Here is a 72,089-nt window from a genome sequence, read left to right as displayed (position 1 = left end):
TAATAAACACATATATACAACGTGACTGGAACTCCCAGGGGATTTAGGTATGCATAACTATCAAATAGTCTATGATAGTATGACCCTGCTACACTTAGTAGAACAGTGGTTACGTGTTGAGGTAGTACAGTTTAGGTGACATGGCAAACTTGCAATATAACACTGTCCTTTCTAATATAGTGCAACACAGTCGGTGCTATTCCCACATTGCACTGTCCACACCTGATATTAGGAAAAGTCTGCCTTTGTGGGAGCCTGTGGCCTGGTGTGGCGGTGCTCAGGGACAATATGACTGGTACAACGGTGACAGGGGCACTGTGAGTGGGTGGCAGTGATTAGGGACATTGAGAGTGGGTTGTGGTGATTAAGGACACTGAGTGAGCAGTGGTGATTAGGGACCCTGTGAGTGGTGACAGTGATAACTGTAGTGGACTGTGGTGATTAGAGATACCGTGAGTGGCTGCAGTGATTGGGGACACTGTGGAAGAGATTGACTAAAACTGGTGCAGCTGTACATGGTAGCCAATCAGCTTCTAAATTTCGCTTGTTCAGTTAAGCTTTAACAATAAAATCTGGAAGCTGATTGGTTTCTATGCAGAGCTGCATTTTATCGATGGCATTTTGAATGCACAGACATACTGTGACGAGATCCTGAGGCCCATTGTTGTGCCATTCATCCACGACCATCACCTCGTGTTGCAGCATGATAATACACGTCCCCATGTTGCAAGGATCTGTACACAATTCCTGGAAGATGAAAACATCTCAGTTCTTGCATGACCAGCATACTCACCGGACATGTCACCCATTGAGCATGTTTGGGATGCTCTGGATCGGCGTATACGACAGGGTGTTCCAGTTCCTGCCAATATCCAGCTACTTCGCACAGCTATTGAAGAGGAATGGACCAACATTCCACAGGCCACAATCAACAACCCGATCAACTCTATGCAAAGGAGATGTGCTGCACTGCAAGAGGCAAATGGTGGTCACACAGATACTGACTGGTTTTCGGACCCCCCAGACCCCCATAATAAAGTAAAACTGCACATTTTAGAGTGGCCTTTTATTGTGGCCAGCCTAAGTTACACCTGTGCAATAATCATGCTGTCTGATCAGCATCTTGATATGCCACACCTGTGAGGTGAATGGATTATCTCAGCAAAGGTTTGTGAACAATATTTGAAAGAAATAGGCCTTTTGTGTACATAGAAAAAGTCATAGATCTTAAACTTCAGCTCATGATGAATGGGCAAACACAAAAGTGTTGCGTTTATAATTTTGCTCAGTGTATATATAAATATATATATTTATAAAAATACACTTACAATACACTACAGACAGCTGCATCTCTAGCTTCAGTACACTTCTGCCAAGCCCTCCAGGGGGACAAAACTCACTGCAGAGAACTCTTGGCCTGGCCTGAAGGGTCTTTTACAACCCACTCTAGACTCCACCAACCATAAGAGGCAAGAAGACTACAGGCAGTTCTGTCACCATGTCCTCCAATCCTGTCCACGGCTTCCACTTTAGCTGACTACATTTGCTTGCTGGTGGGGTATCTGGCTCCCATGCCACGTCTGCACTGGGCTCCTCCCATCCTGGCATATACTGTATATGCCAACTCACTCATGACATAACTATAGGAGGAATCTAGCTAAATGGGACCTAGCACCTGCTTACACTATACTCTATTACCACAAAATATTCTGGGGCAGAGCCACCTAGTCGCAGACTAACTAACTGCACCTACTTAAAGACATGTCATCATTTCTACTGCATAGTACAGATTGGAACAGACCAAAGTCTGTAGATGTTCTCCAGTGTCTGTCTTTTGCACTATATGTCTGCTAAAATATCCTACGAGCAAGTAAGTATTTGGCATTTTGCAAGAAAATAATTACTTTGTCTCAGATAGTGAACTTGAATGTTTTGCAATATACTGTATGTGATTCAAAAATTCCAGTTTTTATGCAAAGGTTTGCTAAATATACTTAAAGGGGTTGTAAAGACAAAAATATTTTCCTCTTAAGTTAAAGTCTGAAGTAGCTGATAAAGTAAAAATTAATGTTTTGCATTATAACTAGTTTGATACCTGTAGAAATCGAGCTGTTTTATTCACCTCCGTCACTCCTGAATCATTATTCTCACTGACTTCCTGGTTTGCGGTGCGCATTCATTCTTGCTACATCACGGTCTAATGGGAACTACAGTTCCCATTAGGCTTAGCCTCCATGCCTGTGAGGGATAAGAGAGCATCTTCACACAGGGCTGTAGTCATAGGGAGGGGGTGAGCACATTCTGCTTTCCACCATGCAAAACGGCTCAGATGATGGTGGAAAGCAAGAAGAGGAGAGACAGGAAATGGCATTTTCAAACCTGGATTACTGTATTTTGGAGGTCAAAAGGAAAAACGAGGTAAGTGATATTTAAATGCTCTAGCTTACAGCAATCAATTGATCTAATAAAAAATGAACCTTTAGTGTTCCTTTAAGAGTGTATAGCAGTGTGCAAAGTGTTAATTTAGAATTTTAAGTGATTATTGAACTATTCAAGTTGTAGACTGATGTGGCATTTGCACTTTCTATGAATCTTACATGCTCCAATTGTCATGCAATCATTTCATAAGCTATGCTTTAGTCTGTTGTATTGATTGCAAAGATCAGGTTGTATATGGCCATCCCAAGACCAGGCATTTATTTTGAGCAAATTAGAGAAACATTGTGAAGTGTATAATACTGTATGTCATTTAGGAAGTGAAAATGCTTAATACTGTATCATATCACAGAAGAAAGAAAATACATTCAATGACGCATATGTTAAAGACCTGGCTTTTTAAGATTAAGTGCATAGAAATGATTAATGAGTATTTCAAAGAAGATGGATTATCTATACCATTTTGGCATGTTATTTTCATTCTGCAAACCATGCTATAAAAAGAATTGTAATACAGTATTGAAAAAATGAAGCAGAAACTGGGTTAAAGGATAAAAGATACCTAAAACTTCAGATATAGGATATGTTAGGTGTTTGACATAGATATAAATTCTGCAGGTTTTATAAGCACTATGGGGTCTTCAAGTTGTCAATAATAGGAGATGTTAACCACTTAAGCCCCGGACCATTATGCAGCTAAAGGACCTGGCACCTTTTTGCGATTCGGCACTGCGTCTCTTTAACTGACAATTGCGCGGACGTGCGACGTGGCTCCCAAATAAATTTGGCGTCCTTTTTTATGCATAAATAGAGCTTTCTTTTGGCAGTATTTGATCACCTCTGCGTTTTTTATTTTTTGCGCTATGAACAAAAAAAGAGCGACAATTTTGAAAAAAAAACAATATTTTTTACTTTTTGCTATAATAAATATCCCTTACCTCTCCCCGTTTTTCTTCTCTGTGACCCGATCGCGGAACATCGGCAGTTATCGGGTCTGCTGTTCCCGTGGGGACGGTCACGGAGAAAAGGACCGGGTCACGAGCGCGCCGCCGACCCAGCCATGCCATTTTGTCGACGTATATCGTCGTGCAGCGGTCCTCAAGTGGTTAAAGGGGTTGAAAAGGTACGTTTTTATTTTCTAAATAGGTTCCTTTAACCACTTCACCCCAGGACCATTTTGCTGGTCAATGACTGGGCACCTTTGGGGGGCGTGGCCGACCGGAACTGAAGATGGACGCTTGAGCTCAATGTTCGTCAGCCAGGGGACACAACATAACGCCGCGGGCCGCAATCCTGTCTCAATCCAGAACCATCCTTGCTCCAGGGACACCGGTGGACCTGACAGACATGTCTAGGAAAAGATTCACCGACTACAAGCCTCAAAAACTGAGCATGCGCAGGTTTTTGCGCAGGTTTTTAACTGATGCTTTTGCATACTAACCATCGGTTTTGACCTATCGGTTAGGCGTCCATCGGTTCAATTTTAAAGCAAGTTCTAAAAAAATTTACCGAAGGATAACTGACCGATGGGGCCCCCACACGATCGGTTTGGACCGATGAAAAGGTCCTTCAGTCCGTTTTCATCGGTTTGGACCGACCGTGTGTACGAGGTCTGAGAGTTAGTTGACTCAGACTGTATGATTTTTAACAAAATTTGGGCCTCTGTTCCAGCTATGACTGTACTGAACACTATTGTTGTCTGGGGGTGTTATCACTCCTGGCCGAGGGTGGCAGCAGTCAGGTCAAGGTGTTTTGGGTCTTCCCCTTTAGCAGCCAATCAGAGGAAGTTGATCGTCCCGCTGTGCATTCTGGGGAGGAGTACTTAAGGGACAGATGTCATTAGTTCGGGGTCGTCGCCGAAGGGTCCTCCCCCTGTGTGTGGCCCTCCTGGCCAGGAGTGCGTGTTCAAGTGTTCCTGGCTCCGGGACCACGTTGGTCCGGGGTTGTGATCTACCAAGTAGGCCCGGTAGTCAGACTGGGTCTACGCTTGCAGAGTGGTCCTGTGCTGTCCATCCTGGTGGGAGGAAGCCACTCGATGAAGAAACTGTCTTGGAGAGCACCGAGCAAGAGGCTGGTATCTCAAGAGAGGCCTTGAACTTCATCGAAGGATGCACTATTACTGAAAGGCTGAGTGATGGTCGCCTGTCAGTTTTAGGTTCACAAGAAGTTACTCCAGGAGAGATCCGGGTGCTTAATCGTGTGCTGAGAGGATTTTGGACCAAATATTCCTCCATCTTTGGGAAGGTCTGTGGCAGAGACTTTACCAAGTTTCCATGTGACATTCTGGCTGCTAGGTTAGTGAGAGAAGCCTATCCAGGTGCAAAATACCTGCTCTGGCTAGAGTGGCGACGAAAGCTACGTTGCTGGAAAGTTATAGGCCTCGTACACACAACCGAGAATCTCGTCGTAAATGAAACATTGTTTTCCTCGACGAGTATCTTGTCAGGCTTGTCGAGAATCTTGACAAGCTTTCTTTGCGTACACACTGTCAAGACAAAATCTCGTCGTTCTCAAACGCGGTGACGTACAACACGTACAACGGCACTATAAAGGGGAAGTTCGATTTCACCGGCGACACCTTTGGGGCTGCTTTTGCTAATCTCATGTTACTGCGTGTTAGTAAAAGTTTGGTGAAAGGCGATTTCAGTCTGTTACAGCGTGACGAATGTGCTATCTCCATTACGAATGCTACTTTTACCGAAGGTGCGCTCCCGTCTCATACTTTATTCTGAGCATGCATGGGTTTCTAAGCATACACGCAAACGTGTTTCTCGTTGGGCTGGTTGACGAGGAAATTGAGACTCCCGACGAGAAAAACATGTTCTCTTTTTTTCTCGACGAAATCCACGACAGTTTTCTCGACGAAAAACATACACACAACCGTTTTTCTCGGCAAAAAAGCTCTGCCAGCATTTTTCTTGATGGATTTTGCCGAGGAAAACTGTCGTGTGTATGAGGCCTTACACCTGAACCTATTACCTATTACCCTTCCACCTCTTCAACTACTACTATTATTCTTCTTTTTTTTTTTTTCTTTCAAAGATTTTTATTAGATTTGTGCAAGAACAAAATAAAATGTACAGACTTTCCGCACTCGGAGTGAAGTCATAGTTAAAAAACAGACAGTCTGTGGCTTTTAACATACAGTCTGTGGCTGGCAATAGAATACTTTATTCTGAGCATGAGCAGGTCGTAAACCAGCTCGACGAGAAACACGACGAGGAAATTAAGACTCCCGACGAGGAAAAAGAGAACTTAGGCCTCGTACACATGACCGTTTTCCTCGACAGAATCCATCAAGAAACTTGGTGGCAGAGCTTTTTTTCTGAGGAAAACGGTCGTGTGTATGTTTTTCATCGAGAAAACTGTTGTGGAACTCGACGAGAAAAAAAGAGAACAAGTTCTCTTTTTCCTCGTCGGGAGTCTCAATTTCCTTGTCGTGTTTCTCGTCGGGCTGGTTTACGACGAGGAACACGTTCATGTGTATGCTTAGAAACCCGCGCATGCTCAGAATAAAGTATGAGACGGGAGCGCACCTTCGGTAAAAGTAGAGTTCGGAATGGAGATAGCACATTCCTCACGCTGTAACAGACTGAAAAGCGTGAATCGTTTCTCACCAAACTTTTACTTAACACGCGGTAACACAAGATTAGCAAAAGCAGCCCCAAGGATGGCGCCAATGGAATCGAATTTCCCCTTTAAAGTGCTGTCGTGCGTGTTGTATGTCACCGCATTTGAGAACGACAAATTTTGTCTTGACAGTGTGTACGCAAAGAAAGCTTGTCAAGATTCTTGACAAGCCTAACAAGGAACTTGTCGAGGAAAACAATGTTTCTTTTACAACAAATTCCTCAGTCGTGTGTACGAGGCCTCACAATCAGAAATTAGCATTCAGATCAAGGGGGAAGGAAACTCTGGCACCCCCTATGGTATTACACTGTTCCTGGAGGGGTCCCCCCTCGGTCCAAGATTCAGGCAATCACCCAGTGGGCGGGGACATAATGCCAACCCCTCGCCAGTCTGCTCCGGGGCAGAAATAGCGTGACATACCGTCAATCCAAATCTAAATTCGGGAAACTTTTAAGAAGAAAAGACGGAAAGCATTAAGGGAGAGGAGAAAAGTGAAGAAGGAAAGGAGAAGTCACAGAGAGAGAAAGGAGAGGAGAAAGGGAGCCAATCTACCGGGAGGAACTACTACTTTTATTATTTTACCACGTTTCGTAAATAAAGCAAAGAAAAGGAAGTCTAAAGTTTGGACATTTAAGTTTTTATCAGCTCTCATCTGATACCCTAGACGGCGAGGAAATAGAGGTAACATGCTGCCCAAAACAAACCAGCAGCTCATTCGGGGGTAGTGCTACAACACTATGGGGTTCATTTACTAAAACTTGAGAGTGCAAAATGGTAGCCAATCAGCTTCTAACTTCAGCCTGTTCAATTAAAGTGATTGTAAAGGTTTCTTACTGTGCCTTTACCCAGTCTCTCTGTCTCCCTCTCTCTTTTTCTTTTTTTGATTACTAGCAAAGATTATTTTCTGTGTAAATAAATGAGATCTTTATTTTTTTACACCTTGCTGTTCTATTCCCCTCTCCCCAACACTTACCTGAGTCCTGTATCAATCCAGTGCTGTCCCTGTCTGCAGGTCTTCTCTCCTTTTTCTCTGCGAGAGCAATGGGAGACATTGGCTCCTGATGCTGTCAGATAAATCCTGTGAGCAAAGAGTGGGGACAGGGCTGAGGCATACTGTGTGTCAATGGACGCACACAGCCTGGCTCAGGATTGAGCCTGCACCTCTGCTGCCATAGCCATTGCTTACATTGGGGCAGTCACAGGAGAAGGAGCCAGGAGCGCCATTGGGGGACCCCAGAAGAGGAGGTTCGGGGCTGCTCTGGACAAAAAAAACAACACTTTTGAACTACTTTAATTTGAGGCAAACTGCTATGCACATCTAATACTGTGGATAAGAAATACGTTTCTTTGGAGAGTGAGTGTTTACCACAGTTAAAGCGGTTGTAAACCCGCGATTCATTTTTTTATTTATTTTTTCACCTGCAAGGCAAAAGCCATAATGAGCTAGTATGGATAAGAAATACGTTTCTTTGGAGAGTGAGTGTTTACCACAGTTAAAGCGGTTGTAAACCCGCGATTCATTTTTTTATTTATTTTTTCACCTGCAAGGCAAAAGCCATAATGAGCTAGTATGCACCGCATATTAGCTGATTATGAAATACTTACCTCGGAACGAGGTGAAGAGAACTTACCTGGTCCACGCCGAGCGAGATATCATCTTGACTCGGTGTGTCTTCCGGGTATCGCCGCTCCAGCGCTGTGATTGGCTGGAGCGGCGGGAGACTTCAATTCAGCAAGGTCCGGCGGTCCTTTAGTCGAGGATCCCCGCTGTGCATGTGCCACTGCAATCAGCGGCGCATTGCGGGGGGAATATCTCCTAAACCGTACAGGTTTAGGAGATATTCTTTATACCTACAGGTAAGCCTTATTATAGGCTTACCTGTAGGTAAAAGTCTTAAAGTGGGGTTTACAACCACTTTAAAGCTGAAGTTAAGTAGTTTTTTTACATCACCAAACACATAAGTTAGGAGTAATGTTGCATTTCTTCTTACCTGCTTCCTGTAAAAATCTTCCCTGCAGTGACTACTTCATAGCCACCAGATTTTATGTTGAGTGGCTGTCTCCCAGAGCTGTGAGAGTTAACAGCAGCTACAGATAGTAAGAAAAGTTGTGCAGCTCACCTGCTACCTTTTGCACTCTGACATTCATATTACTCCTATTACTATTCTCCCAAAATGTATCATGCTGCAGATAAAAAAAATAGATGTATGTAAAATTCATGATGCATGTATGATATTGCTTGTATTAAAGAAAACATCTGCAAGGCCACATTTCTAATATAGTGAATAAATACAGTTAATTTAGTAAAAGTGACTGGAAGCCTATTTGGCTAACCTAAGAGGTTAGCTAAATTTAGGTTGTATGGTAAAACATGACAGGCTGTCAATGGTTGCTAAGGAAGCAGTGGGTGCATCCTTACCAACCACTGACACCACCTGGCCCGTTCACTTACATGGGATATCAAAAATCACTACTGGGGATGAGATTAGTGTCCAGTCTGAATGTACTATAAGTTCAGACCAAACACTGGCTGTTCGAACTTTTGTCTGAATGTTTAGAACATTACATACAAGACAGCTTCAGGCTGTCAATGGTTGCTAAGGAAGCAGTGGCTGCTTGCACCCACTGTGTTCTTACCAACCACTGACATCATTCACATCCAAGTAGGCAAATGGGCAGGAAATTAAGCGGCTTACATTATTGCCTAAATATAGCCACATGGCCATATTTGGACAATTATGTCACCACTATCCCAGCTGTCAAAGGTTGGTAAGGAAGCAGTGACTGCTTGCACCTGCTGCATCCTTACAACCCCTGATGTTACTTGGCCCATTCACTTACATGGATGGGAAAACTGCGGGCGTGCAAGGAAATGGGCAAGTAATGAAGTGTTACATTATTACCTTAATTTGGCCACATGGAGTAAATGGAACCCTTCCGCACCAGTAGGGGCCAGACGCGAGGTCCCCAGGCCGTGTTGGGGCTCCAGGAGGCAAGAGGGACCCAACCGGGACTAACCGGGAATGTAAATGCTAGAGTGGGAGAGTGATCACCTAGAGCGGTGTGCTTTTAGTTTTCCCTGGTAAGGTCCCATCCCATGTTGAGAGCTGATATGGTTCAGGAGGGGGGTTGAACGCTTATTCACCCCCTTTCTTGGCTAGCCAGGCTGCATGCCTTGAATAAGGAGTTAGTTATGGATTTTTAGGGTGACCTCACAACTTTTTTTTTACACGGAACCCCCCTTAAAATCCATACAAGACCTGTAAATTGCAACTGTCAGTATTTCCAGCTCCATTATGGTCTCGGCAGATGCATGCATTCTTACTAATAAATATTTACAAAGCACCAGAAAGCTAAATATATTCCCGATATAATGTAAAGAGCAGGAACTTTTCACTAAAAAAACACAACTGTGTTTTCTTTGAATAAAATGAGCATGTTGTATTGAATCAGTGATTTTTCCTTAAAACTTCAGCTGTCAAAAGACAAATCCTTTGGGTGTGCATTGGAGAAGAAGACAAGTGTAGTGTGAAATAACCTTGTTGTTCCGACTCCACAGATCTGCTGGATGAAAATCCACTACAAACATACATTATGCATTGGATGAACACACTTGTGCTGGGATTCTTTAACTGCCAAGCAGAGCCAGGCACAGTCTGATGAATCCCACAGGTTTCTAAAGTGAAGCAGTAAAACTGTGGAATGGGAGGGTTATTTATATACTATGTCTCTTGCTTTGCTCCATCAATCCCTGCCTAGGAGCTGCCCTCTAATAGTTTGAAAGGGATATGACTGTACGTGTAAACTACCAAGGGAAGAAAATTTTGCTCTAACTAGATATTGTACTGTTATATCGGGAGACCTCGGGTGATCCGACCTTAAACAAAAAGAATGCGAAGACGTAATCAGAAATAAATAAGACAAAGCAGGTTACAGAAGGTTTTCCCAGAGCACATTGGTCCTGTAAGCCGGTACACGTTCTGCCATTTAATCCTACAATATAAACTACAAGAGGTTTTTACTAAAGATTAAATATATGTATACTGTATATTTATGGACTATGGAATTTATAATGCGCATAAAGCAGTGCAACTAATGTGCACTGTTCATTCCAAAGAAATGGAATTGAGGGAGGAAATGAGAAGTTCAGAGCTAACAGAGGACATTACAATGAGGCAAAAAAAAACAAAAAAAAACACAGTAATGGCCAGTTCACACTACATGCAGTCCAGTGCATTTTTTCTCTTCATCAAAAAAAACGTGTGGGAAGTAGGTTCCAGAAAAAAATTAGAACATGCTGAATTTTTCCAGCACTGGACTGTACTGGAAAGCTGAAAAATCAGGGCTCAAGTCCTGCGGGAACGCACTTTTTTCACAGCAGGAACGCAGTTCCCTTTGCAGGACTAGAGCAGCCGAGCCGCCCGATCCAATCCTTCACTAAGCGGCGATGCCCAGCTCGAGTCACTGTCAGGGGCAGGCGCACCTTAGTAATCCTTTATGCAGTGCCGGCCCAAGACATTGTGTTGCCTGGGACCAAGAATGAAATGCTGCCCCCCCCCCAGAAAAAAAATCACGCCAACCAAAAGGCCCCCACATTCATTATTTTATATCATGATAACTAAAGGGGACCCGTCATGGCTCTATACATGTATAAAGGAGTATAAAGAGGACCTGTCATTGCTCTATACATGTATAGGAGTATAAAGAGGACCTGTCATGGCTCTATACATATATATAGAGGACCTGTCATTACTCTTTACATGTAAAGGAATGTCAAGAGGACCTGTCATGGCTCTATAAATGTATATAGGACTATAAAGAGTACTTGACATGGCTCTATACATGTATAAAGGAGTATAACAAGGGCCTGTCGTGGCTCTATAGATGTATAAAGAGAACCTGTCATGGCTCTATACATGTATAAATAAGTATAAAGAGGACCTGCCATGGCTCTATACATGTATATAGAGGACCTGTCGAGACTCTTTACACGTAAAGGAATATAAAGAGGACCTGCCATGGCTCTATAAATGTATATAGGAGTATAAAGAGGACCAGTCATGGCTCTATACATGTATAAAGGAGTATAACAAGGGCCTGTCATGGCTCTATAGATGTATAAAGAGGACCTGTCATGGCTCTATACATGCATATATTCGTATAAAAGGACCTGTCATGGGCTCTATACATGTATCCAGGAGTATAAAGGGACCTGTGAATTGCCGGCGGCCACAATGTCTTTTGCGCAAACTAATCAATGTACGCTAATTGTGTTTTGTTTTTTTTTTGGTACCAAAAATATGTAGAAGAATACATATTGGCCTAAACTGAAGAAAATTGTTTATTTTTCTAAATTTTGGGGATATTTATTATAGCAAAAAGTTAAAAAATATAATATATTTATAGCACAAAAAATTAAAACCGCAGAGGTGATCAAATATCACCAAAAGAAAGCTCTATTTGTGGGAAAAAAAGGACATTAATTTTATTTGGGTAGCGGAGCTGGCGGAATGGGCTGGCGGGTAGCAGTATGCTGCCCCCCTAAAAGTGCTGCAGTTTAGTAATTATGCATATGAGCGTATCATTTTTTTTTTTTTTTGGTGGAGGAGTGGATCTTGGGTGGAAGTTCCCACACTTTTTTTCCCCAGGACTTGACCCCTGTGTAAAATGCATCAAAAATGCAGTGGAAAGCACCTAAATGCACTAAAAAAGGCACTAGAACACACATGTCCTTATTTAACTGCTTGACGACGAGCCGCCGCAGTTATACGGCGGCAGGTCGGCTCTGCTGGGCAAGATCACGTAGCTATACGTCATCTCGCTGAGCAGCCAATAGGGCCACCGACGGCGCGCATGCGCGCCCCCTGCTCGCCCCTGACGCGCGTGCCCGGCGGTCGCAATCACCGCCGGGGCACCCGCGATGGATCGTTACAGAGCGAGAACCGAGAGCTGTGTGTGTAAACACACAGCTCCTGGTCCAGTCAGGGGGGAAATTACCTATTGTCTGTTCACACAATGTATGAACACCGATTTGTCATGTTCCCATGTCAGTCCACCCCCCCTTCAGTTAGAACACACCCAGGGAACATGATTAACCCCTTCCTCGCCCCCTAGTGTTAACCCCTTCCCTGCCAGTGGCATTTTTATATTAATCAATGCATTTTTATAGCACTGATCGCTATAAAAATACCAATGGTCCCAAAAATGAGCAAAAGTGTCCGAAGTCTCCGCCATAATGTTGCAGTACCGATAAAAATCACTGATTGCCACCATTACTAGTAAAAAAAAAATATTAAGAAAAATTGCATAAAACTATCCCCTATTTTGTCAACGCTATAACTTTTGCGCAAACCAATCAATAAACGATTATTTCTTTTTTTTTTTTTTCGAAAAATATGTAGACGAATACGTATCGGCCTAAACTGAGGAAAAAAATTGTTTTTTTATATATTTTTGGGGGATATTTATTATAGCAAAAAATAAAAAATATTATTTTTTTCAAAGTTGTCGCTCTATTTTTGTTTATAGCGCAAAAACTAAAAACCGCAGAGGTGATCAAATACCACCAAAAGAAATCTCTATTTGTGGGAAAAGAAGGTCTCCAATTTTGTTTGGGAGCCACATCGCACGACCGCGCAATTGTCAGTTAAAGCGACGCAGTGCCGAATCGCAAAAAGTGGCCTGGTCTTTGACCAGCATCATGGTCCTTGTACTACTTCAAGGCGACTTCTAGGCAACTTGTACCCATTGCTTTCAATGGAAGTTGCCTCCAAGTCGGATCCCCTGTCTTAACTGAACTTTACAGGAAGAGAAACTAGTTTTCTCAGGAAAATCCCTCCCTTCTACAGAGCTGATTATTATTTGATTGGCCACTGGCAAAGTCGCCTGTCCGGGAGGCGACTTGAAATCGCGTTGTAAGTCGCCCCAAGTCGCGCTGAAGTCGCACTGAAATCACGCTGAAGTCGCCTCGCAAAGTCGTGCCCAGAGTCGTGTTGCCCCTGTGTGAACCAGCACTTAGTGTCACTGAGTGATTTACTAAAACTGTAGAGTGCAAAATCTGGCACAGCTGTGCATGGTAGCAAATTAGCTTCTAACTTCAGCTTGTTCAATTAAGCTTTGAAAAAAAAAAAACCTGGAAGCTGATTGTTTCTATGCAGAGCTGCACCAGATTTTGTACTCTCTTACTTAGTAAATCAACCCTTATGTCAGCTACCATGTTTAAAAAAAAACACACAATTACCGCATTTGCCGGCGTATAAGGCGACCCCCGAATTTTCCAGCTTAAAGGTTGGTTTTGGCATATACTTGCCGTATAAGACAACCCCCTTCCGACTAGACTGTCTAGCTGGAACAGCTGCTGACAGGAACAGGCTTTGTTCATTTTTTTTAAAATTTCACTGTGCCCATTTCATGCCTCACCTCACTGTGCCCATTCCATGCCTCACCTTACTGTGCCCAATGCATGCCTCACCTCACTGTGCCCATTCCATGCCTCACCTCACTGCCCCCATTGCATGCCTGACCTCACTGTGCCCATTGCATGCCTCACTTTTTCCATACCTGATTATCTGTGACATGCAAAGTCAGACTGTGGGCATCCGGTGTAAAAAAGCCGCGCCTCCTCCTCGTCTTGTTCCGGAACAGGACGAGGAGGAGACACGGCTTTTTTACACCGGATTCCCGCAGTCTGACTCTGCATGTCTCGGCTTCTCAGTATATACTGTCAATACACCCGGCTTATAAGACGACCCCCGATTTTTGGGGGATATTTTTAAGTATAAAAGGTCATCTTCTACGCCGGAAAATACGGTGGTGAAAAAGTATTTTAAATCTGGCCATAGATGATTTGAACAGATTCTTCCATCCACTTAAATGAGATTCCAGTTTTCTTCTTCTATCAAAGCTAAATTGATCAAGCTAAAGTTAGAAGCTGATTGGCTACCATGCACAGCTTCTCCGGATGTTGCACTCTCCAGTTTTAGTAAATCAAACCCTATGTGTTCTTACTTATATATTTTTTTCCCCTGTAGCACTCTTCAGTTCTGAAAAAGGAATACAAATCTTTGCTATGCCAGCGTCTGTCAGGTATATAAATAAATGCACTTGTGAGTATGAAGCACACACTAGTTTTGTGTTCTCAAGGGGTGGGATGGAAATTGGTAAGTGATATGTGCGATGTTGTCTTCAGGAGGAGTGACCAGTCATTGTCACTTTAAGAGCATCTGTGCGTCCTATATATAAGCTTGGCCTACATTTGTCATTCAAAGCTGCATGGTATAACCTCTAGCAAGCTCCTAACGGAATCTCACTCATCATGGATGATATTTACAAGGCAGCGGTAGGTGGTATTTACTTATTTATTTCTAAACTGTATATTTAATCTCCTCACTCTTGTGTTATATAGCAAGTGTTAAAATAAGGGATTTCAGCAAATCTTCTAAAGAGCAACACACTGCTTTTTCAGTGTATGTTGTCAATGAAAAAGCAGCTAAAGTTGCTGGGCTAGTTTAATAGTTCTTTCTTTTGGCATTTTGTGGATTAAAATAAATGAAACCTTATAAACAAGAGCCACAATTAAAAGATAAAAATGTGAATTTTTCCAACTTACCTCACCTCCAAAGACCTGAAGAAGATGTATTCAGGTGTCATTTTTACCTCAGATGCTGCTGGGTTTTTTTTTGTTTTTTTTACTAGCCTTTTGACAACCACAAAACAAGCTTTTGCCATTGTTTCTAAAATGACTACTGGCAGAAATGTTAATTGCATGATCATAATTATTACTTTTAAAAAAAGTTAGAAAAAAATACAATTACATTTTAAATGATAACCTTGATGTATAATGTTAAAGGGAATATGTTCACAAAATAAGACAATGTGTGCATGCAATAATTTACTAATTATATAGATTACGTTTTTTATTTTTTTTATTTGTAATTCTGCCAGTTAGCACCTACACACAAAACTCAATGGGAATAATTTTATTGAAGGCACATAGGCGGTTCACCTTGCAAGGGAAGTTGCACTTTGCAAGGGATTTGCTCCGGGGCTTAGTGAATACGGTGAAATGTCACTGTGCAAAGAAAGAAAGATTACATAAAAAAAAAAAAAAAAATTTCACTGTGCAAAGCATGTCCAATCACATGCAAGGAAAATAAAAATTAAATAAAAAAACAGCTATTGCCATCCTTCCCATAATGACTGCTAGCAGAAATTGTAATTACATGATCATAACTGTTTCTGTAGCTTAGGTTTTAGAAAGCATATAAAAAAATATCACACGCAAGGAAAAGAAAAGAAAAAAACGCATTTTGTATGCACATGATTGGATGATGGAAGTGAGAGGAACTTCACCTCATTTAAGCTACAGGCCAAATTTCTATGGAAAGTGAACAGCCTATTTGCCCTTAGTAACTCAACTCCAAAGCACCTTGCTGATATTTTGTATGAAATTAAACAAAGAGGTGCCAAATGGGGATTTTCCACAGCTGATTACTTAACACTGGATTCCTAAAATTAAGGTGACCAGATTTTTAAATGAAATCCAGGGACATATTTTTTTTTTTTTACTAGTAATGGCGGAAATCAGCGACTCTCTGCCCGCTGCTGCCCGCCTTACAGCCTGTTAAGTCTTATGCTGGCCATACACTCCACGAAAAATCGTCCGAACGAACTTTCAAAAAACGAACGTTCGGTCGTAAGCGCAAACGATAGCGCCATCATGTAATGACCGATAAATCTGAACATAGATAAAAAAAAAATTGTTTTTGTTTTTTTACATATACCTAGTGCAGAAAGTTCGAAAGAGAAACACATTAACCTTCCGATTTTTTGTTCGTTAGGCAGAAAATTTCCAAACATGTCCTTAGTTTTTTTGGCTCAAAAACGTCCCAACGATTTTCGATTTTGTGCCCATTAACTGTTCGAAAAATGAAAGATCTTTCTGAACGACCGAATTTCGGCCGAATTTTCGTATAGTGTATGCCCAGCATTACTCTCCGGGCCCCCGTCTGGGTGGGAAGCGGAGGAAGATCACTCTGCCAGGAAAGACAAAGAGATAAGCAGGAAGGCGGCTGTCTGGGGCTTGAGCCAAGGCAAAAGAACATGCGAGCGGAGCAGAACGGGCATGCACCCGAAACTAAAGAAATATTCCCTCTGCTGCTCTGACCAGCACATGATCATCAGAAAGGGGCACAGATAATGGAAAAAATACACCAACCCTCTGTGTGTAATTCAGATTTCTTAATTTTTTTCTGCACTTACTGACTTTGAAATCGCCCCAGCCCCTAATCAAATCCAATCCGGGGACAAAACCGGTGACAGATTGGTCCGGGAACTGTCCTCGGAAACTGGGAATGTCTGGTCACCCTACCTAAAATGCAAATCTTAAATCTGCATTGCGCTTGTGTTTTACATTTAACAGAATTACACCAAGTACATAAGTGCATTGTGTCTGAATAACAAGAATTATTGCATATTTACAAGGAAGTGCCCTGTTATATTGGCCCACACATACAAAGATCACGAATGTCACAAACTGAAAAGCCTTATAATAAACACACAGCCAAAGGCATGTAAAGCACTCAAGCAGGACTTTGACCTTCAATTTTGTCTTTGCCTGTGACTTGCCCAGGCCTCACAGAAGTGACAGAGCTGCACAGTAAGTAACCACACACCTCGCAAGTGTCTTGTGTAACGTTAGACACAAAAATGCCCAAACTATTTCACGGAAGACTATAAACTGTTGAATAGAGCAAGGCATAAGGTCAGCCCCTCCCAACACTAGGTTTGGGCAGTTGCTGCAAACCTTCATTGTTATCACATGGAAAGATAGGTCTGTATTCATGTGGTTGGATTTATCAGCTGTAGTTAAGAACATTTTATAGCATTGGCAATTAAACTATTTATAGAGGTTAAATATATAATAACAGTAATTATATTTATATTTAATACACTCAATTACACACTGTATACAACAAACAATTTTTTATCATTATGTTAGAATGAAGTGTTGGCAAGTTAGTTAAAAAGCTGTGCTGCTTTTTTGAATGCATTATATATTTTTATATATCTATTTATGTATGCATTTATTTTTAAGAACAAGAAAAATCATGAATTTTAAGTTGAACTAATCTAACCAGATAGCCATAATGCATTCCAAATACCAGCCCTTCAAGTGTATTACTGTCCTGGCTATATATAGTAATGTAAAGTTTAACAATGGAACAATTGGAAAGCTCCAAAGCAGCTGTTTTGTACAAGATGATAAGCACATGCAATCCTACATGAAATAAAGAGCTCATTGCTTGCATGGTGTAATAAAAATACAAAATCAGAAAAGCCCTGGTCCTTGAAATGCTTTGAAAGCAAAAATTTACTAAACACAAAAAAGGCTAGCAAGGTAAAAATAGCCTCTACAACTTTTCATTATCATTTCAGTGATAGCACAGTCAAGTGCATTCCTTTCACAAAGATAGTGACTGACACCAACATAAATGCACTGCTTCAACTCTTATGCTCATCCTACTAGCTGCCAGCTTCAGTATATTGTACCAAAATGTGGCTAAATGTATTTAAAGGGGTTGTAAAGGTTCGTCTTTAATTTTCTAAATTGGTTCCTTTAAGCTAGTGCATTGTTGGTTCACTTACCTTTTCCTTCGATTTCCCTTCTAAAAATGTTCTTTGTTTGAATTTCTCACTTCCTGTTCCTCCTCAGTAAGCTTTCCACCATCATCTGAGCGGTGGAATGTCATTTAGAACAGGTTACTGAACAGCTTACTGAGGAGGAACAGGAAGTGAGAAACTCAGACAAAGAAAACAAAGAAAAAAACATTTAGAAGGGAAATCGAATGAAAAGGTAAGTGAACCAACAGTGCACTAGCTTAAAGTAACCTAGTTAGAAAATAAAAAATAAACCTTTACAACCCCTTTAAGCCTAGGTTCACATTGGAGCGATTTTCATGCGGTTTGAAAGATCAAATCGCATGACAAGTCGCAGCCTATTGGCGGCAATGGCACTGTTCTAATCGATGCTTCACCGATTTTGCGGCGCTGCCCCAATTTGCAAAAATAGTTCCTGCACTACTTTTGCCAATTTCAGGTGAGACTTCAATAGACATTTGTGTATGAAGCCACACAGATATCTATCAAGTAGCACCTAAAATCGCGCTGAACTTGCTACTTTGAAATGGCGCTACTTCATTTGAGGTAGGGCGATTTCAAAGTAGCATCAATGTGAACCAGAGCTCAGTCTGGATTCACACACATGCATTGTGGTAAAATGCAAGTTTCGCTATGTATTATCGCAATATTTAGGACTTGTTTAAATTTGCAGCTGTGGGGGTAGTAAAACAGGTGGTTGGGATGCATTTTTAGTCCCCCCCCCCCCCCAGCCAAGCAGTCCGAGGTATATACAAGCCACTGTTGCAATGCTTTGTTTCGCCTCTGTTGTGTTCAGCAGGCAAACACAGCCTCTGAACATGACCCATTCTAGAAATGGGTCTATGCAACTGTGCAACCGCATGGCAAAGTTGCAGCACAGTAGTGCATAATTTCAAGTATTAAAACAGGCAGTGAGAACATATTGCCTCCTCATCGTCTGTCAAACGCCCTTGAAAAATGATCAGTCACGGGTTGCTTTTCAGAGGGGTGGCAAGCACTGCCGCTAGTGTAAAACCTATCCAATGAATGGCACCCCAAAACAAAAGTATAGTAGGTGCTGCTAGACCTGCACTGCAGAGTACCACAGTACACATGCAGTTACAAAGTACTGCAGCTCGGACTGAATGCATGGGTTGTCTAAACCAACACGTCCTAAAAGCACAAAACGTCAAAGATCGTTGTAAAAGCATACACAGCGATAGAACATCCAAGCATGTTAGGGGCCTTAAAGAAAACCAGCAGATGAGCCATTTGTGGGCTGTCACTGTCGACATATGCTTCTGAAAATGTTATTTGCCAGAGTGTTATACTACTTTTTATGGCTCTACTGCTTTCTAAAGTTGAATACACACTATACAATTCTCTGTAGTTTTTTTCTTTCATAATTACCAAAACCATATAAATATGAGGTATAGGAAATTATGTGGTCAGAGGCCAGTATCGATAATTTCATTAAGTATGGCACCAACATCCCAAAAACAAAGAATTGGGAGATATTGGACTTTATGGGTGCACATATATATGCATATAAATGCATTAACAATGTTTATAAAAATATAGTATTTTATTAAAGGGGTTGTAAAGGTAAAAGTTTTTTCACCTTATGCATTCTATGCATTAAGGTGAAAAAACATCTGCCTGTTATAGGCCCCCCAACTCCCCCTTTACTTACCTGACCCCTCGAAAGTCCTGCAACGTGATCGTGCAGGCTTCTCGGCCGTATTCCCAGCTCTGTTATTGGTTGATTGCAGGGCCGTCTTTAATATGGTTTGGGCCCAGGGCAAACATTTTTTTTGGGCCCCCCTCCAGCTTATTTTGGGCCTGGCTGGTTCACATGTATGTTTTGGCGGTCCTCATTTGTGCAGGTACAGCAGGGCTGCCATGCCTTTGTTTCCTGCAGAAAAAAGGTGCATTCAGCATTTTAAAAATACAGTTGCCTTGAAATCCATTCTGCTTTTGCACCATGCTACTTACCTGCAGTTCTTGCACACACAAACGCACTGTGTTTTTAAAAGCGTGACCTAAACATCTAAAAATGCAGCAAGTTTGACAGTACGGGAACTGCAGATAAGTCACAGCAGACAGCAGAATGGACAGACAGTGCTGTATTTCAGTGCTTGATGGGCATAGGCGTGCCGTGTGCGCAGCCTATTACATGAGGCATGCGCTTTTATTTGCAGGAAACGCAGGCATGGCGGCCCATTCAAATGAATGGGCTGCTGTGCCTGCGCAAATGTGGGCCGCCAAAACACATACATGTGAACCAGCCAGGCCCAAAATAAGCCCATCAAGACAGTAATGTCATGTACTCTGAGGCTTTACTCAGCCTGGACTGCAGGTCTGGTCTGTGATTTAAAGAGTTCCTCTATTTTACACATGGCATGGCATGGGGTCCCATGGTGCTAAAGCAGAATGGACAGACGGTGCTGTGACTCCCATGCCATACCATGTGTAAAATAGAGGAACTTTTTAAAACACTGACCAGACCTGCAGTGAATCATCAAATATTATAAAGACTTTGGGCACACTCTACAGAAAACTTCTATTTACAATATAGATTAGCAAACAGTGACATACCTTGAGGAGCAGGACATGAAGAAGTCAGCCTCGGGAAGAGCAAACTGGGGATGTTATAAAATCACATTCTAATTCACTTTTATATGCAAGCAGCACCTAGTGGCAGGAAGGGAGAAGGGGTGCTGAAAGGCAGAAAGGGAAGCCAGGGGTGCTGTACATTTTAAAACACTGGGAAGGGAAGCAGTACTGTCACTGGCTGCGCGCCGCTGATGATTTTCAGCCTGATTTGTGGGCAGCACAGGGGCTTAACGGGAGGCAGGGCCGCCATCAGGAATTATGGGGCCACTTACACAGCTTCAGGAGCTTCCTGGAGCAGAGAACCGGGATGGGGGGTGCTGCCGCCTGAAATTGAGAAGCAGGGGGGGGGGGCTGCCGCAAATTTAGAAGCGGGGGGCCCTTTACAAAAAAAGAAAGAAATAAAGAAATAAAGAAAAATATATATAAAAAAGGGGTGTAGCCATCCGGGGCCCTGGGGACCTCTGGGCCCTTTAATAAAAAGAAAAAAAGAAATAAAAAATATATATATAAAATATATTTTAAAAAGGGGGTTGCCATCTGGGGCCCCGGGGACCTCTGGGCCCTTTAATATTTTTTTTTAATAAAAATAAATTACAAAAAAAAGGGGGTTGCCATCCGGGACCTCTGGGCCCTTTAATAAAAAATATATATAAAGAAACATTTATAAAAAAAAGGGGGGGTTGCCATCCAGGGCCCTGGGGACCTCTGGGCCCTTAAATAAAAAAAAATATAAACAAAAATAAAAAAATAAACATTTATAAAAAAGATAAAGGGTGTTTGCCACATGGGGACCTCTGAGCCCTTTAATAAAATATATATAAATATATATATATATATATATATATAATATATATATATATATATATATATAAAGAAAAAAAAGAAATAAAATATATAAAAAAAATGTTTTTTATAAGAAAAAGGGGGGTTGCCATCCGGGGCCCTGTGGACCTCTGGGTCCTATAATAATAATAATAATAAACATTTTTATATATATATAAATATTATAATTATAATTATATATATATAAATAAAAAAAATTGTCCCTTTAATAAAAAATAAAAAAAAATATATTAAAAAATTGTCCCTTTAATAAAAATATATAATTTTTTTTTATTATTTAAAAATAAATAAAAAAAAGGGGGGGGGTTGCCATCTGGGGCCCTGGGGTCCTTCGGGCCCCTGGGGGCCTCCGGACCCCTAAAAAAAAAAAAAAAAAAAATTTTTTTTTTTTTTTTTTTTTCAAAGGGGGTTGCTTTGGGCCCCCAACAGTGACAGGGCCCAGGGCACCTGCCCCATTTGCCCTGCGGTAAAGACGGCCCTGGTTGATTGAAAGCAGCGCAGCTGTTGGCTCATGCTGCTGTCAATCACATCCAATGACGCGGTGCACCGTGGGGCACCCGTGATACAGGCTGTATCACGGGAGCGCGCTCACAAAGGCTCAACACCATGCGAGCTTGCTCGCATGAAGGTGTTAAGTCCTTGCGGGGGGAGCTGAGACAGCCGCCGATGGACCCCAGAAGACCAGGTTCGGGGCCACTCTGTGCAAAACGAGCTGCACAGTGGAGGTAAGTATAACATGTTTGCTATTTAAAAAAAAATATAAAAAAAAATATATAATAATTTAGTGATCCTTTAAATGAACATCATAAAACCAATGCATACAATACAACCATATCCATATGTGTACACCTTATTGGTAATATTGATTCACTATATCCACGTTCATAGTTCTACATGTTTCGCGATGTGGCTTCTTCAGGAATGTTCATAGTTTTACATGGTGAAACATGTAGAACTATGAACGTGGATATAGTGAATCAATATTACCAATACATGGTTTTGGTAAATCTAAAGGAAATCAGATAACAAAAGTTGTATAGTGTGCATGGGGTCTATGTCTGATATGGAACAAGAATGCAGGCCACACATTCTGACTTCTTAAAGCGGAGTGCTGCCAGTTTTTTAGTTTATTAAAAGTCAGCAGCTACAAAAAGCATAGCTGCTGACTTTTAATAAACCGTCGCTCACCTTTCCCAGGGTCCAGGGATACGGCCACACAGAGCCCCGCTCCTCTCCCCCTTCTCTCCTTGATGCCATCATATCTTCTGTGGGCACCTGGCCGTGACAGCTTACGGCTTCACGGCCGGGCATGCACTGCGAATGCGTGAGTCGTGCTGCGCTCTGCCATTGGTTAGTGATCTTCTGGGACCTGTGTTGGGTTCCAGAAGATCGCTCATAGGGAGGGGCCGCCTAGGGCGAGAGGAAGAGTCGCCTAGGTGGCTGAGGACCCGGAAAGAGGAAGTAGGACAGGAAGTCACACTAAAAAGAGGACACCCCCCCCCCAAAAAAATGACATGCCAAATGTGGCATTTCAGGGGGCGAGGAGTGCTTAAAGCGGAAGTTCCACTTTAACAAGCTGCTTGTTTATTCTGACCAGTAACTGAGAAAGCATCAAGCCACGGGATCAGCAAGACAGTATCGTAACTAGCATTTTAAGAAGTGAAAAAAAAATGTAGCTGTCATTGTTGAGTTTTGCTGTTGAAACACTAGATGCCTGTCATGCCAATTTATTGGTTAAAATGCTTTCTCAATTATTGGCGTGTGATATCATACATTATTGTTATACATTTTTATTTCCTAAGGTAGATTCTGCATCTCCATCTTCAGATCGAATTATATACCCAGAGACTGCCATTGCTGACTTCTCCCTCCAAAAACACTAGTTACTTGGCTGTTGGGCTAGCCTTTCACTTTAGAAATTTGAATCACAGGCCAGGAACAGGTGAACCCAGTGGCGTATCTAGGGTATGGCAGCCATGGCAAGTGCCATGGGCGCCATGGGGAGGGGGGTGGCAAAAAGCCACCCCCATGCATTAAAAAAAGCCCACCCTTCTTCCCACAGCCGCCTCCTGCACTAATGTAGCTCCCGGCGCCACGCCCACCCTGCTGAAGCGCAACGCCGGCACAGGAATTGCTGATAATTCTCCTTCTGCCTGGGGAGGGGAGTGACAGGTGCACCCAAGACAGCCGATGACTGGCCAGACCGGATCCACATAGGGTAGTGGCTGCGTTTTATGAGCACAGGGGCTTAATTTATGGGGTTTTTTTTCCAGTTTGTTTGGGGGCCACCAAAAATGTTCAGTACCAGCCGCCAGTGTTCCCCAGTGTCCCTCCCTGTCCCCACCGTGTCCCTGATTATCTGAAAGATGGGTTTAAATGTTTTGACAAGGGCGCAGTTTCAGTGCTTGCCATAGGCGCCATTTTCACTAGATACGCCTCTGGGTGAACCGATTAATGTTTTTGGCTTTTTTTCTGACTTTCTAGGCCTGCATACTTCCAGTGTAGTTACTCAAACTATGTGGCCTGATTCACATTGTTTCATTGCAGTAATGCTTGCATTATGCGCATTGGTGTCACCATTCCCTTTAAATAGCACCTCAACACACCTTGTTGACAGGCATACGTTATTCCGGTGCATTGCCAACATTTTTGAATTTTTGGTGCATTAGGAAGCCTATTCAGATGTACAGGGGCCCTTAAAGGATCAGCATAGTAACTAGGTAACTAACATTTTCAGGAAGATCCACAATAGCCAATCTTGTATTATTCTTATGAAGAGCAAATCTTAAGCTAAATCCAAATCTCCAAATGATCATTCTTTTCATCTGAGATTCCTGAAATCTGTACCATATTTACCTGTCATCTGAATCAGGAAGAATATTATGGTGGGTCCAGGTGACACTCAACACATTCATCTATTTGTGTATGGCCATCATACAAAAATAGGACACATGCAGTAAGGATTAAGTTACGCCAAGTACAAAAGTAGTAACAAGCACATGTCATCTAAACTTACTGAAAGCCTTAGCATCTATTCTAGACAGATTACAAGGCTGGGACAATAAAACGACTGCTGGACAGCTGATATTTCTTTCCTTGAGGGAGTTGATGACAGATAGGTTTCACATTTCACCCTAAAATGATATTGTGCTCCCAACAGAGAACTGAAAATATATATATAAATATATATATTTTTTTATGCTAATCACTTACTAACCAAAATCTTTAGCCAATTTTGTCCATACAGTCTGGTATTTGTAAAATTCTATGCAATAAAGATTTTCTTTGGAAATACAATACATACCGTATGTACTTCTATCTATAGTAGAATAATAGATTATCATCCTGATATGATTCAAATAGTAATTCATTATTAGCCATTTAGGTTGGGCATAAAAAGGCCTAGCCTACCAACAATCTGATGGATGAAAAAGTTGCTTGAGCAAATATAGGGTAATTTAACATGGAGACAATAATAAGCACTTTCCATGTTGGAAGCATTTTCTATGGTTGAGAGAGATTTACCAAGTTGGATAATCTATATGTAACCTTCACGATCTGTGCTTCATCATAGAGCAGTTGTAAACTGCTGAAACACCACCCCCCAAAAAAACAGCAAGACTTTAGCATAATGTGCTAGTATGCATCACATACTAGCACATTATGAAATACTTACCTTAGAACAAAGCCCCCGCAGCAGCGCCCAGTCACTGCTGAGGTGGCTGACACATTCCCTCTGCGTTTCTTCCGGGTTCGTGGTCTCTGCCGGCCCCCCATTACAGTAAGGAGCTCTGAAGTTCAGTCACGATATGCCGGACCTTCAGAGCGCATGTGCCACTGACGTCAGAGGCTGCATGCAGTGTAATTATCTCCAAAACCATGAAGGTTGAGGATATATTAATTTTACACACAGGTAAGCCTTATTATAGGCTTACCTGTAGGTAAAAATCACCAAGTGGGCAATACAACCGTTTTAATGAGGGAAGGGAAGAACTTTACTTGATTGTGGGTCACTTAAGTTTGCAAGTCGTATGATTAACAATGGTAGGTCCTAGCATTCCAGATAATGAACAGGTAGCCAGCAATACATGGATCGAAATTCAGCCAGTTCAGCAGGGATCAGGTGAATTTCCATCCATGTATTGGCAGGGAGGTAAGGTTTACAGTAGTAAATCTACCCAACAAGTTCTGTACAACAGATCCCCCCCCTAATCACCCTGGTGTCAGAATACAATAGCTCAGCAGGGAGGATCCCCCATCTACATCAAGTGTGTGGATGGGGCAATCAGGTCCGATTTTTTCCAGTCAACCTACTACTTAAACAAAACAGAGTATCCATCTATTGGTTGCCTTATTTAATGGAGACATCTGTTCATTCTTGTCTAGCCTTTAATCTTTGTCCAATAGTGCGTAGTAAGGTCAGAGACTTCCAAAGGCCAAGTGGTGACCTCCAGTGTCAGGGACAGCTGACATCCTGTGTAGAGTGGGTTACAAGACTCGGTGGGTGTAATGCAAGATGAAATGGTGGGTGGCAGACTCTTTTTGAATGTAATTAGATTTATTGTCTCTTGAACAGAACTGGGCGAGAGAGGGTTAGGGTCAGGAAGCCTTTAAGTAGATGCAATGATAATTAACAGACTCCGAGACTTCTATAGGAAGACAGTTATACAGGTGAAGGCCTCCAGCTGAACACCACTTCTGTATAGGTAGGACCAGTATCTCCTATGGCAACAGTCTTGTAGTAGTTACTAACGGTAGTATATTCAACTATTGGCAATGGCAACTCAAACAGTTCTTTGTTTACTCCACAATCACTCACTGTGGATTTTTGCTAAACAAACTCCCAGTATTTCATTAGACTCCGGATCCAATAGCCATTGGATCCCCTGAGCTCTTCCACTGTTAGCCCTCAGACAGCTGTCCAGGTGGCACAGAACCCAGATCACCTGACTCCACCCAAATAAATAGGCTCTCCCAGCAGGCCAAGGGACCAAATAAAATCCCTGCCCATTGGCTGAGACACCCCATCCATTCATGGCTTAGCTTGGAAAGCCCTGTCTTATCCAATGCCAATAGCCTAGTATCATCCAATGACAGAAGAGAAACGGTGCAACAAGTGTTATCATGAAGGTAGTAATATGCTTGACAATATGGCAAGAAATATTGGAAAAATTGGTACTTGACTTTATAGGCACTGAGATACAAAATGTAAAAAAATATATACATTTTATTACAAATTGATTAGAATGAACAACCAAATAAACAGTAATTTTTTTAAAGACTTTGCAAAGTAAGAATCGTCTATAAACTATTTCAGCACATAACCCATAATCCAAAAATGAATCCTGAAAAGATCATAAAGATGTCCTTGTTGAGTACTAGCAGGCTTGGTACGGGTAGGTCGTAAACGTGCAGTGGCTCGGCTCTACGTATGTGTGTGAACGCTTCTTCAAGGGGCTTTAGGCATATATTCTATTAAAATTAAGATACAATAGTAATAAATAATAATTATTTAAAAGAGATGACTGATGTACACCAATAATCAAAATATAACAGGTATTGAAATAAAACACTCTGTCTGTTTGACAAAACACACATAAAGCAGGGGCCCAACGAACCCAGTGCAAAGAAGACAGACTGTATCTATGGGGAATGAAGGCTCGGGTATGTATACCATCACAAAAACATTGTAGCCATGAAAAAAATGTGCAACGGAACAAAAAGTCCTTTATAAAGTGTAAAAACATAATTAAAAAAAATATTCAAACTTACAGTATACACAACCAGGGGTTAGGATAAAAGTAGAAAAGTGCAAAGTACGGCGAGTGTTGCAGACATGTGTTATCATGTGTATGACTGGTCTATATAATAGTGAGTGAGTGAGAAACGTATATAGCGCAACACATGCAAACTGAATTGCCTCTGGGCGCTTGGTAACCATTCTCCTCCAATCGGATGCTGGTTGGGAGCGCGTTCCATAGTCTGGGTTCTTGGACTGCAAATCTTCGTTCTCCTTTGGACTTGTATCTGGCTTTGGGTATCTGGAGTAGATTTTGGTTGGTGGATCGCAGAACACGATTGGGGTTGTGAGCTTTTAGTTTTTCGCATAGATATTGGGGGACATTTCCTTGAACACGCTTATGCGTTAGACAGAGTGCCTTGAAAGTGATTCTGTCTTTTACTGGCAACCAATGAAGGGATCTCAGTGAAGGTGAGATTGATTCCCATGTTTTTTTCCCAGTCACAAGTCGAGCGGCCGTATTTTGAACGACTTGCAGATGAGTGATTTGGTACTTTGGAAGTCCGAGATATAGGGCATTTGCATAGTCAAGTCTGGAGTTGATGATTGTTCCCATAACCACTGCTATGACTTCTTTTGGAATAAAGGGAGTGAGTCTGCGTAGTAGGTGCAGCAGATGGTGGGATCCGCTGACTACTGACCCTATTTGTGCATCCATTGTCATGTAGGTGTCGAAGATGACTCCGAGACTCTTGACTTTGGTGCTAGGGGTGATGGTTTGACCCAGAATGGGCGGGGGTGTCCATATTTTTGCGGGATGATTCTTTCGATTGGCGTGAAACACGAGAAGTTCTGTTTTTGAGCCGTTGAGTTTAAGATAACTCTTCGTCATCAAATTTTCTATCAAAGTAAGGCATTTCTCTAGTCCGAGATAATGATCCTTTTTGTTGCAGATGCGAAAATACAGTTGTGTGTCATCCGCATAAGAGTGGTAAAGTAACTTCTTGTTACTGAATCAATTATGGAAATGCATAATATAAAGGATATATCATGGCTGTGGCCCAAGATTTTCAAACTTTCCCAGATCAATGGATAATGTGGAAGAAACCCCAGTTTCGCAGTAGTTACAAAAGTACCATGGTCTGATACACTAAATAAAGGAGAGGGATAGAGAGCCTATAAGTCCTATACAACAATGAGATATTCAAGGCTTTTGAGAAAAATGAGTTCCCAGTAACTGCAGAAAAGGGGTGGTGATGTCTTTGAAAGAAAGGAACAATCCTAAAACATTTGTAACATAACCTCAAAGCATTAGCATAGAAGCCAAGGAAAGGATAGCAAATATATACCATCAGTAAATAGCTGAAATGTAGTATCTTGGGGCATTCTTGATGACCTTGTGGTCCGAACGTATGACGTCACCGCGAACACTGCTCGAACACTGCCTTGTGATGCATATTTAACTGGGCGCAATGGTGCTGTTTGTTACACTCTCACCATGCTGACTGATCCCCTGGGCGGCGACTGTTATATTGCAGCCATATACTGATTGTATGTGTTTGCTATCCTTTCCTACGCTAATGCTTTGAAATATTCCTTTAAATTTCGTACCTGGGGGGTGTCTATACTATGCCTGTAAAGTAGCGCATGTTTCCCATGCTTATAAAAGTCCCTGCACAAAATGACATTTCTAAAAGAAAAAAGTCATTTAAAACTGAATTGTCGGATCCCAGCAATACAGATTAAAGTATGGGCTCCCCCCTTAGTCCATTACCAGGCCCTTTGGGTCTGGTATGAATATTAAGAGGAACCCCGAACCAAAATAAAAAAAAAGTGTAGGAGTCCCCCCCAAATTCCATATTAGACCCTTCAGGTCTGGTATAGATATTAAGGGGAACCCTGCGCAATTTTTTTTAAATTGCGTGGGGTTCCCCCCAAAAATCCAAACCCGACACTTCAGGTCGAGTATGGATTTTAAGTGGAACCCCGCACCGAAATTAAAAAAAAATGGCGTGGGGTTTACCCCCCAAAAATCCATATCAGACCCTTATGCAAGCACCCAACCTGGCAGGCTGCAGGAAAAGAGGGGGGAACCGTACCGGGCCACATGCCCTCAACATGAGAAGGATGTCCCCATGTTGATGGGGACAAGGGCCTCATCCACACAACCCTTGCCCGGTGGTTGTGGGGGTCTGCGGGCGGGGGAATCTTATCGGAATCTGGAAGCCCCCTTTAACAAAGGGAACCCCCAGATCCCGGCCCCCCCCTATGTGAATTGGTAACGGGGTACATTGTACCCCTACCATCTCAAAAAAAAGTGTCAAAATGTTAAAAAAACACAGGAGACAGTTTGAGACAAGACTTTTATTTAAAAAAAAAAAAGTTCCAACGATGTAATCCACTCTCGAGCGATACGGAAGAAAAAAAAACACACTATGGTACTTTTGTAACTACTGCAGAACTGGGGTTTCTTCCACATTATCCATTGATCTGGGTAAGTTCGGAAATCTGGACATATGTCTGCAACACTCGCCGTACTTCGGACACTTTTCAACTTTGATCCGTACCCCTGGTTGTTTGTGTATACTGTAAGTTTGAATCGTTTTTCTCTTTTGGGTTTTCATACTTTACACATTACATTACACATTTTTTTCATGGCTACAATGTTTGTGACGGTATACATACCCAATCCTTATTATTTCATCCCCATAGATGCAGTCTGTCTTCTTTGCACTGGGTTTATTGGGCCCCTGCTCTATGTGTGTTTTGTCAAACAGCCAGCATGTGTTATTTCAATACACCTGTTAAATATTGATTGATGCACATCAGTCATCTGTTTTAAAGATTTTGAGCTAGATTCAGGTAGCTCGGCGCATCTTTTGGCCGGCGTAGCGCATCTCATATGCGCTACGCCGACGTAAAACAGGGAGCCCAGAACAGTATTCTCAAAGATCTCGCCGCCGTACGTTGCGCCGGCGTTGTGTAAATGGGCTGGCGTAAGCCCGCCTAATTCAAAGTAGGCAGGTAGTGGGCGTGCCTCATTTAAATTAGCCGTGACCCCATGTAAATGAAGGGCCGATCGACCGGCGCATACGCGCGCATGCTCAGAATCACGTCGCATTTACTCCCTAAGATACGGCGGCTCAATGCGAACGACGTGAATGTAACCTATGCACAGCCCCATTCACGTACGACTTACGTAAACGACGTAAAATCAGACGGCTGTTCCGACGTCCATACCTTAACATTGGCTGCGCCACATATAGCAGAGGAAACTTTACGTCGGACGTAAGCCTTACGTAAGCCTTAGGCCGGGTACTCACGACCAAACATGTATGGTGAAAGCGGTCCGTCGGACCGTTTTCACCATACATGTCTGCCAGAGGGCTTCTGTACGATGGTTGTACACACCATCGTACAGAAGTCCGCGCGTAAACAATACGCGGGGCGTGTCCGCGGTGTCGCCGCGTCGATGACGCGGTGTCGCCGCGTCGATGACGCGGTGTCGCCGCGACAATGACGCAGCGACGTGGGCGGCCCGCCTTTAAAATGCTTCCACGCATGCGTCGAAGTCATTCGACGCATGCGAGGGACGGCGGGCGCCTGGACATGTACGGTAGGTCTGTACTGACGACCGTACATGTCCGAGCGGGCAGGATTCCAGCGGACTGTTTTAAAACAAGTCCAGGAATATTTGTCCGCTGGGAAAAGGCCCGGCGGGCAAATGTTTGCTGGAATTCGGCCCGCTCGCGCCCACACACGACCAAACATGTCTGCTGAAACTGGCCTGCGGACCAGTTTCAGCAGACATGTTTGGTCGTGAGTACGGGGCCTTACGTAAACGGTGTAGCGGGCGCAAGTACGTTCGTGAATCGGCGTATCTAGCTCATTTACATATTCTACGCGTAAATCTATGGAAGCGCCCCTAGCGGCCAGCGTAAATATGCACCCTAGATACGACGGCGTACGGCAAATTACATAGGTCCGCTGAAGCCAGATTTCAGGCGCATCTAGGTTCCAGAATACCCTGCATAGATACGACGGCGCAACTTTTAACGTCCGCTGCGTTTTAATAGATACGCCAGCGTAAAAGCTTTATGAATCTAGCCCAATTTGTTTATTACTGTTGTCTCTCCATTTTAATAGAATATGTGCCTAAAGCTCCTTAAGAAGCACTTTCACACGTAAAATAAAAATAATATTTTTTTAAATACTTTTTTTCTCAGTGCCTATAAAGTCCAGTACCAATCTTATGGTATGGTATATACTATAAGTGTACTGAAGCTAGAGATGCAGCTGTATGTAGTGTATTGTAAGTGTATTTTTATAAATATATGTATTTATATGTACATATGTACATATTTATATGTACACTGAGCAAAATTATAACCGCAACACTTTTGTGTTTGCTCCTATTTATCATGAGCTGAACTGAAAGACTTTTTCTATGTACACAAAAGGCCTATTTCTCTCAAATATTGTTAACTAATCTGTCTATATCTGTGTTAGTGAGCACTTCTCCTTTGCCGAGATAATCCATCCACCTCACATGTGTGGCATATCAAGATGCTGATTAGACAGCATGATTATTGCACAGGTTTGCCTTAGGCCGGCCACAATAAAAGGTGACTCAAAATGTGCAGTTTTACTGAAAACCACTCAGTATCTGGTGTGACCACCCTTTGCCTCACTCAGTGCAGGACATCTCCTTCGCATACCATGTAGAGTTGATCAGGTTGTTGATTGTGGCCCGTTGAATGTTGGTCCATTCCTCTTTAATGGCTGTGTGAAGTTGCTGGATATTGGCAGGGACTGGAACACGCCAATCCAGAGCATTCTAAACATGCTCAATAGGTGTAATTTCCTGTGAGTATGCTGTCCATGCAAGAACTGGAATGTTTTCAGCTTCCAGGAATTGTGTACAGATTCTTGCAACATGGGTCCGTGCATTATCATGCTGCAACATGAGGTGATGGTCATGGATGAATGGCACAACAATGGGCCTCAGGATTGCGTCACAGTATGTCTGTGCATTCAAAATGCCATCAATAAAATGCACCTGTGTTCGTTGTCCATAGCATATGCCTGCTCATACCATGACCCCACCGCCAACATGGGCCACTCGATCTACAACGTTGACATCAGCAAACCACTCACCCACACAATGCGATACACACTGTATGTCATCTGCCCTGTACAGTGAAGAGAACACCTCTCCAAAGTGCCAGACGCCATCGAATGTGAGCATTTGCCCACTCAAGTCGGTTACAATGACGAACTGCAGTCAGGTCGAGACCCCAGTGAGGACGACAAGCATGCAGATGAGCTTTCTTTCAGATGGTTTGACAGTCTGTGCAGAAATTCTTTGGTTATGCAAAGCGATTGTTGCAGCAGCTGAAGATGCTGGATGTGGAAGTACTGGACTGGTTGTGGTTACACGTGGTCTGCGGTTGTGAGGCCATTTGGATGTATTGCCAAATTCTCAGAAACGCCTTTGGAGACGACTTATGGTAGAGAAATAAACATTAAATTTAAGGGCAACATCTCTGGTGGACACTTCTGCAGTCAGCATGCCAATTGCACGCTCCCTCAAAACTTGCAACATCTGTGGCGTCGTGCTGTGTGATAAAACTGCACATTTTAGAGTGGCCTTTTATTGTGGCCAGCCTAAGGCACACCTGTGCAATAATATTGCTGTCTGATCAGCATCTTGATATGTCACACCTGTGCAGGGCTGTCTTAATGAGAGGGCACACCTGGGCACTGCCCATGGGCCCCATCTGCATGTGGGCCCCTGCCTTTTCCCCAAAGCAGATGGTCCTTGAGCCCGGGCTGCCCCTCTACATCCTAGATATCCCCCCAGCACTCTGACCCCTCTACACCCTAGATATCCCCTACCTCCTACCTACTTGATTTATGTTTACCTGCACTGTCTCCATTGTAGGGGCCCCAGAGCATTACTTTGCCCAGGGGCCCATGATGCTATTAAGACGGCCCTGCACCTGTGAGATGGATGGATTATCATGGCAAAGGAGGTGCTCACTAACACAGATTTACACAGATTTGTGAGCAATATTTGAGAGAAATAGGCCTTTTGTGTGCATAGAGAAAGTCATACACTGCCCCCCAAGAAAAAAAACAACAACAGCCGCCACTGCTCATATCACAATCTTTTATTGGTTTTCATTATGTGAGTCAGCCAAGAATTACCTCATAACAACAATACACAATATTTTGGTACAGCTATTCTATTGTGGCATTGTTTTGCTGGCAACCTGAAATATGACAGAAATTTCTATTATGAATTAAGATAATCAGTTGGGTTGATATACTAACACTAGAGGGTGGAAAATCTGGTGCAGCTCTGCATAGAAACTGATCATCTTCCATTTGTTTTTCTTTGTCAAGGCTTAATTGAACAAGCTGATGTTAGAAGCTGAATGGCTGCCATACACCAGATTTTGGACTCTCCAGTTTTAGTAAATTAACCCCAATACTTAAAGTTCACCTTTGGGAACATGTTACATGTTACACCTGTTTATTAGGGTGGAACATGTAATATGTTCCTAATGCTGCAGCCGCTGCCCGATCCCCCTGTGGCAGCAGTACAGGGAGAAATTCCCTGTACTAGCTATCATTTTTCAAATCATAATGACCACCCGGCCGCGTCACTCATACACAGAGATCTGCATATGAATGAACTACAAGTCCTGATTTCCCTTGTGGATGTCGGCTTGTAGTTCTCAATGAACTACCAAAATGCCATGGTAGTTCATTTATTCTTCCTGTCAGTGTATCTGTTTGCCCATATGGGATGCATGCCACACAGATACACTGACAGGTCTGAAGGAGACCTGCATGGAACCAGTGATCTGTTGATCACTGGTGGAATGCTTTACAGGCTCCAAAAAAATGCATTTTATTTACCTGCAAAAATAAATAAAAAATGTGCATTTATTTAATTTTTGTTCAAAAGTGAAATTATTCTTTAAAGGCTAAGGTTCACCTTTGCAAGTAAAAAGTGTCCATTTCTTATTTTTTTTTTCTCATGAGCCTGCAGAGCATTTCAGTGGATCACGGATGCATTCTCAGGCTCTTGCAAACATGTTGTACAGTACAGCTCTCTGCCCAACCAGACAGATACAAAGCTGCAGAACATGTTAATGGAATAGGAGGGCACTGACCAGCATACTATAATCCATTGAAAACTACAAGTCAATCTGTCGTGGTGGGAGTTCGGAACCAGTGACAAGTAGGTTTTTACAGGCACTTGTCTCCTGTCCACAGACAATTAGAAAGGTGAAAAGTGCCTATTTTTACCAACTGGAATTTTATGGACGGTTGGTAACACTGTACTGGACCTCTATCGGTTCCTGGCAGTTGTGCATGCATCTCTGGGTCACAGTGGTACACCACAGTGTATGTGTAATCTGTTATCTTAAGTTATTGCATCACTTATGCTTTTGCTTTCTTATTTACAGGTAGAGCAACTTACAGAAGAACAAAAGAATGGTGACTATTCACTTTTTTTTGTAAATATTTTTACATGCTTTGTCCTATATAAAAATTTGTGCTTTGCCCATCCACTTAAGAGTCCACACACACTATGTTGTTGATACTTTTGTTCCCTGAAAGTTAAAAAGTCCTATGTATGCTCTACGTATGTTCCACGTTGGTATGCTTAGAACCTTTATGGGGTCAAGTATCTCACCTCCACATGACATGACAGTATGATTGGGCACATGATTGGGAATTCAGGCACCCAGCACTATATCATGGGAGAAATGGGAGCCTATGTTCAGGCACTTCTAGTTATAAGGTGACAATGCTTGTCCTTGTTTCCCAGTTGCTCTCCTGCATTGTCACTCTGTTACATGCTCTTGCAGAGTACACTATAGGTGGATGTGCTAAAGCACAGTGTGCAGGCATGTTGTGCAATGCTTAAACAACCTACATTTTATCCAGATAGGTTTCAAATCTATTTTCATTTTCCAAACGAATACAAATTTCCACAGTTTTCTGCAAATCAATAAAGCTGATTTATTTGTTTCTACTATTCACAGAATTCCGTGCAGCCTTTGACGTCTTTATACAAGATGCAGAAGATGGTTGCATCAGTACAAAAGAATTGGGCAAGGTAATGAGAATGCTTGGACAAAGTCCAACCCCTGAGGAGCTGCAGGAGATGATAGATGAAGTGGATGAAGATGGTGAGTGCTCCAAATTGTGCTCTGCCTAGACTCTTCTGAAGTTTTTAAAAATATGTGGTCAGAGCTCAGTATCAATGATTTCATTAAGTATGGCACCAACATCCCATATACGTTATACAACAAAAAAAAAATTGGGGGATATGGGACTTTATGGGTGCACTAAAGTATAAATAAGTAGACAATAATTATAAAAATATATAATATTTTTTTTAAATGTACAATATCATAAAACCAATGCGTACAATACAACCATATCCATAGGTGTATGGAAACACTTTATTGGTAATATTGATTCACTGTATCCACGTTCATAATTCTACATGTTTCGCCATATGTCTTCTTCAGGGAAAAAAACACAGCGTTTCATCTACTAAAGGTATGGACATACGCATCAATCAAACTCATTGACTGAGCGTGGGAGCCAGATTGAAATAAAAAAATGAATAAGGAGATCCAGTGATGCCATACATCCGATCAGCAACAGTCGTCCAAATATGACGGGTCTCCCGTAGGGAGGGGAATGGGTTGATAAAGTCAAATACAGCTCAGGCCTCGTACACACGGCCGAGGAACTCGACGTGCCAAACACATCGAGTTCCTCGGCCAGTTCAGCCCTGAAGCCGCCGAGGAGCTCGGCGGGACGAGAGCTCCCATAGAACAACGGGGAAATAGAGAACATGTTCTCTATTTCCTCGTCGAGCTCCTCGTCGGCTTCCTCGGCCGAAAGTGTACACACGACCAGTTTCCTCGGCAGAATTCAGCCAGAAACTCGGTCGGAAGCTGAATTCTGCCGAGGAAACTGGTCGTGTGTACGGGGCCTCAGAGTATAACTCAAACCAAGCTTTCCTTAGATTTAAATAAACTGGGAGCCTTAGAATCCATCAGACGACATCAGTGATCTAACCATATAGGAGACCGCTCGTAATTATGCATTTTAAAATAGAACCCATCTGTGGGTCAAAGTGACTTCAAAAAGAGGAAGGGAAAGAGGCCCTTTCAACTATTTACAGGCTTAAAGGAAGCTGTCTGATGTCCTGTCCTGTGTGAGGCTCCCAGGGATCCCAACCCTACACACAGGGTTAATTTATTTAAAGCAAATATACTATTCAAATTGCAAGTGAAGTTGCACTATTTAGTAACATTTTCCCCAGAGCTCAGTGAATGAGGTGAAGCTCTGTTGACTTCCATCATTCAATTATGTACAAGCAAAAATATTTTTTTTTTTCTTGCACGTAATTACGTGATTGGGCCAGAGGGGTCTGTTTGTGCATTTTCCAAAAGGCAATATTTTCCACGGTCCTTTTACACATGTTAATGTTGCTCACTTCTCTGATATTACTATATGTCAGATAGTTACATACACATAAATTGACCCAAGCAAACTAGATATAGTTAACGACATTCACACACAATTATTGTTTTTATAAATAGAACCTGGTGATCTAATTTGTCACATAATTAAGACTTTTCACTGCCAATGTAAAATTTGAAGGTTTCAGGTTATTGCGGTAATAAACAATTAAACACTTACACAGTCATTATTTCTATTAGATGTCATCCCTAATTGCTGGCATTTGTCATAGTTACAGGCTAGGCATATTAAAGAAATTTGACAAAAAGTGTGAAAGCATAAGAGGTCATAAAACTGTTATAAATGATTTGTAAACTATGTTTAGTTAAAAAATAGTCAAGCAAAAAAAACTTATTTTCAAAATCGCATGTCAAACTGTCAGTTGTATGCTGTCAAAAATAAATGAGCTAACAAACAATTAGTACTGTATTTGTTTTGAATTTTAATATTCCCTAGTTCTTGAACACAGTAATTAGGTTATTCAATTGTTTAGCTATGAGAACATACAGTCTGTGTAGTGTTTGTAGTATGAAACTGATTGATTATTTTCACATCAGGAAGTGGCACTGTAGATTTTGATGAGTTCTTGGTTATGATGGTTCGATGTATGAAGGATGAAACCAAAGGAAGATCGGAAGAAGAATTATCAGAAATTTTCCGGATGTTTGACAAGTAAGAGATGACATTAGAAAAGCTGCACATCATGCCTTTAGTAGTATTGAGATCTCAGGCTCAAAGCCAAAGTAGCACTGTAGTGGCTTAAAAAAGTAAATGTCTCCCAATGGCCCACAATATATGTCCAAGTCTTATAATTTGTCTTTATATTGTTGCCCTCCATCGAGTATCACACCTCATAAATGCCATTGTCCAGAAACGTATTACTTACTGATCACAAAACAAACTAGGGCTTTGAGCCAATAACGTGCCTTCTTCATTTCTTTGTGATTTTAACAAAGTCCATAGTACATGTACTACCAGCCAAAAAAGCTTTGGGCCCACAGTAGATTATGAGACCTTTCTTACCACAATTATTTCTTTACATTTCAGTTATTCCAAAAAATGACACTCCAGTCAAAATAAAAATGTAATTTTAATATGCATTCAAAGCGCAATGCCTGCCTGTTTGCTTAGTAGGCAGGGGGCCTAGTAGAGCTTAGTGGGAAAGGAGGCATGGAAGTCTGAAGTTTAAGAGTCTCGAGCAATAATTCTGTAAGGCCGATAAATTGAGGGCCCAATTTGGTAAAAGGTTGTTTCAGTGTCACGTATTTGGTTGATAGCCAAACTCTGTCCCCCACCACATATGGAGGAAATTGGGGTCTTCATTTGATGGAGAAAAGCGCATACTTGCCTGATGACTTTCGTAGTAATAAGCAAGTCTTTTCCAGTGTAGCACAATATTTTCCACCCGCTGATCTGCTGCTGGTACACCAGAAAAAGGTTTAGGTAGGGGAAAAGTCTGAAGGTGATCGCCTAGGGCTGCGTAGAATGGTGTGGTATAAAGAGCACTGTGCCAACAAAAGTTAATGGCAAATTCAGCCAAAGGCAAATACCCAGACCATTTTGAGTGTATTGCATTGACATAATGTCGAAGATATGTTTCCAGTGTCTGGTTCATGCGTTTGGTTTGATCATCTGTTTGAGGGTGATGTGAGGTAGTGAGTGAGAATGTTACTCCTAGTTTCTTAAAGAGCGCTCTCCAGAATCGGTAAACAAACTGGGATCTGCGGTCTGAAACAACATTGGTAGGTATGCCATGATGTTTCACAATATGGTAAAAAAAGAGGGTAAGACAGTGATTACGCTGTAGGTAATCCTGGGAGTGGTACAAAATGAGACATTTTGGAAAAGCGATTTACTATGACCCATATAGCAGTCATGCCCTCAGACTTGGGTAACTCTGTATTGAAGTCCATAATCAAATTGGTCCAAGGCTAGCGATATGCAGGAAGTGGTTGTAACAGTCCAGTAGGCAATGTGCGGGGTACTTTATTAGCAGTGCAAGTTAAACAGGCAGCCACATAGTAAGTAACATCTTTTTTCTGGTTTGGCCACCAGACATGATGCTGCAAGGTCTTAAGAGTGATGGTGACACCAGGATGATCGAATAACACACCATTAAATGCCCAGAGGAGTATAGGTTTTTTTAGGCTAGGGGCTACAAACAGGCGACCTGGTGGCATATTCAAGCCTTGAAACTGTTGGGAAAGAGCCGTAGAGATCTGTGTGACAATTTTGTAAGGTGGGATTATATTCTGCTCGGTAGGTCGATCTTCTTTAGCAGTAGCGAACTGTCTGGAAAGAGCATTGGCTTTCTTATTCTTATGCCCAGGGACATAAGAAAGAACAAAATTAAAATGGGAGAAAAACAGAGCCCATCGACCTTGACGTGAATGCAAACATTTAGCAGTCTAAAGATACAGCAAGTTTTTATGGTCAGTCGGAATAGAAAATGGCTTGCGAGCCCCTTCCAGAAGATGTCGCCATTCAGACAATACCAATTTGATGGCCAGTAGTTCTTGATTCCCAACATCATAATTCATTTCTGCTGGAGAAAACTTTCTAGAGAAAAACGCCACTGGATGGATTCTCCTGGACTTATGCCACGTACACACCATCACTTTATGTGATGAAAAAAACGACGTTTTAAAAAAAGTCAATTAAAATGACCGTGTGTGGGGGAAAACGTTTTTTTATGTCTTGTGAAAAACGACAAAAAAAAATTGAAGCATGCTTCAATTTTTTGTGTCGTTGTTCAAAACGTTGTTTTTTGTGTCAATTAAAATGATAGTGTGTGGGCAAAACGATGTTTAAAACAACGTTTTTAAACCTGCGCATACTCAGAAGCAAGTTATGAAGCTAGCTTCAATGGAAAAGAGTGCTGAACGTAACCGCGCTTTGCTAGAGCATTTTGAAAAAACGATGGTGTGTAGGCAACGTCGTTTTTGAAAATGAAGTTTCAAAAACCTCGTTTTATTTCATGATTTAAAACGTCGTTTTTTTTCATCACGTAAAGTGATGGTGTGTACACGGCATTAGGCTGTCTCTGGGACAGCATGGCACCTGCTCATACTTCGGAGGCGTCAACTTCTAAAATGTACTGGAGATAGGGATTTGGATGTTGAAGAACTGGAGCCTTGCTGAACATGTCTTTTAATTGCTAGAAAGCTGATTCCGCTTCTGAGAGCCACAGTAGGGGGGGCAGCGATGGAGGCAAAACCTTTGATGAAGCGCCTGTAGTAATTTGCGAACCTTAGAAAGCTTTGAGCCCTCTTAAAGTAGTCAGTTGGGGCCATTGCAAGACAGCAGAACGTTTTTGAGGGTCCATTTGGAAACCGATAGCACTTATGATGTATCCAAGGAAAGAAATACGGCTTTGATGAAAACTGCATTTCTCGATCTTTGCATACAGGTGGTTTTCTTTCAGTCATTTTAATACACGCTTTACATGTGAGATGTGCTCTAGATAAGTCTTGGAAAAAATTTAAATGTCGTAGATATAGTTGATCACAAAACTGTTGAAGCTGAAATCATGAAAAAGGTCCTTCCTTTTGGGGAGTGGTGCTCCAGGAATCAAATTAATCGCACAGTCAAAAGAACGATGTGGAGGTAAAACCTCTGCCTTTTGCTTGCAAAATACATCTGCAAACCCATGGTATGGTGGGATGGCCACGGAAGCCAACAGACAACCAGAACGTTTTTTGGGTTGAGACGAACAGTTTAGATAACAGGACGGCCCCCAAGAGATTAGTTCTCCATTTTCCCAATCAAAAGAAGAGTTGTGTTGTTGTAACCAAGGATAACAGGCAGAAGTGGAGAATCAATAAGAGACAGGATGATTTCTTCTTTATGGAGTGCCTGAAGGGTCATTGTCATAGTCTCAAACTTTACAAGGCTATCTCCCAATGGTTGTCCATTCAGGGTGGTGATGCTCAGGGGTCTAGAATCATGTACAAGAAAAAATACAGTGTTTTATTTTTAATTTTACTTAAAAATTATTGGGTGCACTTGAATTGAATTTTCGCCACATTCACTAAACTAAAAGAAATCCCCTTGCAAAGTGATAATTCCTTGTAAAGTGTACAAACTATTTGTCATTAGTAAATCAACCCCTTTAAACACTTCTTCAGGTAATAATATATATAGGTTATTGAACAACACATGTTATATGCTGGCATGTCCCTGTTGTTAATAAATGATTCCAAAGATGCACTCATTACGTGTACATGTGTACACTTCCATCACAATGCTGCACAATGGATTATTAGCATGTACTATGCTTAAATACTAAAGCAATTGCACAGGTTTCCATAAAAAAATGGTGTCTCATGTGTGCTTACTGAATGTCATTTTTGCAACATCTCTTCATTGTTACAGATATGGAAGTATACCAACCATATGGAATATTGGATATTAATTTCCACTGTCTTTTCATATAAACAGGGTGATGACGAACAGCAAGATTTGATTTTTAGACACTTTCTACACATAAATGTGAAATATATTTATATATTCAAATTTTTCTAATAAATCTTTGTGAGTGCAGGCACTTTTTGTTCTTTTCGTTAATCTTTTGATCATACGTCAGATATTTCCTGGACACAAGAGATGGTAAATTTATATTTATTATATTTAACCACTTCTTGCCTGCCCACCCTCAAATGATGGCAGATCAGTTCTCGTTCTGGGATGAGGTCATATGACGGTGGCCCAGAACGGCCGCTCTCGCGTGTGTGACAAGGAGAGCCATTCAGCGACATCTTCTCACAGGGGAGACTAGGGCAGGTAATCAGGGCACTTATCATCAGTGCCCTGATTACAGTAAAGCCCCAGCAGTGCCCATAAGTGACCCCAATCAGTGCTCATTAGTGATGCCAGCCAGTGCTGCCTTTCAGTGCCTATCAGTGCCTGCTCATCAGTGCTGCCCATCAGTGCCACCTATCCGTGCCACCCATCAGTGCCACCTATCCATGCTGCCTATCAGTGTCCACCAGTGCCACCTATCAATGCCGCCTCAAAGTGCCGCATATCAGTTCCACCTATCAGTGCCCATCAGTGCGGCATCTTAGTGCTTCCTCATCAGTGCCCCCTAATCAAGGCCCTTTAGTGCCGCCTCATCAGTGCCCATAATTCCCACCTGCACAAAGCAGGTAAGTATAACATCTTTTTTAACCCCCCAAATTGTTTTATCCTTTAGTATCTCTTTAAGTTGAAAATGTGTTTTGGTGCAAAGGTTGGATACTGCACTAAGCAGCTGTTCTATGGAGCTGCGAAGGTTAACAGCAGTGGCTCCTAATCAGGAAAGCTGCACTACTCACCCATCCCCTGCTACCTCTTCTGCCATTCATAAAACGTATCTTATTAAACTCCCAATGAGTTCTGTGCATGGGTGGAGGAGATAATGTCATTTAACTGATGCATCATGGGAGTGTAGTAGGAGACGTTCTATGACTAGTGGAGGTGGCAAGAGGGTTTAACAAGCATGGCAACTTTTCTGATTAGGAATCACTGATGTTAACATTACAATTTCCAAAAGATAGATGCTTAGGGCGGTATCTGGCAGCTGTGAAGGGGACTGTATCCCCCAAAAGAATTCCCTAAACTTCAGCTTTATTGGCACTGCAACACATCAATGCATGCATTGTGGAGTTACTGTACATTGTGGTACTCCACGCAATTTACTGTGGCATTCCACAATGTTTTGGTGTGAGCAAGCCCTAAATTGTACTGCCTACTTTTGGAATAAAAAGGATTCCCAAGCCCCCCATACCCCTTTATATGTACAGACCTCTCTGCAAATTAATGTAGTACATTTCAGGGAATACCTATAATGTGAATTTAAAGTCCGTGCAAAATGGGAAACGCAATGAGACTGTTTTACTGAAAGATGGAGGGAAATTCAATCTACAAACTTCAAAGTACAACTGCAATGACTTTATGGAAGAGAAATGTAAATGTTTTATGTGTTGGGAAATCACATCTTGCTTCACATGAAAAGAAAAGCATATTTTTTATTATAATAAAGTACCTTCTGTAGCAATTGTATAGATTTCATTACCCATAAATGATAAATGTTTACAGATGACATCTTCATAGATTAAAAGGAACAAACTGAAAATGACATGGTTATGGGTAGCAGTTAGCATTATGCATGAAAAAGGTTGCAGTGTGAATGGACTGCTCCTGGGGGACTGACATTCTCTATTCCCACTGGACCTGCACAAAAATCCCAATACCACTGTTTTAAGACCGAGTACAAGTACCGATACTTTTTTTCAAGTACTCGCCGATACCGAATACCAATACTTTTTTTTATCTCATGTGACAGCAGCACATGTGTCAGTATTTTTTTTTTTTATCTTTAACAATTTGTTATTAATTTTTTATAATATTTATTTTTACAATTTTTTATTTATTTATAATGCTTTCTTTTTTTTAAGGGGGGGGGGGGTAGACCGTGTCAGTGTGTTTTTTCTTTTATTTTTTTATTATTTTCTACAATAATTTTTTTATAATTTTTTTAAACTTTTTTTATTCTTTATTTATTTATTTTTTTCAGCCCTGTTGGGGGGCTTTGGTGAGATATCAGGGGTCTTAACAGACCTCTGACATCTCCCCTTTGAGACAGACAAAGGGACTAGGGACACATGTTCCCCTTTCTCAGCAGCATCAGCTGCGCTGAAAATGAATGGAGTGAAGACAGCGTCTTCTCTTCATTCATAAACTGAAACATTGTAATCACAGTTTACGATGTTTCAGTTATGTGAATGAAAAAAGGGGTAGAGAAAGGAAGCGCCACCTAAGTGCAGTATTAAAGAGGTTCTTTTAATGACACATTGTAAAAAACACACTTACAAGAAGGTAAGGAAAGAAGGCTCATCTGTAACATCCTGTAGTCCTCGTCTCGGATCCATGGGCTGCTTTAGAAGTGAAGAAAGCAGATTTTGTGGAGTCTTCAGGCCTGTCCTGTGGCCTTCAGGATGTGAGCACGTGACCTGTGAGGCTGGAACAGACTACATCCTGAAGGCCACAGGACAGGCCTGAAGACTCCACAAAATCTGCTTTCTTCACTTCTAAAGCAGCCCATGGATCCGAGACGAGGACTACAGGATGTTACAGATGAGCCTTCTTTCCTTACCTTCTTGTAAGTGTGTTTTTTACAATGTGTCATTAAAAGAACCTCTTTAATACTGCACTTAGGTGGCGCTTCCTTTCTCTACCCCTTTTTTGTTTACCACAGAGTCAGCTCTCTGAGGACAGCAGCCGCCATTGAACAGCCACATCACCTGCATTTTTAACCATTGAACTGCCTGTTACAACTATTTCCAATGGACTAATCACCATACTCCTACCCATATATGTACTTTGTATCTGCGCTGACAGTTACATCTCCTACAGTTATGTGAATGGACCGAGTCAGTGATCACTGACTCTGTCCATTCGGAGCAGTAAGGAGCCGGATTTACCGGCTCCTACCCCGCTCTCCATCCTGACAGTTCCAGGGGGTGGAGGAGGAGCACGGAAGGGGAGAGAAACACGGCGGGATACATGGAGGAATACACAGCAGGAATACACAGAGGAATACACGGCGGGAATACACGGAGGAATACGCGGTGGGAATACACGGCGGAAATACACGGCGGAAATACACGGCGGGAATACACGGCGGGAATACACGGCGGGAATACACGGCGGAAATACACGGCGGGAATACACTGAGGGAATACACGGAGGAATACATGTTGGGATACACTATATAGTGGTGATTGGTGCCTGTAACTTCCCCATGCACTGATCACCCCTGACAGTACAAGTATCGGGTGAAGCATCGGGAGCATTTGCCCGAGTACAAGTACTCGGGCAAGTGCTTGGTATTGGTCCCGATACCGATACTAGTATCGGTATCGGGACAACCCTACTTGTTACCTCTAAGGAACTATTTTTGTATGACTGTGCAAATCAACATACTGTAAGGTAGGCTAATTGTCCAAGAAAAAAATAGTTAGGTTTTATGTCAATTGAGCATACATCTATCAAACAAATTACCGGTAGATGCACACTTTTTAACATGGAAACCTCAACTTTTATAGGAATGCTGATGGTTACATAGACCTGGAAGAGTTGAAGGCGATGTTGGAATCAACTGGAGAGACCATTACAGAGGATGACATTGAGGAATTGATGCTAGATGGAGATAGAAATAATGATGACAAAATTGACTACGATGGTGAGTAGTTCTTCAGGGTGGAACAAGGACATAGTGCTATTATAATTACTTGTTTTTGTGGCAGGAGCATCATTTGTGAGACATTAGTGTCCAAATGAAAATAGGAGAAAAATAAATAGGTTATAAAAATGTAACATGTATTTATTGTATGTAGATCCAAAACTTTTAGTCTGAGATAAAATGAGGAAGGGGTAGAACCCTTTGTCAGATTTCTGTTGCTAAGGTATAGGTATGGGGTGATGGGTCCATTATTGGTATCCAATATAATCAAGGCCAAAATTTAACTTAACCCCCCTGGCGGTATTCTCGAGTCTGGCACGGGGTGGTATTTCATTACCAAAAGCGGTAACCCCGAGCCAGACTCGGCATCGCCTCGCAGCAGCCACAGGCAGGGTTTACTTACCTTGTCTCCTGGATCCTGCGATGCCGCCGCGCTGTGTGATTGAGCGGTGTCTCCTCGCTCGATGTACAGTGTCCCTGTGTGCCGCCGAGCTCCGTTCCCTGTGACGTTACGACGCACGGGGGCGGAGAACTGTGCCAAATTCAAAAAAGTAAATAAACACAATACATACAGTATACTGTAATCTTATAGATTACAGTACTGTATGTAAAAAATATACATCCCCCTTGTTCCTAGTGGTCTGCCCAGTGCCCTACATGTTCTTTTATATAATAAAAACTGTTCTTTCTGCCTGCAAACTGTAGATTGTCCATAGCAACCAAAAGTGTCCCTTTATGTCAAAAGTGGTTTTAGACCAGCTAGAAAACAGCGATAATAAATTACAATCACTTGCAGAATTGTGCGATAGCGATTTGTGGGGAAATTCGTCATAAAAGAATAAAAGTAATGACAGTGACAATTCTGCAGCTTTCAAATTTGCAAATTTCAGTGATTTTGAGTTGATTACATTATTGAATAATTTTTATTAAAATTATATTATTATTTGTTATAATTATTTATAATTATTTATTATATTATAATTTATGATTTTGTTTTTCAAACTTTTTAATACCTAAGATGTCTACTAGACTCTTGTTCGGACAGATTTAAGTGAGTTATTCCTAAGAATTACAGGCCTACAATGTAAAACGCCAAATTTCCTTGCAAAATAATGGTACCGCTTTCAGCACCTAAAACCAGAAAGAATCATACCGCCAGGGAGGTTAATGGCTCTGGTTAGGTAGCTTTTACGAGCCGAGGGACCCAAAAAAAACCACTTCACATAGGGTTTTTTTTTTTCAAAGCTTAAAGTGGAGTTCCACCATGAATTTTTTTTTACTCCAAAAAAAAATATGAAAAAAAAAAATGTTACTTACCCAAAATAGCTGTCCCGAATCTGCCTCTTTATCCTCTGCGTTGGATCCTCTTCCACGTCCTACACTCGATTTCTTCTTGTGAATGGGGCGCGTGTGTATCCCAAAAAGCAGCCGGCCCATTCACAAAGCGCCGCACTGCTCGCGCATGCGCGGTAAGAAACGGGCAGTGAAGCCACACGGTTTCACTGCCTGTTTCCCTTACTGTGGATGGCGGTGCCTGGAGCTGCCAGGATCGAGGATTGGCCTCGGCGGGGGCCGACATTGCTGGCGACTAGGACAGGTAAGTGTCCTTATTAAACTGTTAGTAGCTGCTGCGATGGCCGCCGGGCACCCACGATTGCCCAGTAACTGAGCAGGACCGTGGATCTCTGTGTGTAAACACAGAGATCCACGTCCTGTTAGGGAGAGGAGACCGATGCTGTGTCCCTTGTACATGAGGACACAGATCGGTCACCTCCCCCAGTCATCCCCCTCCCCCTACAGTTAGAACACTGACTACACATTTAAAGCCTTCCCCGCCCCCTAGTGGTTAACCTCTTCCCTGCCAGTCACATTTATACAGTAATCAATGCATATTTATAGCACTGTTCACCGTATTAATGTGAATGGTCCCAAAAATGTGTCAAAAGTGTCCGATGTGTCCGCTATAATGTCGCAGTCCCGAAAAAAATCGCAGATCGCCGCCATTCCTAGTAAAAAAAAAAATAATAAAAAAATCAGAATTATGTCCCCTATTTTGTAGGCAATATAACTTTATACTATACGGTTATTGCGATTTTTTTTTTTTACCAAAAATATGTAGAAGAATATGTATCGGCCTGAGATAAAATTTTTTTTTTTTTTAAATGGGATATTTATTATAGCAAAAAGTAAAAAATATTGGGCCAGATTCACAGTCAGCGGCCTAAATGTAGGCGGGCGTAGCGTATCGTATCGTATCAATGGGCAACGCCGTCGTAAGTCCTTTGAGAATCTGGGCCATTGTGGGTTTTTTTTCAAAATTTACGCTCTTTTTTAGTTTATAGCCCAAAAAATAGAAACCGCACAGGCGATCAAATACCACCAAAAGAAAGCTCTATTTGTGAGAAAAAAAGGACGTCAATTTTGTTTGGGAGCCATGTCGCATGACCGCGCAATTGTCAGTTAAAGCGAAGCCGTGCCAGAAGCTAAAATTTCGTCTGGGCAGGAAGGGGGTGTATGTGCACAGTAGGCAAGTGGTTAATATGACACTTACCTGTCAGCACCGCAGCTGAGGGAAGGAAACTGGCAGTGCAGCATTACGGCTTCACGCCGGGTCCCTAATGCGCATGCGTGAGGCACTGCTACGCTCTCCTACTGGCCTGGCGGCGGGGGAAGGAGGAGGGAGGAGGAGGGAGCTGAGCCACTGATGTAATTCGTCAGGCAGCAAGGGAAGGATGTAATTCTTTGTGGCCCGGTCTCCTGGAAGTGAGGACAGGATACCTGTCAAAGACAGGTATCCGCCCCCCCCCCCCTACCCGGTTAAGAAAAATCAACCCCACAGTGTCCAGAATGCTGTAATAAAAGTGTCAAATCATTAATCATGGAGTCCAAGAAGATTTTAAAATACTTCATATTAGGGTGATGGTTGAGTTATACATCCAGTGCTTTTTTGTTGGCTTGAACACTCCTTCATCAGGGCTTACAAATGTGAATTGGATAGTTAGGACTGTAATTAAAAGTGGAATCTTATAGTGTGCTGAAATTAATGCAGATTAGGGGCTTCAGTAGCATATAGTAGGACTCTCTCCACCTTGGGGATATCTGCTCATACTTTTTGTTGTGTCTCCGGGATGGGAAATGAAGAAAAATCTCACTGGAGGTTCACTACCTTCACTACTCATTCCAAAACAGAATAAGGTTTTGGCTTTACTTATACAAGAATATAAGAACAATAACTTATATAAGAAATAAATGCACTTTAACTCACTTCATTTAAAAGCCTGAATGCATCTTGTCCTGCTAACAGATTTTCCCAGTGAATTGAATAGGGTTTGGGCCATACATGCTGAAGGCATGTGTAGGAGCAAGAAGATACTGAAAAAAATGTTTATGCATTGCTGAAAAGTGCCTACACTACACACATAGATGTGCACACAGGGTGTGCCAGATGTGCTTCATTAGCATTATCGCTGTGTGCTGGTGAGGAGATGGGAAAGATCTCCCACTGAGTGGCTCTGCTTATAAGAGAAATGCGTAAGCTCTCCCACTCCGTATTTGCCGGCAAGGAGAACATGTGCTGGCAGGTAGATTACACAGATCTCCTCTCTGAATGGCAGAGTGCTGCAAGGAAGAGTGTATGCATATATATATATATATATATATATATATATATATATATATATATATATATATTAGGGCTGTGCAAATTAACTTTTTCTTTTTTTATCAATAAATTTTTATTGGGTTTATCAATTTACAACACTTGAGGTAGTTGCATTCAATATACAACTTAAGTAGTATAATCACCATGTACAGGCAAACATTTAACAGAAAAAGAATATGGTACTCGGCGACCTAGGCCAGCCTACCCCAATGGGGTACAAACTGTAGGACTGGGAGGTCACCAAGATGATCAGTGGTACACCTATACAGCTAAAGTAAAGACAAATAAAGGAGGGGGGAAGGGATGGAGAAAACTGAAATAAAGGCTGCCGTTAGTCATTATCTATACCAAAGATTCAGTATTTTATATATATATATATATATTTAGATTTTATTTATATATATATATATATATATATATATATATATATATATATATATATATATGTATGTTTATGCATACATACACACGTATGTATATATAAACAAGCAAAACAAGTAAGTATATTATAATACAAAAATATTGAAATAGATCGGGGGGGGGGGGTCTAACAAGGATAATATCAGATTAAAAGTGGGGCTGTGAACCCTCATGTTTTTTTTCACCCTAATGCATCCTATGTATTAAGGTGAAAAAACTTCTGTTACTGACGGACCCCCCAGCCCCCCCTTTTACTCACCTGAGTCTTGTACCCCCGCCGGAGATGCACTCTTCCTCTCTGCCCGGGGTTCTCGGCTCTTGATTGCATAGATTGATAGCAGCACAGCCATTGGCTCCCGCTGCTGTCAATCAAATCCAATGACACGAGCGCTGGGGGCGGGGCCAAGTCCTACATTCGGCTTCTATGGATGCTGAATGCTCTACTCAGGAACACGCCCGCAAGGATACCCCCCCCCCCCCCCGGGAGAGCGTTTCTCCTAGGGGGTTATACGATGCAGGGAGGAGCTTCCAGCACTGCTGGGCGACCCAAGAAGTCGAGGATTGGGGCCACTCTGTGCAAAACTAACTTCACAGTAGAGGTAAGTATGTTACTTAAAAGAAAAAAATGAAGCCTTACAATCACTTTAAGTAACACAAACTTAAGACGGAAATGCTAAGAAACTTTCTTTTTTCGAAATTGTAACCCAAAAGTATATAAAATTGTACAAAAGCCAAACACATTCATCTTTTGCATATTCGCCTTATGTAATCATAATTATATATAATTTCCCTAAATCGCGAGGGGAGGTCTCAGTTGCTTAGCAACTGTCAATGCTGTGGCCATGATATGTTGTTGTTGTTTTTATGTTCTGAATACCAAAAGAAAAATCTACAGAACTCTTAAAAATGCTTGTCATTCTGTTAAACTTGCCACTGGAAAATTACATATGTACAAATAGAAGTAACAGATTGCAAATCATATATAATGTATTACCATCCTTTAAATTCAGTTTTGAAACATTGTTAAGTTTTTTAGTTTTTTTGCTTGATGGAGCAATCTATTTTGTTGTGGCACACTTGATGTCGAATGTCAACAATCAAGAAAATTTTCAAATCACAGAATAAACTAAAATGATTTGTTTGACACATACATATTAGATGCAGTGAAGGTTATTCCTCTGTGGTGCTACAATAAAAGAATGCGGCACAGCAAAAATGTTTTTTAACTATGAAAAATCCTCCCTCACTAAAATATATATTTTTACATTTATTTTACCAAGTAAACATATTTTATATAAATATCTTATTATTCCCAATGTCAGTCTGTGTAAGGTCCCTGCTCTCTGCAAACTTTCATCACTCAAAGGGAAAACATCCCCCCGCCCTCTCTCCTATGACCTATGGCTTTAATGTAAAGCTGTACCCCGCAAGGTTGTTAAAAGTTAAGTGATTTATGAATGCTTTTAAACCTTTTAATAATGTTAATGCATCTGTGTGTTTTACAGAATTCCTGGAGTTTATGAAAGGAGTTGAATAAATGGAAGGGCAGAACGAGTTCCATGCAGTTCCACCTCTACAGTGTTTTTCTTAATTTTGTGCTGTATCGCAAAACAATACAATCATCACTACAATGAACATATATAATATCATTTCAAATGTCATATATAAATAAAGGACAAGGTTTTTAGACGCTGTAAATATTTCAAAGTATCTAATATCTTTAAAATGGGAGATTATTAAAACAAAGGACACCATGACTTTACAGTAATTTTGACTACCGGTACATTCACTAATATGATGCCTGTGTGCCATGAATAAAGTACATGATTTTAAGGTACAGTTTTTTTTTCATTTATATTTATATAAGTAATTTTCCAAAGAAAATCCTACAATGAGAGCATTTAAAGTAGAACTAAGGACAAAAGTTTTTTTTTTTTCGTTTTGGATAGAGTGCCGCGTACACACGATAATTTTTCGGGGTTGTAAAAAACGAAGTTTTTTAAAAATGTCATTTAAAATGATCGTGTGTGGGCTTCACATCATTTTTCGAGTTTTGAAAAACGACAAAAAAATAATTCGAACATGCATTTTTTTTAACAACGTTTAAAAACTATGTCGTTTTTCGGGTTGTAAAAAATGATCGTGTGTGAGCTTAAACGACGTGAAAAACCTGCGCATGCTTAGAAGCAAGTTATGAGACGGGAGCGATCGTTCTGGTAAAACTGCCGTTCGTTATGGGGATAGCAAATTCATCAAGCTGTAACAGACAGAAAAGCACGAATCGTCTTTTACTAACACAAAATCAGCAAAAGCAGCCCCAAGTGTGGCGTCATCCGCATTGAACTTCCCCTTTATAGTGCCATCGTACGTGTTGTACATCACCGCGCTTTGCTAGAGCATTTTTTTTCACTATCGTGTGTAGGCAAGATAATGATGAAGTTGAAAAAAACTGCATTTTTTCTAGAGGCTGAAAGACGTAGTTTTTTACAAGCTGAAAAATGATCGTGTGTATGCGGCATAAGGTTTATTTTTGTCCTATTTGTCCGAATGTTGAGATTTCCCTTCACTTCCTGTCTCATAGCCAAACAGGAAGTGAGAGGAAATTCCTGCAAATTAAGGGAATTCCTTGGGGGCCCCCAGGTCACCAGAGCTAGTGTGCCAATTGGAAGATTTCCCTGCTATTATTTTTCTGGGGACAACCCAATTTGTGATTTTCTTTACTTTCAATGATAATGGTAAACAGGACTATGGGGTCAATTCACTAAGAGATAAATAACTAGTTAAAAATGTGCTTAAATTCCGCTTGCAGCAAATCAGTTGTGAAAGTGCAATTCACTAAGAATTTTGCGTTAAATACTGAATTTGGTATTTGTTCGATTTAGCAGTAATTACCTCATTATTTATTGCAGTCATTTACCGCATTGAGATGGTTGTTAAGAAGTGGGCTGGAAATCCCGGCTAACAGCTGAATAAAAAAAACATGACAATTCAACAATTAAAAATGATGAAAAAAAAGTGTGCCCCCCCCCCCCCAATGCATACCAGGCCCTTTGGGTCTAGAATTGATTTAAAACAAAATGGTGTGGGGTCCCCCCCAGAATCCATACCAGACCCTTATCCGAGCATGCAGTCTGGAAGGTCAGGAAAAGGGGGGATGAGCAAGTGCCCCCCCCATGAACCATACAAGGCCACATGCCCTCAACATGGGTAGTCGGGTGCTTTTGGGTGGGGGGCTCAGACCCCCCACCCAAAGCACCTTGTCCCCATGTTGATGGGGACAAGGTCCTTATCCACACAACCCTGGCTGGTGGTTGTGGGGGTCTGCAGAAGGGGGCTTATCGGAATGTGTATGCCCCATTTAACAAGGGCCCCCCGGATCTCATCCCCCATGTGAATGAGTATGGGGTACATTGTACCACTAACCATTCACCAAAAAAGTGTAAAAGTGAATAAAGACAGGAGGCAGTTTTTGACAATTACTTTATTAAAAAATAAAAAAAACAGTGTCCCCTGATGTAGATCCATCGTCAATCACGATGCCCAAAAAGGTCCACTCTTAAAGCGGAGGTTCACCCTCAAAATTAACTTTTTAGCTAACCTATCTCCAGCCTTAATAAAGGCTTGTAGCGTTGTCATTTTTTTTTAAATGTGTACACTTACCTGTCTTCAGCCTCACTTTCGGGTCTTCTTCCTTGCGGGGAGTGGGCGTGTCGCTCCTTTTCCCCGACGGGGAGCTCTGCGCAATGTCTCCTGGGAGTGAGTGTTGATCCTCCCAGGAGACGATTGACGTGCGGGTAAAGCGCGTCATCGCCTTCCTGAAAATATCCGACAGGGACTCGGCTCTTTACGGCGCTATACGGCACCTGTACCGGCCGTGTAGAGCTGACTGCGCAGGCGCCGTAAAGTGCCGAGTCCCCCTCGGATATTTTCGGAAGGCGATGCCCGCACGTCAATCATCTATGCCTCATCTTAGGAACGCCTACTCCCTGGGGGAGCGAGAAACCGGAAGCCCGGTGAAATCAACCATGAGACCGTAAGTACATTGGATAAAAAAAAAAATCCAGCATACTGTAGATGTCAGCAGTATGCTGGATGTAACGGTCTATTGATGTTTTAGGGTGAACCCCCGCTTTAACGAACGCTCTCGCACTCTGCCTGCTCTGCCATGTGACAGTTCTTATATAGGGAAGGGGTGGGGCCACTTATGTCACCTGGTGTCCCCGCCCTTTGTGACATTATCGACCGATGCATGCTGGGCAGTAGACCTTTTTGTTTATTCTTTTTTTGGTTGGCGGTGCGGATTGATAATGAATCTACATAGGGGGACATTTTTTAATTGTCAAAAACTGGCTTCTGTCTTTATTCACTTTTACACTTTTTTGATGAATGGATAGGGGTACAATTCATTCACATGAGGGACCATGATCTGGGGGCCCCCTTGTTAAAGAGGGTTTCCAAATTCCGATAAGCCCCCTGCCCGCAGACCCCCACAACCACCGTCCGGGGTTGTAGGGATGAGGCCCTTGTCCACATCAACATGGGGACAAGGTGGGGACACCCCAAAGCACCCACCCATGTTGAGGGCATGTGGCCTGGTATGGTTCAGGAGGGGGGGCACTCACTCACCCCCCTTTCCTGACCTGCCGGGCTGCATGCTGGAATAAGGGTCTGATATGGATTCTGGGGGTACCCCACACAGTTTTTATTTTGGTGTGAAGGCCTGGTATGCATTGGGGGGCAGCAATAAAAATGTACATGTGTTCTAATTTACCCACCACTCTATCGAAAAACTTTAAAAAAGTTTTGATTTGCAACAATAGTTCCTTATGACAAAGAATGGAACCTTAATACATAATATGGACCATAATCAAAGCTAAATGAAGCAAGTGGAGAAAGATAATATACAGTAAGTGGATGAAAAAAACACCACCTAATGATAACATTCCAATGCAAAAAATAAATAAAAAATAAAAAAATAAAACTGTGACCAAAAGTTCACTGGATAAAAAACTGTTCTGTGAATCAGGTGTTTTTTCACAAATCACCTTAAGTGACCCTTCGACATTCAAACTATGCACTCACCTCATATACAGTACTTCCACTGGTCACTGGAAGCCTTCCCCTTTATAAGGGTGTATATTCCAATGGCTGGCAGCGGTGATCCTATTCCAGGGACACTTGTTCTAGTGTGCAGTAATCCTGATTTATAAGGTGCTCATAACACTGTTTAAAAGCCAGTGCTTTAAAAAAACTTTAAAAACACAACTCACATTTTAGGATGCACTTCTTCTAGTGCACCTAGGCATTACACTTGACACAATCAGGGCATCAAGGAGGTACTCCTTGAGGAAGTCAAGTGACGAGTGACAAAACGTATTAGGACGGGGCTTTGTGACATCATTGCACACGAGCAGGAAATGACTCTATCGTCTTAGAGCCAATATCCAAGTGATAATCTAGGGGCCCACACAACCTGATTGTGTCAAGTGTAATGTCTAAGTGCACTGGAGGAAGTGCACCCTAAATTGTGAGTTTTTTTTGTCCCCCATTACATCGGTGCAGCCACACCACGCCATAGCCCCCCCTTCATATTAGAATCCCTTCTTATCAGAGTCCCCTCATCACTTCAAAGTCCAACCTTTTCATTAGAGTTCCCCCATCACACTAGTGCCCCTCTTCACATTAGATTACTTTCATTACATCAAAGTTCCCCCTTCACATCAGAGTCCCTCATTACATCAGAGCTCCAACTTTCCCATTAGAGCCTCCCTATGGCTTCAGAATCCCCCATCACATCAGAGTTTCTCCATTACATCAGAAAACCCCCTTCATATTTGCATCATCCCTTCACTCCCTGAGTCCCTTTATCACACCATAGTCCACCCTGCACATAAAAGTCTTCCCTCACATCAGAATCCGCCCCTCCCCTTCAGATCAGAATCCCTCCATTACATCAGAGTCTCCTCTATGGGCTGAACAAGAGAAATCTAATAGATTCCTCTAGCCATGCTAAATAAAAGAGATGAAGGAATCTCTCCTGCTGTCTATTATATCCTGACAGCCGCAGCACCCACAAATGTCAGAATACTTGAACAGAGACTAATTATGATAGGATGCAGCCACTGTTCTGCTTACAATTCTCCACCTGCCCCCCCCGCCCCAGTATTTAAAGCAACGTTTCTCAAGCTGGATGGTGCTGACAGCCAGGGCCACCTATAGCTCAAACTTTACCCAATTTACTTGAGCCGTGTGTGGCCAGCATAATTCAAATACACAAGAGTCATGTGAAGCAATTTCGTTACGAAAACCTCTACAAACTGCAAAAAAGTGTCTCAGTCAGGCCTCGTACACACGACCAAGTTTCTCGGCAAAAACCAGCAAGAAACTTGCTGGGAGATATTTTTTTGCCGAGGAAACCGGTCGTGTGTACATTTTCGTCGAGGAAACTGTTGAGAAACTCGACAAGCCAAAAAGAGAGCAAGTTCTCTATTTCCTCAAAGGGAATGGAGAAACTTACCTTGTCGAGTTCCTCGCCAGCCTAACAAGGAACTCGACGAGGAAAACTATTTGTTTCGCCCGTCGAGTTCCTCGGTTGTGTGTACGAGGCTTCACTTGTTCAGAGACATCTCTTTAGTGACTTCTGTACTGCAGCCTTCCTGCCTGGATACCCCAGTAATGGACTTGCCATATGCTAACCAGTCTCTTCATGTAGTTGTACAGTGTATTTTAAGACAAAACCAGCAAGCAAAGGATATTTATGTCACGTTTATGAAATATGAGAAATCTAGAAGCACAGTTGAAGGACATATACCTTGCCCTGTAATCCATATAACATGCAACCTTCCCCTTTTATTAACACTAACCTATATACATGCAGTGGTGTTACATAAAGGATTTCACCTTTACCATTCCTAAAATAGTTACCAAATGGCCTGCTTAGGACTCTTCAAGCTAAATTTATCCTGATATGTATATACCATTGTTTATAAAACTAAATATATAATCTTCATATATAGAATTTCCATAAGAAGATGCATAATCATCATACATTCTATAACAAGGGTTTGCAGCTGGTTATATTTTTGTTTTTGTTTGTTTGTTTAAATGATTTAAAGTGGTTTGTAAGGCAGAAGGTTTTTTATCTCAATGCATTCTATGCATTGAGATAAAAAAAACTTCTTTGTGCAGCAGTCCCCTCGCCCCCTCCCCCCCCAATACTTACCTGAGGTCTATGTAAGTCCAGATTCGGCTGTCCAGGACTCACCTCTCCACTGGTTGAGACAGCAGTGCGGCACCATTGGCTCCTGCTGCAGTCAATCAAAGTTAGTTAGCCAATGAGGAGAGAAAGGGGCAGAGTCGGGCCACGGCTCCATGTCTGAATGGACACAGGGAGCTGCGGCTCGGCTCTGTGCCCCCATAGCAAGCTGCTTGCTGTGTGGGGCACTCAACATAAGGGAGGGGCCAGGAGCACCGAAGAGGGACCCAAGAAGAAGTAATTTTCTAATATAATACCTACATGGTGCATGCTTCTTACATAGCTTTAACGCAGAGTAAATATTGGAGGAGCTTTTCTAAAACTAGTGCATTTAGAATATGGTGCATCTGTGCATGGTAGCCAATCAGCTTCTAACTTCAGCTTGTTCAAATAAAGTGATATTAAAGTATTTTTTTTTAAATAACAAACATGTTATACTTAGGCCCCTTTTACACTGCCGCGATTTGAAAGTCACAGGATGTTGCCGCTATTTTTCTACGTTTTCATGAAATGCCTTTGTAAACTTGAGGTCTACGGACCTCAACTCACATCAAAGTCGGACCAAAGTAGTACAGGGACTACTTTAAAGTCGGTGCAACTTGAAGTCTCACAGATATGAATGGTGCTCATTGGAAATCATGAAGTAAAACTTGTCATGCGACTTTGCAGTGTTTTTACACAGAGCAGCCCCGATCTTCCTCTTCTCGGGGTACCCCGTCAGCGCTCCTGGCCACTCCCTCCTGTCAAGTGCCTCAAGATCAAGCAGCTTACAATGAGGGCACCTGAGCCATGGCTCTGATGTTCATTCACACACAGAGCTGCAGCTCAGACCTGCCCCATTTCTCTCCTCATTGGCTGTGATTGACAGCAGCAGGAGTCAATATAGGGGTATAGGGGCTGGTACATAGAGAAGGGTTTTTACCTTCATGCATAGTATGAAGGTAAAAAACCTTTAGCCTTTACAAACACTTTAAGCTTTGGCAAAAAAATAACCTGGCAGCTGATTGGTTTCTTTGCAGACATGCACCAGATTTTGCACTCTCCAGTTTTAGTAAATAACCCCTATTATGTATTTCATTATTGTCCTATTGAGGTCTCAGGAAGTTCCACAATTGTTACAATTACCATATTTATCGGCGTATAAAACGCACAGGCGTATAACACGCACCCTAACTTTAAGAGGGAAGTTTCAGGTTACAAGACCTTTAAGTTTCAATACAAAAAGAAGAGGCAAGGTATAAAGCAGACTGACATAAACAGGTCCAGTAATATACGTAGCACACACCAAACGATATGAAGAGCAAGGTAACAGAAAACTAGTGCATAGGCACCACTCAGCCTAAACATTTACAGTGATGTTAAGATCATGGAAGTTCAGCTTGCTTTTCACTAGAGGCACTCCAGAACACACAGTTCTGTGGTATCAGCCCCCCTGCACAAACACTATATTCTGTTGCAGTCATTCAAACACAAGCCTTTGAGTGCCAAACAATAAGTAGTTGCTTCCTAAAACTTTGAATATGATAAAACCCTAGCAAAGCAAAGGCTAAAAAGTATAAGCAATATAGAAGAAACCACATAAATTAAGGAAAATAAGCCAGCAGTGGACAAAACAAACTACAGTAAAACCTTGGATTGGGAGCATAATTAGTTCCAGAAACATGCTTGTAATACAAAACACTTGCATATCAAAGCAAATTTTCCCATAAGAAATAATGGAAACTCAAATGATTCATTCCACAACCAATTTATTCATAGGTCCTTCAGTTTATAGTCCATATAAAAAGATTATAGCAATGTGATAGGTTAGGTAAGCCTCCACAAGGGGATTAGAAGCAAAATCCACCAGGAGCCACAGAGTATTAAAGAGAGGAGAGGCGCCTCTAAGTGTAAATATGTTGCTAAATGTTGTACCTTCATTAAATGTAACCATATTGGTACACTTAGAGGCGCCTCTCTTCTCCTTTATACTCAGTTGTGACATGACGCTACTTGTATATCAAGACATTGCTTGTATATCAAGTCAAAATGTATTTAAAAATTTAGCTTGTCTTGAAAAACGCTCTCAAACCAAGTTACTCTCAAAGCAAGGTTTTACTGTACAACTATAATAAAAAATAGTAGCCAATGTCCAACATACTTTTTAGTGAGAAGCATAAGCTGTGCAGAAGAGACTGGATAATATACTTTAAACTGTATTGTCAAGTCACCAACAATTATAATATATTACATTTTTATATCTATACCATACAGTATATATGTAAAATGTACAGCACTTCATTAAAAAGGAGTAAATGAATTAATGGTAAAATGTCACCATATTACTTTATGTTACAGACTAAAATAGCACTTATAAACATTATACCATTATATCATTTAGAATATGCTTCCTGAAATAAAATATCCTACATTATTTTCGTTGCTTTTATAGTTTTGACATAGTCTGCAAAATTTTCATTGCTACTTGCACAGTTAGTTTCACATTAACAAAATTTGTGAAAAAGAATCATAAGATCCTTGAGATGAATTACTACTGATATTATTAATAGTAAAGTGCAAATTTGTGCAATTTAATGACATCATGTACCACTGTTAATCACGGTTCAAATACATTTTTATTTATATAATATGTTTGACTTTTCTGGTTTATGTTGTATTTCAAAATTGTGCATTCGTGCATTAATACAGCATCTATACAAGAACTAAGAGGCCAATTAGTTAAGCATTTAGCTCTTGTGTACTTCTGCATACTTACAATGTCATGCCTTTAAGAGTGGTGTTAAGTTCCCCATGCTTGGAATGCCAATAGTACAAATATTCTGCTCATGCTATTCACACTTAAAGTACCACTGACCCTGGGCAGCCTGTGATTCATACAGATAAATTAAAGACAAAAAAGGAAGCGTATTTCAGAATGTTTCTGATCTGAAATTCAACTAGTCTGTTATGTGCTAAAATGTGTTTTCATTTGTAAATAATTAGCCAAGATAAATGAAAGTTGTTGTTATCAGAATTCTGTTAACATACATGTCTCTTTATAGCTAATTAACTATAAAACACATTTACAAAAGGCAAATCCACTTTGCACTACAAGTGCAAACTACAAGTGCAAAGTGCACTTGAAATTGCACTGAAAGTGCACTTGGAAGTGCAGTCACTGTAGATCCGAGGGGGACATGCAAGGAAAATAAAACACAGCATTGTAGGTTGCACATGAGTGGATAATAAAATCAGCAGAGCTTCCCCTTATTTCTGATCTACCCCTCAGATATACAGCGACTGCACTTCCAAGTGAACTTTCAGTGCAATTTCAAGTGCACTTTTTCTCCTGTTTCTTCTGTCAGCAAAGAAGCACCCTCTAGTGGTGGTTCTGGATAAGTACTGCGCCTCCTGAAGATTGTCCAAGTATTCTACTGGGCATTATTAGGCAGCCAGAAAGCAGCTGGGTGTCTGTGCAAGTCTGGAAGCCAATACACAGTAGTGAGAGGAGAGAGGAGGCAGATAGTTGTTAGTGGCTTACTACACTTATATTACTACTGTATACTTATAATACTCATATTACTACACTTATATTACTATACTTACAATACTCATATTAGTACACTTATCCAGCCTGGGCTATAATAATAATTACCAGGCTTAGGGCTGATCTTAGGTTTGAAAGGTGCAGGAATGGTGGCTGATCTGAGGTCTAAAACTGCATGCATTGTGACTTATTTGAGGTCTGAAGATACCTCAGAGGTCTGAAGTCCGTGCACTGGAGCTGATCGAAAATATGAAGCTCATAAATTGGGGCTTATCAGTCTAAATGTGGATGCGTGAGATATGTACACGTATAAAATAATAATTAATGAGATTAAAGAGGAAGTAAACTCATATGGGTTTTACTTCCTTTCTTCTTCTCTGCAAAGTAAAGGCATAATGTGCTAGTATGCATCACATACTAGCACATTATGCGATACTTACCTGCAAACAAAGCCTGTGCCGTCTCCCGTCTCTCATGTCGGTCCGCATCCATTTTTGTCTGTCTTCCTTCCAGGGCTCTGGACTCCGGCTGTGTGACTGGCTAGAGCCGTGTGAGGTCACGGCACACCCGCCTGAAGAACCGGCAGAGGCGGCAGTTCCTTCAGAGTGCATGCGCCAATGACATCATTGGCGCAATAAACAGTGAATGTCTCCTAACGTTTAGGAGATATTTAGAGTACCTATAGGCAAGCTTTATTCTAGGCTTACCTATATATACAAATGTTACAATGAGGTTTACAACCTCTTTAACCACTTGCCTACAGGGCACTTATACCCCCTTTTTGCCCAGGCCATTTTTCAGCGCTGTCGCACTTTGAATGACAACACTGTACCAAAACACATTTTTTTAATAATTTTCTTCACACAAATGGAGCTTTCTTTTGGTGGTATTTAATCACTGCTAGAATTGTCATTTGTTTTACAAAAAAAGACCAAAAATGTTAAAAAATAGTTTTTACTTAGTTTCTGTCAGTAAATTTTGTAACTAAGTCATTTTTGGCCTTCACTGATGTGCGCTGATGAGGCGGCACTGATGGGCACTGATAGGCTGAACTGGTGCGCATTGATGAGGTGGTACTTATGGGCACTGATGAGGTGGCACTTATAGGCACTGATTAGGTGGCACTGGTGAGAAAGCACTAATATGCCGCACATATGGGCACTGATAGGTGGCACTGATATGTGACACTGATGGGCACTGTTAGGTGGCACTAATGGGCACTAATAGACAGCACTGGTGGGCACTTATAGGCGGCATTGGTGGGCACTGATAGACGGCACTGGTGGGCACTGATGGGTATTGATGAGTGGCACTGATGGGCGACACTGATAGGCATTGATCGACAGCAGTGATGGGCATTGATGGGCAGAACTGTTAGGCGGCACTGATAGCCAGCACTGACTGGCATCGCTAATGGGCACTGGTGGCACTTGTGGGCAGTGGTGGGCACTGATTGCTGCCACTGGTGGGCAATGGTGGGCACTGATTGGTGGCACTATATTGCTATGCAATAATCAGGGCACCGATGATCAGTGCCCCGATTACATTCCTAGATGTCCCCATGTGTGGAGATGCCGCTGATCAGCTCTTCTCGCCACTCACTCTGTCAGTGTGAGGCGAGGAGAGCCGATTACCGGGATCTCCGTGTTTACATGTGACCGGCTGTGATTAAACACAGCCGATTAAATGGTTAAAGAGCCATGGACACGGCTCTTTACAGAGATCAGGGTTGCGCCGCGCTACGTGCCCCCGCGGGCGAGTGAGAACTTGCCACCGTCACCTGTAATCAAATTCAGCGTGTCACTTGCCACCGTCACCTGTCATCAAATTCAGCGTGTCACTTGCCACCCGTCCCCGGTCACCAGATTCAGCGTGTCACTTACCATCAATCCCGTAACCAGATTCAGCGTGTCATTTGCCACCCATCCCGTCACCAGATTTAGCGTGTCACTTGCCACTGGTTCCTTGTCAACACATTCAGTGTGTAACTTGCCACGTCGCCTGTCACCAGATGCAGATTGTCACTTGCCAAGTCACCTGCCACACGCTACGGATTGTCACCTGCCACACGTTGCAGATTGTCACTTGCCACATCACCTGCCACACATTGCGGATTGTCACTTGCCACATGTTGCCACATGGAGAGCTGACAGAGAAGATGGGGGTCTGACAGAGAAGATGGGGGTTTGGCAGAGAGGAGGGGGATCTGACAGAGAAGATGGGGGTTTGACAGAGAAGATAGGGGGGTCTGGCAGAGAGAAGGGGATCTGGCAGAGAGGAGGGGTGTCTGGCAGAGAGGAGGGGGGTTTGACAGAGAGGAGGGGGGTCTGACAGAGAGGAGGGGGGTCTGACAGAGAGAAGGGGGGTCTGGCAGAGAGATGGTGGTCTGACAGAGAGGAGGGGGGTCTGACAGAGAGAAGGGGGGTCTGACAGAGAGGAGGGGTGTCTGGCAGAGAGAAGGAGGGTCTGGCAGAGTGCAGGGGGGTCTGGCAGAGAAAAGGGGGTCTGGCAGAGAGGAAGGGGGTCTGGCAGAGAGGAGGGGGTCTGGCAGAGAGGAGGGGGTCTGTCAGAGAGGAGGGGGGTCTGGCAGAGAGAAGGGGGGTCTGACAGAGAGCAGGGGGTCTGACAGAGAGGAGGGGGGTCTGACAGAGAGAAGGGGGGTCTGACAGAGAGGAGGGGGTCTGACAAAGAGGAGGGGGGTCTGACAGAGAGGAGGGAAGTCTGGCAGAGAGAAGGGGGATCTGGCAGAGAGGAGGGGGGTCTGACAGAGAGGAGGGGGGTCTGGAAGAGAGAAGGGGGGTCTGCCAGAGAGAACGGGGATCTGACAGAGAGGAGGGGATCTGGCAAAGAGAAGGGGGGTCTGGCAGAGAGAAGGGGGATCTGACAGAGAGGAGGTCTGGCAGAGAGGAAGGGGGTCTTACAGAGAGGAGGGGGTCTGGCAGAGAGGAGGGGGGTCTGACAGAGAGAAGGGGGTCTGACAGAGAGGAGGGGTGTCTGGCAGAGAGAAGGGGGGTCTGGCAGAGAGCAGGGGGGTCTGGCAGAGAGAAGGGGGTCTGGCAGAGAGGAAGGGGGTCTGGCAGAGAGGAGGGGTGTCTGGCAGAGAGGAGGGGGTATGTCAGAGAGGAGGGGGGTCTGGCAGAGAGAAGGGGGGTCTGACAGAGAGCAGGGTGTCTGACAGAGAGGAGGGGGGTCTGACAGAGAGAAGGGGGGTCTGACAGAGAGGAGGGGGGTCTGACAGAGAGGAGGGGGGTCTGACAGAGAGGAGGGAAGTCTGGCAGAGAGAAGGGGGGTATGGCAGAGAGGAGGGGGGTCTGACAGAGAGGAGGGGGGTCTGGAAGAGAGAAGGGGGTCTGGCAGAGAGAAGGGGGATCTGACAGAGAGGAGGAGGTCTGACAGAGAGGAGGGGGGTCTTACAGAGAGGAGGGGGTCTGGCAGAGAGGAGGGGGGTCTGACAGAGAGCAGGGGGGTCTGGCAGAGAGAAGGGGGTCTGGCAGAGAGGAAGGGGGTCTGGCAGAGAGGAGGGGTGTCTGGCAGAGAGAAGGGGGTATGTCAGAGAGGAGGGGGGTCTGGCAGAGAGAAGGGGGGTCTGACAGAGAGCAGGGTGTCTGACAGAGAGGAAGGGGGTCTGACAGAGAGAAGGGGGGTCTGACAGAGAGGAGGGGGGTCTGACAGAGAGGAGGGGGGTCTGACAGAGAGGAGGGGGGTCTGACAGAGAGGAGGGAAGTCTGGCAGAGAGAAGGGGGGTCTGGCAGAGAGGAGGGGGGTCTGACAGAGAGGAGGGGGGTCTGGAAGAGAGAAGGGGGGTCTGGCAGAGAGAAGGGGGATCTGACAGAGAGGAGGAGGTCTGACAGAGAGGAGGGGGGTCTTATAGAGAGGAGGGGGTCTGACAGAGAGGAGGGGGGTCTGACAGAGAGGAGGGGGTCTGGCAGAGAAGATGAGGAGGATGAGGAGGATCAGCACACTAAAGGGGGGGATCCAACGATGGGGGACTCGGGAGCGCTCACCACTGAAGGCATGGGGTGCCACGGGAGGGGACGGGTGATGGGGGGAGCAAGCAGTCATCACTGACACCAAAGAAGGGGGTGGAGAGTTAGTGCTGCTGGTGGCCGCGGCACTCGGAAAAGTATGAGAGTGCATCCAGCCACGGTGGGGTGGATGATGGATGGGAGAGAGGAGGGGTGTCTGGCAGAGAGGAGGGGGTATGTCAGAGAGGAGGGGGGTCTGGCAGAGAGAAGGGGGGTCTGACAGAGAGCAGGGTGTCTGACAGAGAGGAGGGGGGTCTGACAGAGAGAAGGGGGGTCTGTCAGAGAGGAGGGGGGTCTGACAGAGTGGAGGGGGGTCTGACAGAGAGGAGGGAAGTCTGGCAGAGAGAAGGGGGGTATGGCAGAGAGGAGGGGGGTCTGACAGAGAGGAGGGGGGTCTGGAAGAGAGAAGGGGGTCTGGCAGAGAGAAGGGGGATCTGACAGAGAGGAGGAGGTCTGACAGAGAGGAGGGGGGTCTTACAGAGAGGAGGGGGTCTGGCAGAGAGGAGGGGGGTCTGACAGAGAGCAGGGGGGTCTGGCAGAGAGAAGGGGGTCTGGCAGAGAGGAAGGGGGTCTGGCAGAGAGGAGGGGTGTCTGGCAGAGAGGAGGGGGTATGTCAGAGAGGAGGGGGGTCTGGCAGAGAGAAGGGGGGTCTGACAGAGAGCAGGGTGTCTGACAGAGAGGAAGGGGGTCTGACAGAGAGAAGGGGGGTCTGACAGAGAGGAGGGGGGTCTGACAGAGAGGAGGGGGGTCTGACAGAGAGGAGGGAAGTCTGGCAGAGAGAAGGGGGGTCTGGCAGAGAGGAGGGGGGTCTGACAGAGAGGAGGGGGGTCTGGAAGAGAGAAGGGGGGTCTGGCAGAGAGAAGGGGGATCTGACAGAGAGGAGGAGGTCTGACAGAGAGGAGGGGGGTCTTACAGAGAGGAGGGGGTCTGGCAGAGAGGAGGGGGGTCTGACAGAGAGGAGGGGGTCTGGCAGAGAAGATGAGGAGGATGAGGAGGATCAGCACATTAAAGGGGGGATCCAACGATGGGGGACTCGGGAGCGCTCACCACTGAAGGCATGGGGTGCCACGGGAGGGGACGGGTGATGGGGGGAGCAAGCAGTCATCACTGACACCAAAGAAGGGGGTGGAGAGTTAGTGCTGCTGGTGGCCGCGGCACTCGGAAAAGTATGAGAGTGCATCCAGCCACGGTGGGGTGGATGATGGATGGCTGCAGGTACTTCCCACACTGGCTGGAGGACACATACCGTGCACAGCTCAAAACCCGGGTCATTCATGTACAGGTGGCAACCCCATCTCTCACCCGCATTCTCGGAGGGGGCAATTTGTCCAGCTTAGGGGCCCAGGTGAACGTGGGGCCTCCGGTCTGTGCCCAGTCATGCCCGCTCAGTAAGACAGCCCTGATCAGAACCCCAGTTGTCTAATGCTTGCAAAAATCACACTTTGTATGGAAAAGGTTGCTGATCCCTGCCATAGGTAATAAAAAGTTTTGTAATGGAACTATATAATGTCACAAAACCTGATTTTGGTGAAATTCATGATATGTAGCATATTTTGCCACATCAAGATTGCTTAAGATTTAGATATGCATTGATCATCACCAGAGCAGATATTAAATCACACTGTCATCATCAATTGTTTCCAGTATTTATATACATACAATTCTTGCAAATGAATTACAAAGAACATCATTTGTACTTACTTTTCTGGTTTCTTGAAATGCAGCCGCTTCACTGCTCCCTGGCTGCTGCATATTTCACATTTGTGGGTCTGTAAATACCTGCTCCCCCAAATTCTATATATTCTATATTCAGCAGGAGGAACCAAAATGTGCAGCAGGTATTCGACCCAATCAAAAAGGACAAATGCACCATCTATCTTGTAAAAAATATGTTTTAGCAATTTTACAGCCAAATATGTGTTGCCAGTGGCCGTGGATCAATGAAGAGCCAATGTTTTAAGACAGACCTTCAGAAAGGTAAGTATAGATGATTATATTTATAGGACTGTCTTTTTTTTTACATGTGACCATATAGGGATGTAAATGTAAACGTAGCCCAAGCATTTAAGAAAGAAGCAGCCCTGTTAAATGTTTTAGCATTTTATTAGACTTTTTACATTCGTTTAAAAAAAATGTATTACAATGTTTGGTAATAAGTGTCAGCTTTGTTACCAGTTTCATCTGATTTCCTACTTACAAACTAGATGAAAAAATGTAATCAAGTAAATGTGTTCCACTACTGTCATCATAATGAATGAATGAGGTGCCACCTGCTGGCAGTTTACAAAACTGAAAATAATACTAAAAAGGCTGGCACAGTTCAAATATCAATATCCACTGCAATCTATAATCATATGCCAGGTAGGAGGTAAATGGTAATATTAATATCTAAATAGGATGATTTATAAAAGCAATTAGCATATGCTTTTGGAAAGCAGCATCATAAAATATCTCTTCAGTCGCAGAACAGTACGATTATTTGATTATTATATGGTATGGTCAGCTTATGCTGATGACGTGCTGTTTCACTTGACGGAGTCCCTGATTTCGTTGCCAAATCTGATGAGGGAACTCACCCACTTCGGGTCCCTTTCAAATTTTAAAATCAATTATTCGAAGTCTGAAATACTCCCTATCCAGATATCACCCTCACTGGCAGACCGCTTACGGACAGCCTTCCCGTTTTCTTGGGCCAAGTCCTCCCTGAAATACCTAGGTGTCCGGTTGACGGATAGATATGACACCCTTTATGCAGTCAACTTCCCCCCCTTGTTAGCTACAGTGAAAAATGACTTGGCCTCCTGGACTAAGACGGCCTTTACATGGCTGGGGAGGTTGGCTGTAGTGAAGATGAATATCTTACCACGCATCCTGTTCTACATGCAGATGTTGCCTATGTCCCTTCCCCGGGGTTTTTTCACTCAGGTGTCTAGCCTGATATCTAAATTTATTTGGAACAACCGGAAGCCGAGAATCGCGCTCCGGGTGCTCACACGCCCGAGGGAGGTGGGGGGCTTAGGTCTCCCTGACATCCAGAGATACCACAGGGCAATTGTCCTCCAGAGGATACTTAACTGGCGCTTTCACACAGCCTCTAAGATCTGGGTCTCCCTGGAAAAGTGTATGGCGGGTAGGAACCTATCTTATGCCCCGTGGCTGTCCCGGGGGGATAGAGGACTGTCGGACTCTGCCTCCCCGCTGACGGTTCAGACCTTGAGGACATGGGACCGGCTCAACGCTCGGTTGGCGCTGGCCCCTCCTGTGTCCCCTTTGGCCCCGTTAGGCGGCTTTCTGTGGTTTCCACCGGGGGAGCAGGCGGGTTTTTTCGGGCCATGGGTGGATGATAGTAACGCTAGCTGCGGTAAGCTCCTGCAAGACGGTAAGCTTTTGCCCCTAGAGACACTTAGAGGACGGCACGGGTCCTTTCCCATGGACTTTTGGCGCTACCGACAGCTTCACCACTTTTTTGCGACCCAGGGGGACCCAATCAGGGACACCTCTACGCTTAACGCCTTCGAGCGCCTCTTTATTGAAGAGGAGCCGATCCCACACATGATATCTGAACTCTACCACTTGCTTAGCTTTGCGTCCCCCCTACAGAAGCCCACTTTTGTCCGGATATGGGAGCGAGACTTAGAAACGACTTTCACCCCTAACCAGCTGGCACAATTGTACCAATTCACCCGTTCTAGCTCCATTGACTCTAAGACACAGGAAACAAACTATAAACTGCTGTCCCGCTGGTACCGGGTACCTGCGGACTTGGCTAGGATCTACCCTTCCGCGTCTGACCGATGCTGGAGAGGATGCGGCCATAGGGGTACACTCCTGCACATCTGGTGGGATTGCCCAGTGATCAGACCTTTCTGGTTGGACGTACAGTCCCAGATTAAGGAAATTCTGGACCTGGACATCCCGTTCTCCCCGATCCACTTTCTGTTGCACATTCCTCCCATGCCGGCGAGCCGGTATAAACGTAGCCTGCTGCCCCATCTTTTGAACGCAGCGAAACGGCTGCTTCCAATATATTGGAAGCGCCCGCAGGTTCCCAGCAGGGAGGAATGGATTCGCAAGGTGGGTGAGATACGGGAGGTGGAGGACTGGATCGCCACTTGCAGGAATACCCGAGAGCGTTACTCTAGCACCTGGTCGGCCTGGACGACGTACTTCCTGGACCCGGGACTTGTCCCCTCCAGTTTGGATGTGGCGCTGTTAGAGTTAGCAGACCCCTCCCTTAAGCAAAGACCTCGGGCCCAATAGCCCGTAACTCTGCCCTTGGTGGAGCCGCCTCGGATCCTTTGGGTGTCTTTTCCTTTAAGGTTGCTCTCACTGCGAGATGGTGGTGACCAGTGGCGCGGGGGAGGAGCTGGATGTCTGACCTCAGGTACGTTCCTTCTTTTCCTAGTTCCTCTCTATCTCCCTTTCTCTTCTCCTACCTTCCCCACTCCCCTTTTTTTTTTTTTTCTCCTCTTGTCTTTCTCTCTCTAACCTCCTCCGCTTCTCCCACTGGGACCTACAGACACTGTGCTGATACTGGGGACCCGGGTGGTTGGTGTTCTGGGGGAGGGGGTGGGTGCTGGGGGCCCTGGCTGGTTGAGCGGACTCGGCGGCCTGCGTCTGGGGGGCAGCCTGGCCCCTTTGAGGGCTTGGCACTTGTTTTGTCACCCCGGGACGGGCCTGTCGATTGATACGGGGTCGGTGGGGGCTGATGCGGGAGGGAAGGTAAGATGGAGGTCCTAGGTGGCCCCCCTTCCCCTCGGGCACACCCGGCCGGCCTATCCCGTTAACTTGCACGAAATGTTTAGCCTCACTTGCTGTCCGTCTGACTGGCTAGATTGGCCCCTGGTCGCCCTGCCCCTCCCACGGGTACCGAGGTGCCCCCCCCCTTTTTTCTTTTCACTACCTAATATGATGTTTGAGATGTGCTGCCCATGTGCCTTGGGCCTATGTCTTGTGAGTATTATATAGGGGGAGGTCTCTGCTTTCGATCCGCTGCCTGGCCCTACGTCCCCCCTGTGATGCACCCATAAGTAGTGGGCCCCCAATGGGATTAGTTGTTTCCACTTTTTCTTCCCCTAAAGACTACCTTGTCTTTCCTTATATGTTACGTTGAAAAACTGTATATTGATGGCTTCTTGTTTGATGTGAGATGTCTTTTCTTTTACAACAACTGTTGTGATGTATTGCTATGCCATCCCCAAATAAAGATTTTACAAAAAAAATTATATGGTATGGTAAATGCAAAAAACTAAATGAAAGCAGTTAACATAACAAAACATATTAGTGTGCTATGCATTATAATAAAAGTTTAGCAGAACTAGCATAAATAAAACAAACACACTAAAATTGCCTGATTTATATGACATCTCTAAACTTCTTTGCAACTGCTTCAAACGGCCATAAGAAAAAGTAAGTACATCTCATGGAAATTATTGAATTTTTCAACATATTTGAACAGACAAATCTCAAATCTTAATTTAGGCAATACATAACATACAAAGGTGATATACACTAAAACACTCAAGGAAAATCATGAATTCAACCAAAGAATTAATAGATGTAGTGGTATTCTGTGGAAAAGGTAATTGAAGAACAGCTAAAACCTAGAGCATTTTATCAGCATGTCAGAATTCCTTCATAAAACTGTCAAACTGCCACTTAAAACTGAAAGGGAGTCAGGGGGGGTTCAGTACGAGAACTCCATGTTTCAATCCATAACTTTCTATGGCCTGAGGCAGAGCTGAGACAGCCTGGATGGATCACTGGCAAAAGCTGACAAGAGAACGTGTGCTGGCACTAAGGGAAGTGTCAGCGGCAGCCAAAAGCTCATCGCATTCAAACTGAGCTTGGGCACCGCTGAAACACAATCCTTATGGGTAGCAGGCTGGAACGTGTATGGTAACCAGGCAAGGTGAGAGTGACATTGCAAAGGTAAGAGTACTTGGTAACCAGGCAATGTGATTGACTCCCTTGTCAAGCCTGGAAGCAATCTAATGCCTCGTTTCCACTGAGCGGAACGGTTCGGGTCGTTTAGAATGGAACGGGTTTGAATGGTCCGGTCTATTCTGGTGAGCGTTTCCACTGCAAGTCGGACCGCCAGGGCCATACAGGTTTTAGAAAAAATGCCTCTCATGATGTCACACTAGTGCGACGAGAAACGTGATGCAGCGTCACTCAGCGTCAGCCAAACAACAACAACAACAATGGAGGTCATTCAGCAGCTCGTCTTTTCTCTGCTAGCCTTTTGGTTCTTTATAGGCAAAATACATACCGCACTGTATGAGAGAAGATTGCGAGCGGCAATGAGAAACACAGCCGAAAAGAGAAGAAAACTTTTAGCTTGGATGTGTAACCGGGAGGAGAAGTATACATGTGTGCTGCTAAGACAAAGACGGCAGCGCTATAGGGTAAGCACAACTGACTGACTTACCTGAAACACACACACACACACACACATACACTGACACACTGAAACACACACTGACCTATACACACACTGACACACACACTGACCTACACACACACTGACACACACACTGACCTATACACACACTGACACACACACACACACACTGACCTACACACACACACACTGAAACACACACTGACCCACACACACTGACCTATACACACACTGACACACTGACACACACACTGACCCACACACACTGACCTATACACACTGACACACTGAAACACACACACACTGACCTATACACACACTGACACACTGAAACACACACTGACCCACACACACTGACCTATACACACTGACACACTGAAACACACACACAATGACCTATACACACACACACACTGACCTACACACACACTGAAACACACACTGACCCACACACACTGACCTATACACACTGACACACTGCATTTTTTACAGATGCTTCTCCTTTTGGCAAAGCAGCGCCGCCGACCAGTGATTTGGGCTTTCCCTCGTGCCAATGAGTGGTGGAATGTGACCATCCCAGGATTCACACACAGACAGTGGGTGCAGAATTTAAGGATGTCAGAGGAAACCTTCTCATTCCTTTGTGCCAAGCTACGTCCAGTGATGGAAAAGAAAAGCACCAACTTCAGAGCCTGTTTGCCTGTGAGGAAAAGAATTGCCATTGCACTGTGGAAGCTGGCTACCAACAGTGAATACAGAAGTATAGGTCATCTTTTTGGTGTCAGCAAATCATCAGTGTGCCGGTGTGTGCAGGACTTCTGTAAGTCTGTGTGCACATTGCTAGCTCCTGAAATTGTTCATTTTCCTAACAGGGAAAAGCTTAAAGACATTGCTGAGTACTTTGAGAACAGGTGGGGCCTTCCACAGTGTGTTGGTGCTATTGATGGCTCACACATACCAATAATAGCACCACAAGAATACCACACTGACTACTTCAACCGAAAAGGCTGGCATTCCATCATCCTCCAGGGAGTAGTGGATGGCAAGGGGCTATTCTGGAATGTGAATGTAGGAAAGCCTGGGAGTTTGCATGATGCTCGGGTTCTCCGATTGTCAACATTTTGGGATTGGGTTGGCCAGGGAGGCCTGTACCCTGTTAGCACTAAGAACATTTGTGGGGTGAATGTTGGCTATTATGTGCTTGGGGACTCTGCCTATCCTTTACAAAATTGGCTCCTGAAACCATTTCCTGACAATGGCCGCCTAATAACAGAGCAGCAAATCTACAACAAGAAAACATCCAGGGCACGTGTTGTAGTGGAAAATGCGTTTGGAAGACTTAAGGGTAGATGGAGGTGTCTTATGAAGAGGAATGACAGTGACATTCAACTTACCAAATCCATGGTCCTAACGTGCTGTGTTTTTCACAATCTTTGTGAAAGTCATGGAGAAGACTTTGACCAGGATTGGAATACATCTCCAGAAGAGCCAGTACCAGTAATAGCAGCACAGGATATGGAAGAAGAGTGCAGTGAAATACGTCAGGCTCTGATGAGGCACCTTAACGTTAACGTTGTTACCGTGAATAATTAAAATCTTTAATTACTTTTTGCTATATGCTAAATAAAATCAGACATACTCAGAGAAGTCGTTCTTGTTTTTTATTCCACAAAAAAATCATCTTCCTACATATTTTGTAAAGGCAAAATTTTGATAAAGTAGAAACATTGTTTACAATAAAGAGCTTGTAAAGGTTTGTTTTTTATTAATAAATGTGAAAAGCTGCGCTGCTGGTAGATATAAGTGTCTATATCGATATCAACATGTATATATGGCACCCACCAAATACCATATTATGCATACATAGATACAAACAATATTAAAGTGCTCAACGTGCAATTAATGCAAACTAAAAACAAGTGCACAGAAGAAATGATAGTCCATATAGCCGCAATCATCTGTGTTTTCTATAGATATTTCTAAAATCTTCACAGAAGCACCCGTATTTGTGTTGAAAAAATCCAAGATAATGGTGTCAAGATAGCTGAATAAAAGCACCTCCACCTCAGGTAAATAATCTGCTTACCAGACAAACAGATTAAAATCGCATGT

The 72,089-nt window shown here is 43.1% G+C and overlaps 1 protein-coding gene across 1 annotated transcript; it reads left to right on the top strand.

Moving 5' to 3' along the window:
* Positions 1-14,302: 14,302 nt before the first annotated feature.
* LOC120937149 (troponin C, slow skeletal and cardiac muscles-like) lies at positions 14,303-50,530 on the top strand. Its single transcript, XM_040350151.1, has 6 exons — positions 14,303-14,404; positions 34,384-34,414; positions 34,966-35,112; positions 37,021-37,135; positions 44,551-44,687; positions 50,274-50,530. The coding sequence occupies exons 1-6, from the start codon at positions 14,381-14,383 to the stop codon at positions 50,303-50,305; spliced, it is 486 nt and encodes a 161-aa protein (XP_040206085.1). The 5' UTR covers positions 14,303-14,380; the 3' UTR covers positions 50,306-50,530.
* Positions 50,531-72,089: the final 21,559 nt, after the last annotated feature.

The sequence above is a fragment of the Rana temporaria genome, chromosome 4, assembly GCF_905171775.1.
Source record: "Rana temporaria chromosome 4, aRanTem1.1, whole genome shotgun sequence".
In the NCBI taxonomy this organism is placed as follows: Eukaryota; Metazoa; Chordata; class Amphibia; order Anura; family Ranidae; genus Rana; species Rana temporaria.
Note: the sequence above shows the minus strand (reverse complement) of the source record. Positions and strands in the feature narration are given on the sequence as shown.

Coding starts and splice junctions, on each gene's coding strand:
- LOC120937149 (XM_040350151.1), top strand. CDS start 14,381: ATGGATGATATTTACAAGGCAGCG. Junction 14,405..34,383: donor ATGATATTTACAAGGCAGCG/GTAGGTGGTATT, acceptor TCTTATTTACAG/GTAGAGCAACTTACAGAAGA. Junction 35,113..37,020: donor AGATGAAGTGGATGAAGATG/GTGAGTGCTCCA, acceptor TTTTCACATCAG/GAAGTGGCACTGTAGATTTT.